The sequence below is a fragment of the Corvus moneduloides genome, chromosome 5 (genome assembly GCF_009650955.1).
Source record: "Corvus moneduloides isolate bCorMon1 chromosome 5, bCorMon1.pri, whole genome shotgun sequence".
In the NCBI taxonomy this organism is placed as follows: domain Eukaryota; kingdom Metazoa; phylum Chordata; class Aves; order Passeriformes; family Corvidae; genus Corvus; species Corvus moneduloides.
Genome location: NC_045480.1, coordinates 68871721 through 68943809, shown reverse-complemented (window position 1 = coordinate 68943809; position 72089 = coordinate 68871721). Strand labels below are relative to the sequence as shown.

The following is a 72089-nucleotide window of genomic DNA, read 5'->3' as shown; positions in this document are numbered from 1 at the left end:
AGTTCGAACAGGCTCACAGACTTGATTTTTTTTCCTTCAGAAGCCAAAGTGAAGCGATGGTCATATGGATGCTTGGATACCTGTCTAATACAGCATCAAGATAGAGCTGAAGCTTACACCCAGCTCGGGTTAACTAACTTTATGCTTCCCATGACCTGAATCAAAAAATAGCTTTAAGATGGCTGCATAGACACTCCTCTCACTAATTGTTTTCTACTAATGTGAGTATTCCAGTTTTTGTATTTCTTAATTTTATTTTTTGGGAGAGAAATCCTCAAGCAAATGTTTCTGGGAGTGAGAAGAACTTTTTTAATACCTCAAAGTTTTTATGTGTGCTTAGTGTGACGGACATTGAGGCAATTTGGTATGAGGCATATTCCATGTCAGCTAAAAAGAATATGGAGAAAATGGTAGATTTGAACCTGAAAAAAAAAAAAAAAAAAGAACCAAGGGCATTTACCCAAAGAATTTCTCTTTTCAGAACAGCTCTTTTTACTTGCCTTTGCTTGTCTTCTGTCTCTTTTTTGTTTGTTTTTTAATTGCATACATGCATTTAATGCATGTGAAATGGTTCCCTTTGCCAGACATGGTATAAACCTGCGCTCAGAGCCTTGAGAACTGCTGGTTCCTAACACTGGAAGATGCAGCCCCGCCAAAATCCCCTCTAGATGGCTCCGATGCTTTCATTGCATTACCAGTCTTTGCCCGGATCCTTGTCTGACTCTTCCCTATCTGAAGTTTTGTTCTCACTTAGAATTGCAAGTTGGAAAGCTCCTATTTCTTTTTATCCATGAAGGAGATCTATCTCAGTAATACAAGCTTTTGCATGCTGCCCCATTAGTGTCTCATCTTAATCCATGCCTTGAGGGTCCAAATCCAGGGAGGATCGAATAATTCAGTCTCCATGCAGATCTTGGACTCTTCTCAAAATGTGCCAAAAAGTGTATGAATTAAAACTGTGCTTTCATGACATCGCAAGCCAGCCCCTTGCAGAGAATGTGGATGAAAAACATGAAGCTTTATAACTTAGGTTTCAGAAAAAAGAATGATTTCCCTTCCAAAATGATCTGACTTGTGTCATTCACAATTTAGTCAGAACCTGGAATGCTACCTTCAGATTATGGAAGCTGGCAAAATTCATAACCTGGCAAAAGAGAAAATATTCACATAATTCTCTCGGCAAGAAACCAAATCAAACTATTCTTTTTAATTGCAGGTGAGTAATAGCACTCTTACATTTCATACAAATAACGTCAGCACTCTCCTGTTCTGTGATTGATGGGATGTTTTAAGTGGAGTGCTTTAACTCAGCACAGCTGGTCTCTTGTTGGATTCCTCTCCTTGCCTAAGAAATTTCTGGGTTTGGATGTATTGGCAACAACTTTCCCTGTTAAGGCTGAAAAATATTCCTCAAGAGAGTAGATGTTGAATTGTCAGCTCTCTGCTTGGTCTGTATCCCTGCTAGTGAAAACCTGGGATTACTGTGAGTTTTGTTTGGTTGGCTTTTTTGACCAATTCATTTGGTCTTCAAGGTCTTGTTTGAGCTCCTGGATTGAACTAATGGTCTTTCATGAGTAATGTGTCTGTAGCCTAAGTGCTTCCTTGCAGTGCTTTCAGAGGAGTTTTCCTTTTCCCTGGATCTCTGCCATTTTGTTGCTTCCCGTGGGTGTCCAGGGAAAGAAAACTGCTGGGTGTTTGAGAAAGGAGGACTTTAAACCATTTCTATTAAGCTTCCAAAAAGCAGGATGTGCAGCAAAAAGTGGGATTCTTTGAGGATCTTGCCATGCTACCAGCAATGGAGTTTGTTTAAAGTAGGCACATATCCATTTAGTGTGTTAAATTCCTGGCATTAAACTCACGTGGATTTATTCTCAGTCTCTTGAGTAGAAACCACACGAGCTTTCAGAACCCTGGAGTACATAATAACAGGAAAATCATGGCTCTAGTTAAACACCTCCCCAGGGAAGGCCTGGTAAATGTCCAGGGTGGTGATTAGGGAAGGTTAACTTATGATGTGACAAGGAAAGTAGTACAACTTAGATAACACTAATAAATGACAGTGGTGCCAAAAAATGATAGATTATTCTGAGGTGTTCTGTTAAAAAAAAAAAAAAAAGAAAGAAAGAAACCAAGCAGTTTTTAGAGGAATATCCTGAATCTATTTCTGTCCATGTACAGTTATTTGCTATTCTAGCATATCAAGTTGGATGTCTATGTGTGGAAAATATATTACAGAAGGAATTATTTAGTATATAAGGACTCATCTGGTGTGCCCCATGGAGGACAGGATGCTACACAAACTTCTGATTTGTGTGGGTGTCATAAGTGAGCACCCACATTGCCATCTGCATTGTAGGAAAGTACCAGTAATAGAAAGCATTTACTGAATGACTGAAAACAAATTCACAAGGGGAAGACAATTTTCTCTTTGCTCTTGTTGGTTTTATGCTCCGTACATTTGAATCCTTAGATTGTGGAGTTAATAAATTGAATTGTGTGGAATTTTTGCCATAAATAAGGGAAATCCTAGACTTCTAACATTAAAAAAAGCCTTTTTATCCCCCCCAAGGATTAGCCATTTCCTTCTTGTTGATTTTCTTACGTTAGAATTTACAGCACGATCTTCTTTCCGGCTGGTGTATGAATTATTATTGCTGTATTTTTGGCAAACACAGACTTTTAGGCTTCATTCCTTGTTATGTTGCAAGCTCTCAGTCTTGGGCAGACTTTGAGATACACTCTCCCTGTTATGCAGTGATCTGAAACACAGATTTCAGAGGGAGAGCTCATGATGAAGAAAATTAAGCAACACTTGACCATTTGGGATCTAAATAGCTCTGTCTTGCTCAGTGGCTGAATAATTGCTCAATATTCCGGACTTCCTGTGATGGACCCAGCCTGTCTATCCAGAGCCAAGGGCTGTGGTGCTCAGACATCTGATCTGTCTCTGGGAAATCCTGGATTGTCTTTGCAGTGCTGTCTGGAAATTGTAGGGCTGCTCTCACAACACGAGCTGAGCCCTGCACCCACACACTCCTGCAGATTCCAGTTAGGAAGTTAGTTCTGCTGCTGTTTGTTTGGGTGTCACTGTATTACCCTCCACTGTGTGGACATACTTCAGGGGAGTTGGTAGAGACAAATCTTAACAGAGTGAAAACCTGAGACTCCTTGCTGATGTTTGGAGATCCTGTGTGTATCTGTAAAAAGCTCTGTTTCCTCAGGTCTGTTCTTGTAGACTGAAACAGATGTTTTATTACACTTTTACTGACTCTAAGGAAAAAAAAATCTCTCCACTTCAGCAGGAAGATGAGGCCTCCTGACACCAAAATCTTTGTTCCAAACATTATAATGTGCGTTCTATCGCATGTAAAGAAAAAGCTACTTAAAATATTAATTAGGGAGATGCTTTTCTCACCTCTCCCGTAATGGAAAAACACTCGCCTCTACGGTGCTGTTATAAATCATACATCTATTATGCAATAATGCCATAAAGTTAAAACCTGAGTGTTTATATCCAGCGTCAGCTGATGTTCAGAGAGGTGTAGCATACATGCCTGACACCATAGTGTACAAGAGGTCTTGTCAGACTGCATGGCATGCCCCTCATTCCTGTCCAGAAATAAGGAGCTGACTGCAGACATCATTCCAATGGAGAAGTTCTCTATGTTACATCAGCATTGGTATGGCTGCTTTCTTGCAGGAACAGTTTCTTATTGCTACTCCTACTCTTTTTTTTTTTCTAGCATAATGATAAGCATTTCAGTGTGTTTACCAGTTTAAAGGTGTTTCCAGTATTGCCAGGTGGTGCCTGACAGGGCTTTCCATGTGGAAGTTTTTCTGAGACATGTCTCCAGGTTTCCCCTCCTGCCCAAAGTGCTGCCATTTCTCTCTCTCTTGAACTGTGTTGCCTGTACAGGGAAGCAGTTGAAAACCAGTTGGCTTCTTGTCTGTACTCCAGGAGGCTGATGGTCTAAAATACAAGAAGAAAAAGGAGAACACCATGAAAATTTGAAAAATTCCTGCTTTTCAGCCAGCTAAAAATGAACGTATTTACCACTGAGATAGTACAAAACTTGTTTGTTTTTATTGGCTCCATTTATAGGACAAATTAATAGAGTTCCTTTACATGCAGGTGCACATTTGAAAAGAAAAACAAAAGAATTCTCTGTAAACGTCTTAGGAAAAAGATACCCTGTCACTTTTACTGTATGATAAGAGAATCACTGAACAAGAGCAAAACACAGAAAAAGGATGTATCAAATTCCATATGGTTACTGTAATGCCCTTGCTTTCCTGCTAATACATTTAATAAAGAAGGTGTTTGTAGTGTGTAATGCATTTTTTTTTTCTGGCAGCAGTCAAAGCTGCAGTCCCTTCTATGCACTGAACTAAGGCTCGAATCCTATGTGGTTCAGGCAGTTAAAAATGCCAAAATGACTTTTTTCCCCCCTGCTCCTCCAGACTTTCTTCTTTGCAGATGGCAGAGGACAATATGCTGGGTCTGCAATAACACTGACTCAAAATTCCTTGCTAATTGTAAGATAACTTCCTAAAGATTGCAAGCAAAAGGAAGTCAGAGAACAAAGCAATGTCAAGTATGCACATGTCACAACACAATGTGCTGATTCCAAGCCTTTGGAAACATGCTGAAAGACATGTCTGGAAAAAAAAAAGAAATCAGGGAAGTGCTTCCACATGGGCTTTCAGCATAAAAACAACAGCTGAATGTGCCTGTTCCCACCAGGAAAAAATACCCTGAAATAACAAAAGGTGCTGGAGAGCTAGAAATGAAATCATCAGATGGTGAGAACACTCTTTTGTCTGTTCCTAAAATTTACATAGACTGTACTCCCAGTGCATTGTAAACCAAGGGATCAATCTGGAGTAGTGTTTGACTGCAAGGTGCCAAAGAAGACCAAGAAAAATGGAATGTATAAACAGGTCTCTCTTACAATGAAGGACTAACAGAACAAAACAGGAGGAAAGCAAACAAAGGGCCGCACTTTCAGATAATGTATCTGCAGGAATGCAAACTCTGCGCATTCCTGATCACTCCTGTAGGTACTGAAGGCACAAAAGACAGACTCTTGAGCAGAATGGCATACACAGCGTTTCTTTGTGAAACAGAGCGTGCACACATTCCCTTCATAACCACAGGTAAATCTTTGCATCATTGGTGTACTCTAAAGATGTAAGTACTTTCAATTAGGTCTGTCACTGTTGGCTTGCTCAGTCCAATTTTCTGTCATCTTAAGAGTTGAGGGTTGAGTAAATTCCAGGGGAAAATTATGGGATCTCAGTGAAAGATGACGTGCACATCACAAATGAAGCACTGCGTGCATCTGACTAAAGATGCTGCAAAATATCTCCTCCAAAGGCAGAAGGATATCCCACCCGAATTCAAATGAAGCAGTGCTCAGGGATGAATAATAATGTGCCTAGGCATTTTTCTTTTAAAGCTGACAGAAGGAAATAAAAATGATCCCAAGTTTTTGCAGGCAGAAACAAATACCGGGCTGAAAACCAAGTTGCCTTACATCGCATATCAGCTCAGGAATAACGTCTCCATCTCCAGATTCTCAAGTGACTTTATAAAACCCTTCCTTTTTGTTAAGTGCCGAGCCCCAAAGAGCACTCAGGACAAGTGCACCTGAGAGACTTGTTTTATGTTTGATGCTTCTGCTTGTGCTCCCAGAGACACATGCCATAAAATGACCTCAGTTTGCTCATGCTTTCTACAATGTGCAAGAGAAACCCAACCTTACCTTAAGCGAGTTAGGTAGATTTTTTTTTTGTTAAAAATCTAGCATAAATTTTTCTGCCAGAAATAGAAAAAAATGTTTCTGTGATTACAAAGACTAAATATGAAATAAGCTGAGAAAATATTTCTTTCCCCTGGCTGCAAACTGTAGTATCTATCTCAAACCTAATTGTCTGCTAAATATTCCTTGTGAGTGTACTTTCAGGGCTTTGGTTCTTTCTTGCTGATTCTAATTGGAACTCCAACTGTATGAAGCCCCATTTAAATCTGGTGTTCAGCTGTCTTTCTTAGACTGCCATGCAGTTAACCTATTTCTTCTTCCCTCTTGAGCTAAACTGAGACTATCTGACTCTCAGTCCCAAAATAGCAAGTTCATGGAAAATGTGGCTTCTTTAGAATCAACACAAGATGGTTTTATTATTTGTTTAAACAAGAGCCTGACCAAACTGAGCCTTCTATTTTAGAGGAAACCCTCTGCCATAGTAAATCACTATTGTAGAGACCCTTTGAGGCTGTAACACAGGCAAATGAGGGAGTGAGATACTCTCTTACTGCTGTGCATGGACACATAAAATTTGGGAGCTGGCAGGAGCAGTCAGGCAACAAGGCACATGAAATTGTTAGGCAGTGAAGAGAAAGAGAAATACCTTAAAAAGAGCTTTTGGACTGCAGTTTTGTTGTTCTTGCCAGAGGTTTTGAAATAACACAAAGGATGAGCTGCTTGTCCCGGGAACAATATTCTAGCAAATTGCTTTTCCAGGACCAAGGGAATAGTGTCTTTCATCATAATTCCTCCTTTCAGACCACTGAATAAATGAATTGAAAGCTAACTTAAAGTTCCAAAAAAAAAAAAAAAAAACAAAAAAAGGAGCAGAAGAAAAAAAAAGAAAGGAAATATGAAGGTTAAATCCAAGCGCTATTATACTGTCCAAAAGCACTGAAGAGATTGTAGCAGGTGGTCCCACCACCTGTGCCTGTCTACTTCCATTCTAAATGATCTCCTTATCAAATGCAGAGAGAAGCAGACACTCAGGAGGGTCCCACAGGAAGAGCAGTGGCTGAAAAACAGAGTGATTAACCAGAGGGATAGGAACCTGCAGTGCAGGGGATACATGATTTGGGGAAGCTGAAACAGTGAGAAACACTAGAGACAGATCCTTGTCCCATTTGCAGCTTGTATATCTACAGCAATACTGCTGGCTCCAGCCCTTCACATTTATGTCCTGGTGGTAATGGATGGGAGATGAGAGATCCTGCAATACCATGTCCTAATGGCTTGCAGAAAAAAAGGCAAATCACACAATGCTTTTATAATAGCACCTATTTTCTTTATCCTTCCTCAATTGCTGCAGGAAATGCTTTAATTTAATAGAGTAAGCGGATGCATTGCCTGGATTCCGGGTGGCACACTAACAACGTAATGATCCCGACCCTCGGCATTGCAGGCAGGGCTGTGGTTTGCTTCTCAGTGGGCTGCACTTACAATGGCTTTTTATGACTGTCAGGCTTCCACTAAAAGAAAAGAAAGTGCTGGCTGAAAAAGAAATCACAGTAAAGACAGTTCCTGTCATGTACCGGAATATTCCCTTTCGCTCGTTCTCTTCTGTGCATTAAATTTCTTAGGTAAATATTGCTGGGAAGGGAGAGGTACCTCAAAGGAGCCTGCTGTTGCCAGTGTGTATCCTCGCATTCAAGCGGCATCTTTTGAAGTGAGGCCATTGTCCAAGTTGAGGACTTCTCAGTCAAGCTGCCTGCTGGGCACGATGCACACCCCAGAGATGATGGCTCTACCTTTTCCCAAGTTGTTCCCTAGCAGAGCAAAGTTCTCGCCCTTTGGGTGGGAGCCAGTGTTTCCTTCTCACCAGGTCTGCTCTCTGTGGTCCAGCACCTCAATGACACAGCTAAATGGCTTCTCAGGTGGGACCACTCTTGGCACCACTTTGCCACCTTCCACTCCGCACCCAGAAGTGCTCCCTGGACCACTTGTAACTTCTACATCTGGGCCCAAAGGCGTCCAGGGATTCCTGCCTGCACTGGGCAGTGCAGAATACTTTGTGGTAACCTCTTATGGGATCCAGCCCTCACTGCTTCTCTTCCATCTGTTCCTCATAGACAGGACATTTCCCTGACCTGTAAGGATCACTTTGGTAACAGTCCTGACACTGGCTCTGCTGTTCTAGGAAGTCCAGCTGTTACTCCTGCACTTTTCTTAAATCCCTTCTCAATATTAGTAGCACAGTAAGATGTGGGCAAAAGTGAGGCCTGCTGAAACCCATTAGAATGGTTGAGTGGCACACTGGGTAAGGTTGAAGGACCCACGTTTTCCATAGTGATAGTTATCCATAAAAATGAACACTGTAGGAGACCTAATCCCAAAACATCCAGCACAGCTTCTGCAAGCTTTAGTGGTTTGTCCTGATGTAGAGAATTGTCCTGATGTAGAGCTTGATATTGTTTTTTCAGAGAAGGGAGCTTCACTTTGGATTTAACACTGCAGTCTCAAAGTGAAGTCTAGTTCACCTTGATACCTATTTGGCTCATTCATTTTGAGTGATGCTTTTGAGATCCGTGAGTGGAATATTCTGGGTTAAAAGAATAACACTGCAGCTTTCTTTCATGAAACAGAAATGTTTCTTTTCTTTCTTGCATGATGTTGTCAAGACAACAGTGTCCTAATTGCACCTGTACTGTTTGCCACAGTGTTTTGGAGCACACAATGTTTTGGAGCAGCTTTTGCTATAGAAATATTTCCGAACCTGAGCAGCCTTTCTTTTTCCCTTCCCCTCCCCCCCCCCCCCCCCCCCCCCCCCCCCCCAGTATTTAAAAATACATAAGGAAATATTTATTCCTGGCTAGACATTTAAGATCTAGAATTAAGAGGTTTTTTTTTTTTTTGTTCATATGACCCTCAGAATACACAGTTTTTGTACTAAATTTTAATCCAAAAATGCCATAAATACAGACGAAAGTCTAAGGTTCTAGAAGTTTAAAAGTGAGGGAGTGAAAAGTGATGACACTCTGTAACTATGATGACTCAGAAATATATGACATTTTCTGTTATTCTGTAGGGTGATGACTTTATACCATCATATACTTAAACAGTGTGGCAAATTTTATAGTAACTTCATTAATCAATTTGGCACTTTTACAGTCTCAGCTTGCATTGCACTTAACATGCTCTTTCAATATTTGATTGCCCTGACTAAATCCATAAAGCAAAGAAAGGAGAGATTAAAATAACAAGAACTACATTGACGCGAATTCAGTTCAAAGCTTACGCTGGATTCTGCTGTATACTTTTAGTGGGGAAGCAAAAAGTTTGCTCTCCCCTTTTGTGAAAGGATTGTGTCAGAACAGGACAGGCCCTGAGGGACTTGGCATGAAGAAATGGTGGCAATTACATCAGTCCTTCTCCTTCCTAGGAGTGTACAGTCCTGTTGGTCAGAAGGATTTTGGTAGGAAGGTTCCTGTCAATATGAGTCTTCCCTAGGAATCCTGAGCAGGCTTTCAAAACTGGTTAGGAAGAAACAATTTGTGTTTCTCTGATTCTAGACTGAGAACTTTGATAACAAAAGCAGCAAAGCATGTGGTGAGATTCAGATCTGAGCAGCAATAATCTTTATTTCAGTGTGCTCATTTCGATATTGATCACAATAACCAGTAAACAAGGGAAGATGAACCAATTTTATAGAAAGTTTCTGCTGACTCTACTCAAAGGCCACAGAGATCCTTCCCATTTCAAGAAGAGCATCCTTTTACAGATGACTCCTTATATTCTTCTTTCTTCAGCTCAGGTAAAGAGAAAACTGTTCTGTGGCAATAAATACTTAGTAATTAGGCTAGAATTAATTTCCACCTATGTATAAAAGCCACTTGAAGATATCACCTGACAGAAATCCTGTGCTAAGTTTGCAAAGCCCAGAATTTAAATGTTAGGAAATGTTTTATTCACAGCTGCCAACAGAACCTGAATTCAGATGCTTTTTGTGTTAAGACACAGTCTTTAATTGCATAATCACATACTATTTTTTCCACAGGACTTCTGTCTCGCTCGGGGCACAGGACCTACAAGAGGGCCAAGTAGAGGTTATGCAGGCACACATAAATCTGCCACTTCCTAATTTAGCTGTCCTTGACTTTGCAACCTACATAATTTTGCTTTCAGAGAGATACATATTATTTTCTTTTCTTAAACCATGATAGAGGAGCTTTTCATAAATGGTTCCTTTTGGTGGGAAACTGTTGGATGTCAGCTTCCTAAAGTAGACATAGTTAAGAAATGGATAATTCAGTAAACACAGCCTCTGTGCATTTTTAAACATGCATAGACTAACACTTCATTTGCTCTCAGCTTGGAGTGTCTCATGGTGTTTCAAGTGCTAAAAGATTTACTATGGTTTATGACTTAAATATTTCTAACTCAATTTGTCGTTTAGCACCAAACCCCCCTGTCCTGCAGCACACTCAAAGGCTAAAGGGCACCGAAGCATTCTCCTGCTTAACTGCCCATGGATTGGAGCAGCTCTCATGACCTTTCTATTGCTCTCGGGATCTTTTATGAAATTAATTATTAAAATGCAAGGCCTCAGGACTATCTGTGATGTAATGCTTGAGGTTTTCAGCGCAAAACCAGATTTCTCCCGTCACAATTAATTTTATACATTAAACAGCTTTGCTTGAAAAGAGTTATTCTGTTCCTCGGTATAATTTTGATTTTTCAATGTACGTTACTACCAGTTTGCTCGTCTGCAAAGCACTATTAACTGAGTGCATTTCCATTAAATTTCAAAATACATCTTAGGCTTTATGACTGGATGTTCCTTTTAAAACATGCAAGTTCTGGCAGGTATGACCTGGGGTGCAAGCACAGCTTTATTTGATAAGAATAAGCTATTTAGCTGTGTAGCTTTGCTTATGGTTCCATCATTAAAGTGCTGGGAACACTACTGTAAAAAATGGACTGAAGCTACAGGTAGAATGAGCAGGAAACAAATACAGCTGAGAGGAATGAAGTGTGGTGAGCAGGCTGTCATATCAAGTTCTCCGAACCTCATAAATGGAGAAACCCAGCCTTGACTCGCATCGACTTTTTAGAACAACATACCAGTTATCAGAAAGAGCCCTTTAGCCCAAGAAGATTGTGTTTAATAGGTGACCAAGTCAGTGGGTTTGTAATCTGTAAAAATAATCTGCTACAGTCTACTGGAACAATAATTATGGAGTGGGAAATGCATTTTAAGGCCTTTTAGTGGCAGCTCCACAATTGATCCTACAGAGACTATTTTGAATCCAGGTTTTCATGCCTTCAGCAAATGCAGGTTTTAAGTAAGAATTCCACTGTAGAACCTTGAAAACCTTCAATACAGATATGTGCCTGTGCTGTGGAGTAGATGAACCATCTGAGGCAACACTGAAATAATCCATTTTTCCCTTTCCAATTTCTCCCCATCTGGGTTTACTAGATTACCCAACAAATATGAGTTAATATTCTAGCATGCAGAGAGTTCTCATGTTTGGAGGAACTGCAGATTTCATAACAGTTTTATGAGTTTAGTGTTGCTTTTTTGGAAATGTGCTTTTAAACAGAGGATGTGTTTTATCTTTCTTTAGAACATATTTTCTTGATTTAACTGGCATGGATTCATATTTTTTTGAATAATTTAAGCAGTCTGGGTCCAGGGTCCAAATTGTGTTGATCTTAAATATAATCCTGATGGAGTGAATGTTGAAATAGCAAAGAGAAGTTTAATTTTGTGTTGAAGACCAGGGTCAGTGGGAAATATTTCAGCTGTTACGCTGTCCTAATTTAGAAGGCAAGTGAAAGGCTTCTGTGTATCGCATTGATGTGATGTGACTGAGTGAGTGCAGATGCATCATGATCTGGAGTCTGCTAAACTTGTGTTTGGAGGACTCTGAATATATAAGGAAGAGTCTGTTCCTGGGAGAAGTGGAAAACAGGTTCTGGAAAGATCCCAGCAAATGACAAAAAAAGTTATGCAACATTTATTGGTAGGATGTGGAACAAAACAGATGATTTACCAGTTTATTTGGAGTGTCTGAGCACCATGGACGTTAGCGGTTTTCACCAGTGTCAGGCCAGGAACAGGGCCCAGGAGCTGTCCTAAAGGCTCAGGAAAAAGTGTTAGGAGCATAAAATTAATAATCCTTGTGGAAGATGCATTTTATATTGTGTTGACTATTTGAATTTTCTGTTGGCCTGCTCCTTGTGCAGGAGACGTAACAGGGAAGCATTGAAACAAGCCCAAGGAAGAATGATTACAGTAGCTGAAAATATCTAAGATCTTATGCTCCTGCAGGACTGGAGATCCTTTCAAGAAAGCTGAGTTCCCAGGGAAAGTAGAATCTCAAACCTCTTATTACTGGTCAGAGCCTAACAAATAAAATTTCCAGTCCACAGGGGCAAAAATGCCATAGAACACACAGTAGAGCTGTGCTTCAGGCAGCCATATCCAGCCTAGGTGGTATTTGGTATTTCTGCATGGTCCAGACATTAACCCATGCACAAAGCATGGATCTGTGCTTGGGATAGTTAGTCTCCCTCAGCTTAAGCATTTGGTGTGGAAAAACCTGTAGTGGAACTGTTTTTTTAATTGGGTGGAGTAGAAAGGGAAGGCAGTGAAACTTATTATATGAAATTATTTCTAGTATTTGAAAAATTAATTGAATAATATTTTGGTAGTATTAGTCACCCATTTCCACCAATTATTGATGAGGACTCAGCACAAAAAACCATTTCATTTTTCAAGCTGCTCTCTTTCTTGAAATAAATATTGGATGTAGAGAAAACGTGGAGATATTTGAAAGAGATCTAAAAACAATGGGGTCCTCCTGACACAAAAAAAGAAAAAAAAAAAAGAATGGAATTTGTTCAGTTCCTTTAGAAACCCAGCCTCCGCCTTCAGAGCATTCTCAACAGTCTATATTTTTTCCAGTCACTAGCAAAACAAGGGGAAAGGCTTTCCCAAGGGAAATCTGCTTAAGCCTGCTGCAATGTCTGCGGGGAGCATGGGTGCTGGTGGAGAGTGATACAGGGAGGAACTGTGCTGTCAACAACAGGAAGCTGGTGAAAAACGAGCGGTGCCCCTGGGGAGGTGAATGCAGAGCAGATGGCTCTAATTGTGAGTCACACTGTGACAACTGACAAGAGAAATTCTGCACTCTTGACACTTTAAAGATACCAAAAATACCAGAGAGCACATTCCATGGCTTCTTGAAGACTTCCATATCGAGGTAGCTGGGGGGGGAGAGCTCCAGCTCCTCCTGTTTCCATCACTAAACAGCCCATAAAATTTGTTGTTGATAAGCTTCCAAGCAGCCAAGCATTCTAATACTCAGATAAGTCACTAATGTTAATAAAACCACTGAAGAAATAAGAAGGAAGGAGGTGCAAAGGGGATTCATGTGCAGGGCAGCACCAGTTGCTTCAGATACTGATCCTTTCAATTAAGGGTGGTTCTGGATAAGAAAGGGGAAAGTAACATCCTTGTTTATAAGCAGTCTTAGATTTTGAAATCTCTCTTCCCCCCCTCCCCCCCTTTTTTTTTTTTTTCATCCAGAATGACTGCAAGCATTTTCTCGATGTATTCCAATTATTGTCCGGATACAAGGTTGCAGATTTATATTGTGCTTCTTTAGCAGAGTTACAAAAAGTCAAGACCAGCAACCATTCATAGCTGGTTGCCAATTTTTTATTTTGGGATGAATGCCTGGCTTGGGTGGGTCTCCAGATGTCAACAGTGCTACTCCAGAAATGTGTTTTAGTTGCTCTATTTGCTCTCTTGATGCAATTGCTTTACTACCAGTAGTTTACTACCATGCTCGGGTAGTCTGTCCCTTGAGCATGGCCAGGTTGTTTTGTGTGCACCAAAATAACATAAATCAGCTCCTTAGCTTGGAACTCTGTGATCACTGATATCTGGCTGAGGCATTATTGTTCTTTTTTCTCTGGTCCCATGCAAAAATTTTCCCCTGGGTATTTGGGGAGGTGTGTGTGTGTGTGAATTTCATAGCATTGGAAATATTTTTGGGAGTGTCTCATTCTGACTGGATTCAGATGTCTGATATTTTGGCAATCTCCGCTGTTTTTCAGGCCGTTGATATTTGTGGAAGCTGCTAACAATGGAAAAGTGCATCTTGTCACTTGGGAGGACACAACACTGCACAACTGTTCCTCCTCCAGCTGCTGGGGTGCAGTTTCAAAGCTGGTGTTGGATAAGTGGTCCTGCAGGGAGGTGGTGGGTTCGCTCCAGGCAGGTCACACAGTTCAGAGCCTCTCAGCCCACTCCTGTGTTTCTGTGTTGGAGCTGTCTTTACCACTTTCTTTTATTCGTATTTTGTTTTTTGTTATACCAGTTAAGCCTCTCTGGATCTTGCAGTAGCCGTGGTAGTCGTGTCATGTCACACTGCATCATCTGGAAATCCTGCTGCTCTTCCCCTCTGCACTGCTGTGTTACACTCCTGGGGTTACCCCACTGGGCCCTCCCTTGGGCCAATTCTCTTGTGTCACTAATGCAGTTTGAGATGAGAATAACTTAAATTATTGGGCATTTTGGAACAAGACTTTCCCTTTGTAACTGCTGCGCCAGACATTTGACCAGTTTGCTAGCAGATGTTTTATTAGAGGTCGGCTCCTATTGCCATTTTAAAGATGCTATTACTCTGAAAAGCTCAGGATTTACACTGATGGGAATTAATCTACATAAATATTTGTGTTGTCACACTTGAGAATTTGTAAGTTGTGTACACCAGGTTACATTTTCTAAAATAGTGAACCTTTTTTTATCCAGCTCACAAATATCTATGCAGATACACATATATGAGTCCTCCAAGACATGCAAATCTCTGCCACCCTTCTGTGGTATCGCCACTGCCAGAGAAGACAACTGCAATGCAAAGACAAGGAGCAGGACTCAGGAAATCCCCCTACTTTCATGTTGGGTGAGAATTTCAAAGTTTGTCTCTTGTGGTGTTATTTTTTCCTGCTGAGAGTAGGAAAAGGAGCAAGCACCATGTGATATTGTGTTCTCGAATCCTTGGCAGGGATTTTGAGACCACAACTCTTCTCTGCTTCTTAAAGGCTTTCCCTGGGAGAAGTTGTAGGACGCGGCAGAATTTCTTTCTTCTTTGTATCTGTGTTGGCTAAGGCAGGACAGAGGAGCTTGAAAGGGCTCGCCCTCCTCAAGGAACGCTATCTGATTCATAAGCATTCCTAGAGGTTAGGGCTGGTGACTATCAAGAAAGCAAATACTTCACGCAAGGGTAAGTCCTCTAATTGTGTTTGTGTTGAATAGCTGCCAGATCCCCATGTCAGGATGTCTGCAGTCACGGCTCTGATCTCACCATTCCTTCCTCGGCTGTTGCACAATTGTGTTGCATGTTTGTGGTACGGGAGAAAGTTGGAGAGCTGGGCTATGAAACCATCTCAGGGAAGGAAGCCATGTTTTATTTTAGTTGCTTGGTTTGGATAAAAGCCTGTAGGAGATGGAGTAACATAAAAAACCCCATAATGCGGCCCATTCATGGAAAACAAACCTGGTCTTCTCTACAGATACGTGAAATATGAGGTTCGATAGCCAGGCTGGAAAAGGAAATGTCAATAAAAATGTGTTTGCTGGTGTAGTGGAAATCCTCACGTACATATGTGTGAAGTTATTACTTGTTCTACCTGGACTCTCACCTGTGATTGCAAGGTCTGTTGGGGTCAGGCTTGTAAAGCCAATAAGGAAACTTTTGAAAAACTGGTTATGAATCTGCTCCGTTGATGAATCACTTCAAGAATCTGTTGTGGCAGAGAAGTGACAAATAACAGGTTATGAAATAGGAAAGAAACCCAAAGATACTGCAATGAGCTTAGCAGGGGGCAGGGAAGAGAAGAACATCGTAATTCCTTCCAGCCACAGCAGAAGAGTTTTGGGGACTCAGAACAGGTAAGGATTGAAAGCCACTTGGGTTACACAAATATTCAATCTTGAAAGAAGACAGCAGTTGCCTTAGCCACAGAAATGTTGATGAAAAGTAATATCCTGATCAGTCTCAGCACCATAAATCTGTTTTAGATGCTAAAGCTGCGCATTACTCCTGTTTGGTTAGAACAAAGCAAATGTCACAGAGGTCTCATTTTAATACAGAAAAATAGTAAGAGGTTGAGTTAATCTATGACCATCATATCATCTCACATAATAAAATCTGGTGAGCTGGTAGCAGTGCTCCAGGAGGATGTCAGTTCCACTTCCTAAACCAGGAAGGGGAGAATTATCCAGAGGAATAAAGAGCTTGTACAAATAATACGAGGGAAATCAGAAGTTAATCTGAATACCAACTCACTCAATCTAATCAGTATGAATAGCTCCCTGCCAACTGCTCTGTTACCTGAAACAGGGGTCAACTGATAAACATCAGCCAGTCCTCTCATTAAAAAAACACAACTAACAACCCCCCTTCATCTCCGAATCTCAAATTCCATCGTTCCCGATAAGCACTAACCAGTTCCTCATCTCTCATTTGCAGTTCATATCCTGAGCTACATAGATTTGCTGTTAGAGATAAGGATATGAGAAAGCAAAGTGATATTAATACACATGTTGCAACCTGCGAGCCTCTCTGGGGCTGCCGTGCCTGGCGCTGGAAATAGAGGTGGTCAGCGTGTCTGCACTGGGATTTGGGATCTGGCCACATGCCATTTGTTTGGCAACATTAGCTCAGATGAACACAGTCAAGGAAAGCAGTATGAGCCACCTGGGTGGGAAACAGATGACTGGCAAAAGAGGGAGAAAGCAAGAAAGAATGGGAGCGGGAAGGACTGACTGTGTGTCTGGGAGCTGCAAGGGGGAAGAAGGACAAGGAGCTGTGATCCCAAATTTGTGAAAGATGTCACCCAACTCCAATCAAACCATGTACACTACCTTTGGATTCTCATCCCATGCTCACCACTGTTAGATATTTGTCGAAGTTAAATGCAAAACAACATTTTCTGCCTTTCCCTTTCAGCGTGGGTGAGGTTTCACCTGGTCCTAAAAACCAGGTAATGCCAGTCAATGTTGGCATTCAGATGGCAGCCAGTAAAAGGTGGTTCCTGAATCTGTATTCTGGGGTTTGAGTCAAACATTCCTCTTCAGCCATTTATCCAGTGTTTTTCTAAACTTTTGGAAAGGTACAGAAGTTGTCTTTCTCTGCTTTTCTTGGTAGCTGAGAGAAATAAGGGTTGAGTCAGCTGCACCACAATGCAGAATTCTTCTTTACAGCAGGTTAGAGGCTTCCCAGAGAAAATCGCTCTTTTCCGTTCTGCAGACTTTGGTTCTTCATGTGTTTTAGATTTGCAGATAAACTAGTCAAAACTAATCAAAAGCAAAACAGAACACAACCAATATAAAATCCCCCAACAGACTTTTTAAATGTCACCGACTCAACTATATTTAGTTTTAATATTTTTTTAATTTCAGTGTGTGGGAAATAAGCAGGGGTTATTTCCTCCAGCAAACCAAGGTTTTCTTAGCCTGTTTTTTTGACTTCAGATTTAGCTGAAGTCAAATATTATGACCTATAATAACCTGAGAACAATATGTCTTTTTTACACTCAAATTGCTATTCACTGTCCCTTTACTTGTTAAGGGAAAAAATAACGCCTGTTTCAGTGAGCCACAGGTAAATTAAATTTAAGTCAGTTCTGTGAGTATGGGTAGGGGTCTTGGAGAGAAGCTGCCTGTACCAACTTATGTATACTTATATTTATGGAAGGTCTACCCTCAAATCAGAAATAAGTCAAAATTACTTCAGTGATATGTTTTCCTTTTGAAAAAATTCACTTTTGCCAAAGTGAATAATATAGAGAAACCTATAAATGGATTAATTTAGATCATTATTTGTAGAAAATAGATGTATTCTTTCACATTATGTTTCCCTGTGAGTTGTAATGCCACCCATTTTTCTTTTCAAGCACATGCTCTCCCTTCCACTCTTTACTTTTAATTTCAAAGGGGGAAAATAATGGGATGAGGGGTTTTGGATAATTATTTCATTTGAAAGGCCTAGACAGTAATGAAATAAAATATTCAATGCATCATTTAAAAGCCAGACACCTGCTATTGAAGGGGAAATAATTCCCCCCCCACCCTTGTTCCCCCACTCAAAAAAGAAGAGAAAGAAAAAAGAGAACAGGTGCAGTTAATGGGCCAGACTAGAGTATCATGGGAGATTTTCAAAGCCACAGATGAATTTAGCCACACCACTTCCGAGGAATATAAATGAGTGTTGTTTTCTTGGGTTTTCTGAAGTTTGAAATTATGCTCTCCAATGTAGGCTTTGGGGGGAAGTCCACTTGAAATAATTGCAGACATTTGGAATTGACATGTCAGCGCCACCTCATATGACAGGGATGAAAGCCACTCATTCATACACGGATTTTCCATAGCCAACCAGAGTACCAGAGAATATTACCAAGCGCTGCCAGTGAAAAACAGGAATAGCCTTGCCTTGTGATTCCACTCTTTATTTCATTACTTTTTCAAAACTGTCTCTGAGTGGGGAACAGGGTCTGAGCGTTTGTCTCAGACAGGCAACTTAATCTCTCCTTTTCCTTTGGTTTTAGCAGAACCTTTCCTCCTACCTGCACTCCCTTTTGCATTTGTTTATCTAAAATTGTCCTGGAAAATTATGGGTTTATGAAAATGTAACATGTGTCTCTATTCTGTGAAATTAATACATTGTTAATTAAGAAGTCCTTCAATCCCACATACCCCTACTCCAAATATATACATGCACTGAGACACATGTGTTGAATCCGTTAAAAAACAACTTTCAGGAACCTTTGGAATTACACAAAAATTAGACAAAACTGTACATTTAATACACCGTCTGCTTTATTAATGGATAACTTGCTCGTCTCTGGGCCTACATCACACGTTGCTCTGATCCAAACACGCACCCAATTAATTTAAATGGATTTGATTTAAATGTGATCTTATTCTAAAACCTTAGTTCTTTGAAAGGTCTACCATTTCGTAAGGTCACTGTGGAAAGACAGTGAAAACTGTGTTAAAGTGATAATGGCTTTCCTAATTTCCATAACAGAGCTTTTTCCCCTCGTGCATTCTAACCTTAGTTGACCATCATCAGCACTTTATATGCAATATGTAAAAATTGTTTTGGCAAAGTGGCTGTGTAGTCAAAAATGCAAATTACCTTTCTTGGACTGTTTATTTCTTATTTTTATTTTTTCAATTAATACCTCTCATGTTTTCTTCCTTACATTGACCCACTGCAGGTAAATTCAAAGCAAGAAGCACGTTATTTTTTTTGTTCCAATGACTCACTTCAGCTAGGAACAAACTCTGTTGTGTTAGTTGTTCCTTCTAAGATAATATCATACACTGCATTCCAACATAATAATAGTTTTTAATTCAAAATCATAGAAAAATAAAGAATGGTTGAAAATAACCCATAGGTAATGGAGTGAGCTACTGTAGAATCATCCTCAGGTGTTTGTTCACTGTCTATTCATCTGTCTCTTTTTTCTACAGATTGGGGGAATTCTTTTTGTATTTTTTTTAAAACAGTTCTTAATGCTTGAACAAATCTCTTTTTCTTCCCTTCGGTAATGTGGTTAACTGTCTGGAATGTGAGCCACTGGAAATTCTTCCCCACAGAAGAATCTCCATTAAGCTTTCAAACAGAGTTACTTCATCCCCACAGCTGCATGGATAGAAGGCTTTCTAGTGCCTAAATACTTACTGTATATGTCATCCTTAAATTTAATTATTTTTTTTTTCCCCAGCCAGAGCTCTGGGAGCAGGTGCTAGCCTTTTGCTTCCTTTCTGCTTCCTCTGTGGTGAACGGGCTGGAAAGAGCCAACTAATTAGAAAATTCTACAGGGAAATTAATTCTGCAAACAGCTGAGGAATGGCATTTCAGTATAATGCTCACTTTGTCTGTCACCAGAGCGGTGGTTGGCTACACAAGTGGCAGCTCTCCCAGATGTTACACATGTTGTGATGAGACCAGAGCTGCATCATATGTTGCCCGTTTACTAAAAGTTGTGGTGCTCTGGAAGAGTAAATACATTAAAACCAACCTCTGGGATGTGCTGTGCTGTGTCACAAGGCAGCAGCATGGGTTTTTTTACATATGCTTGAAGTGTAGCAGTGAACCAAATCGTTTTTAGAGAGCTTAGTTCCGAATGTTTTCTTTGCTTTCATGTAGGGCTGGGGGCATGGGGAAGGAGGGTTTGAGGAGCCTCACTAAACCACTCTGTGTGAAGGCCTGGGCTGTCAAAGCGTGATGTGCACTTCGAAGAACATGTGCAGGTCTGTGACATGTCTGAGCAAACCCCTCACTTACCCAGTTGGCTGCTCACGTGCACGTGAGGAGAGTCGGATTCGCATCCGCAGGCTTCCCTCTTCGGAGGCACTGTGACAGAAAAATGCAGGCACAGGGCACTTGTAAGGAGTCTGCTCTGAGATATTCATGGAAAAAGTGCTTAGTGAAGATGATGAGAGACTACTCCTGGCTCAGAGATCTCACCAGTACCAGTTTTGTTACCTCAGTACTTCTTACTTTTGGACTAAACCCCACCCAGCCACTTGCATTACCTTAGCGATGTGCCTGGTTCTCAGCTCGCTTCTTACGACAGACCTCTGTGACTCTCAAGCCCAGTGCTCCTCCCAGCCACATTCCTCATCTGTTCCTTCCACAGCCCCCAAATTTTCCTCCAGCTAATCTTCAGGAGCAGACTTCTCATGCACTTTGCTCGCAGATTGACTTGGCATCCATTGCTTCTGAGCCACCAGGAGATGGCCCTGGGCTCCGTTTTAGCATTCAGCTGGGCACAAGTGGCCCTCACACTCCAGCTGTCTGGGAATTTACCCTGATTTTAATATTGGAAGAGTGACTTGTGAGTGCCCATTGAGTAATACAGAACTGCTTTCTTATCTTTTTGGTCCCAATATGATGGTGAAGCTTGGAGCACTCTGAACACCTCTTTGTGGTGGTTCATGTTTCAGGTGTCTTACTCTCCCGCTGTAGCTCTTGTATTCTTGAGCTCTCTTTTGTACTCTATCTCTGCCAAAAGTATCTGAATGCTTTTCCTTCCTGTGTCTCCTAAGAACTAATTTGTCTTATCTAAGGATATAAAAAATAGGACATTCATGCAATTCCCATGGAGGTATGTTGTTTTTCTGCAGCTGAAGATTTTCCAAACCATTTTTCTTTGTCTTATATTTGATTGACTGTAACAGGACTCAATGTTTTTTTCTTTTTTTTTTAACTTTCCATTGTCCTGTAGTTCACAAATGCAGTACAATAATCATTCCATATTCTGTCTCAGTCAAAAATCTCATCACTCCTTATTTTCTTATCAGTCTGTTCTCTCCAGCATAATTACATTGCTTAATATGTTGCACAGTGTTGGGTTCAACGACTGTTCTTAATGGTAAAACATCCATATCCTATTACCAGTCCAGTGTTAATGTGCAGATGTTTGTTGAGAATTATTTGCTTATGAACTTTATGTAAATAAAACCTCGACATTTTGGCTATGCTCATGTTGATGTGTGATCATCTTCCAGCATGAAGCACTAACTAAAGGGCTTTGACTTTGAAAGAGTCATTTTCACAGATGAAGATCATGCTTGCAGAAGAAAATAATAGCATTCCATCTTTGTCTTTAATAAAAATCAAGCCAGTTTCTGTGTTTTCTAATTTTACTTCACCTGTTAGTAATTACAGTTTTCCTAATGAGATTTAACTGCTTAAGAAACCATTGAAATTAAATCCCAGCTAAATATTAACATCTTCCCCTGATCTAATTCATAATTTGAAAACATTCTTTGCATGTCTTAATTGCTTTCTGTAGATGCATACATTAACAAATTGGAAGGACTAAAAAGAGTCTATCTCCAAAAGAGAGGTGCATGGACTTTTGGATGTGAGCAACTGGAGTCTAAAGTCTCTTTGAGCCAGAGAGGTCCTAATGTCTCATATAGAAGATTTATTCTGCAGTCACATTTTCTGAATTAATTTTTTTAATTTTGAGGTCCTAAATGCATCACTTCCTGGCAGTTTTCCAAAGTGCATTGTGGTATAATGATGCCTACATTATGGAAGTTTGTCAAGTGGTGTGTGCTTAACATGGGGACCTGTTTGCACTTAAAACAAGAACTGAATGAAATTATTAAATATTATTATCACATATTCTTCCCAGGATTACATTTTTTATTATGGTGTGCTTAATAATTGCAGGAACATTGTCAGCTGAAATTTCTAAAGCGATTGTCAAGTAGGAAACAAAATGGCAAATGGGAAATAAAATGTGCTCTTTATTGCAGGTCAAACTAGATTGCCTTTATATTCTACCTAGATAAAAGTTCCTAGTGATTTAATTTTCTGTTTATTGTCATCCAGATGTTCAAAATACTGACCCAGCTGGTGTGGAAATTTCATTTTTTCCAACTTACCATAATGAATTGAATCATAAACAAAAATCATAAACCATTTCCATATTCCATCCATGGAGATTCACTAGGATGATTTGCACTAAATGGATTTTTACATGGAATGGATTTGTATTCCAAAGTTCAGCAAGAGTCAAGACTACATCCGTCTGTGTTTAGGAGCCAGAAATTGTAAGTAAAGGAGAAAACACATCTGTGTGTGGAAGTTCTTGAAGGATTCACCGTTTGTTTAATGATACAGCTGATGTTGTGAGTGCTCCTGGAGAGTACGGCAGAGCTGGAGCAACATGGATGAGGAAGTTTTCCTTCAGGGTAAAGTGAAATGCTTTGTTTTGTCCTTGTGTCTTCAAGAAACGCCATTTCCATTTTGGCTTCAAGAGATCTCCCCTTTTAAAAATTGAAATTCTCCTTCAAAAAGGTAATGCTGGTTTAAGAAATTAAAACTTTTATTTATTTAATTATTTTCACTTCAAAGCAAAGCAGTAGTTCACTCACCCATTTTGGGAACAAAGGTACTCACTGAAGCTGATCAGAGTTTGCAAAAGGTTTTAGTAAGGCCAAGATTTCATTTTTCAGTCAATTTTTTATTCATCAAGAAATTTCATTCATCTCTAGCTATAATGTTTTGGTTTACAGGATTTTTTTTTAATATGTGTTTACCACCCATACTGCAAGAGTTAATAAATAAACCCAAATTGATTTATGACTTGTTTTGCTTGGACAAGTTTACGAATAGAAATGTTGTATAAGTTTTTTAATTAAATTCTTTCTTTCCTCCATGGATGCCACTATCCAAAACAAATTGAGAATTTTGTTGAGAAAGTGCGCTCACACTTTGTAATATTATGGATACTCTTGAGATAAACTTACATCTGGGGTAGATATTCATAACAACTGTTTCCAAAGTTCAGAATGGAAACTCTTAATTTTCACACTGTCCTTAAGTTTTAATATATGCCTGGCTTTATACTGCATTTCAGTATTTACATAACTTCTATATTTTGCATAACAGATGCACCTCAGAAAAATGTAAGCCTTTTCTTGATAGGTTTTGGCAGCTGCTGTGGGTAACATCCCTTGTTCAACTTCTAGATTGTTCACCGAGATCAACATTCATCAAGCATTTTGTCTACTACACTTTAAAGATTTTCCTCTATCTGCTCTAGAAATGTTACTGTTATTCTTTTCTCTGAAATCCCACCAATTTGTTATTTGTAGGCATGACCCGGAGAGGAAGGAAGGAAGGATAAGGAGACAGTGGGAGTGAGTCAATATTTTATTGTAATGACACTCTGGTGTTATTCCAGCCAGTCAGTTTTACTCCTAACCTGCTGACTGCAGTGCTGTCCATGGCAGATGCTCAGAAATGAAAGGCTACACCTTCTTTGCTTCTAGTTCCTGTGATGTGGCACAGATGAGAAGATAGGTGGATATTTATGCTGGCTTTATTCTCTGACCAAAGAATCGGACAGGCTAAAGCTGTGCCACGTCTCCCAAAGGCCAGGTGTGTATGAGGTGGACCTGTGTCCATTGTATTTATCAACAGTATCCAGAAATACAAGAACCTAACTGTGCTGAGGATTCATCTAAGGATGTTATTTAAACACCTGTATTTCATGGCCAGAAAACCACTCTGTTAAACTCATCTGTGAGCCTGCTGCCTCCGTAAGAGGAGTGTGTTGAGGTGACTAAGGGTACCAGGTCATGTCCCTTATGGCTGAAAGAAAAAAAGTCATGGCATGTGAGTAAAACCCCAGAGATTTCCAGAAAAGACCTTGATTTTTTGGCCATAAGTCAATAACTTTTTTACCAACACAGATACAACATTAGGCCAGTACTGGCTGCTTCTGGAATCCCACCTTTAACACCAGCCTTCTTCAGTGCCAACCTGCTTGCCTTCTTTCCAAATGTTGCAAAAAACCCTGAAATCTCCGCTCCTCAGCCCCAAAACAGAAGAAAAGAGGTTAGTTTGTGTTTAACTTTGGGATTTTTTTGGTAGGCCATCTAGAAAAAAGAAATCGAGCGGAAATCAGATGAACATAAAATTACTTTTGACACATTTGGCAAATAGTAGTGTTTTTAAGAAGTCTGCTCACAAACCCTGTTGTGTAAGCAGCCACTTTCTCAGTTTGAGTAAGAGGATTTCTTGCCAGGAAGCAGAAAAAAAGATCACCAGCTGGGGATTCATCCTTCCCACTTGTATTTTCTTTGCCTGTGATTCCCAAAGTGTTTGGTGGAAATGGCAATGTTGTACTTTTACAACTAAAGCACAGGCGATTAAAGTTTTTATAGTGTGATATGAAAACACAAATGCTTGAAAAGTTACATTCCTGGAAAAGAGAGACACAGAGGAGCTGGCAGAGAAAGCTGATGCTCAGGAGTACACTAAGGACCTTCAGAGGGTTAGCATTTATGGAAAACAAAGCACTTTTTTAGGAGCCTAAATTACACACTAAGCAATGGCCCCAAACTTTTATTACATTCTAGGAAATTAGCAGGAAAAAGAACATAAAATACTCATAGTTATCTGTACTAAATGCTAGACTGGATATTTTATCCTGTCTTTAATGTTGGGGAAAAAAACTGAATGGTCTGAATTACTCTCATTTTTAAAAACTAGAAACACAATCTGGGAAGAAGTTTTTATGCTGTGTTGCTTTTTAGCTGGGTTGTTTCTAAAGAATTAAAAAGAACTATGAATCTCATATTTTGCATTGCATAATGAATGGGTCAATGACTGACCAAACACACATCATTCTGTTCCATTCACAAGATTATGCCATACACAGTCAAGTGGCATTTGTCCAGAAGCTGACATGTCCTTTCATTGCTAAAAACCTTGGTTTGGAATGGAATGGAGTCAAGTACAGGAAGGAAATGATTATGGAAGCTGTAAGAATTTGAGACCTCAGCTATCTTCAGATACAACAAAATATTTCCTCCTGTTATCAGCAGGTATGTAATTACTGATCAGACAAAAATGCCAAGAAATATTTCAAGAAGGTATTTGGCTTCTGGAACCTAAATCTGCCATCAGAGTGCTTGTCAGACATAAGCAGAGCATCACACTGGCATATTTTTTCTTATATGAAGAGAAGTAAAAGAGGTAAATATTTGGAGCTTGGGCTTTTACTGCCTGTTTCAAGGGACCCCAGTGAATGTCTTTACACCCTCAAAAGATCCTTTCTTAAAAGAAATATAGGTTCCAAAGAATGTTGGTAAATTAACTTTTTTTTTTTTCATTTAAGTGGATAAGGTTGTGACAGATACACCTGATTACATTATCAGAGTCCAGGAATTTTAAGATCAGCTCAGCTTCCAGAAAAATTCAAGCTATTCACAAGTTAAAATAATTTTCAAGTGCATCATGTGAAAGGCAGTTAGAACTACAGATGGGATGCTGATACAAAGAATTTTCCAAGTTCACTGGAGAAATTTAAGTGTGGCGCTGATTGTATGTGTTTAGCCTTCACACAATAACAGGGTTTCCTTCAACTGGAAATTATGAAGTCAAGCATAAAACGTTTGCATATCTAAAATGTATTCTAGACTTTAAGCCGCTTCAAATACAGGCATTTTCAAATAAAATTTTAAATTTTGTTCTATGTACTGAATAATTTGCATTCTCTTAGAATGATGTACTGTACACAAGAATATAAAAATAATAACAGCATTTTCTTGCTAGTGAGACAGAACAAACTCTTTTAAGTAAAAATATAGAATATTTACTGCACAGAAAGAAGAAAATATGTTGAGCATGGATAATAGTTATCCATGTTTTCAGTGGAAACCACCTCTTTTCTGAATAGAGCTGGTTGCTATTTTTACCTGCATCCTCATAACTTAAAATGACCTAAAAGAATGTTAAGTGAAAGCCAATTTTAATTAACTGCTATCTGATCAGTTAGTATTTGAGGGGATCAACTCTACATGGAAGTAGTGCAGGGCTAAATCTGCAGAGAGGACATTTCTGGCTAGCACAACACCTCACTTTAAGGCATCCTGCCAGCTAGCAAGGATTTTTGCTCCAAGACTAGGCACATCTCTTCCTTAATGAATGGACCGGAAGAGCTAAGTCAGCTCAGAGTAAAGTGGCTGGAGAGCAGCCGGCTGAGGTCCTCCAGGGAAAACCAGCAAGATGTCAGCTGTATCCCTGAGAGTGAGACATTTAACTCTATTTAGGTTTCTCTGCTGGGAATTAAACATCTCCAAACTGGCTAAAGGGAATCTCAGGCCAATATTCAAAGCATTCACCTGAGTGTGGACCTGTTTTCAAAAGCCATTCTGCTTTAGCTTGAAAACACATTTATCTGTCTTCTGGATTCTTTTCATTAAATTTTAAAACAGTATAGATTGCATATTTTGAGGGATAGGGAGGAGAGTGAGGCTGATCAATCAACTTGATAAAAAGATATTCCTTGGCAGAGCAGAGAATGGTGTCGAGGTCTCAGATGAAACAAATATTTCTGCAGAGAAGTGTTGGTACCTGAGAAACTGCCACGATTTCTGTGGCAATCCAGTAAATCAGTGCAATAAGTATTCAAACACAGCCACATGTATATGGAGACAGAACATCAGGCCAGAGACTTATAAATATAATATTTCTTCATGTATACCATGAAGTAAACTGTCTCAGTATACAGGACAAAACAACAGCAAATACTTCTGCCTTTTCAGGACTAATTTTTGTAAGTAAATCTTCACTTTATCCAGTTTAAAATTTTTAAGACAATGGTCATGAAACCATGACTTTTCAACACTACTGTCAAAGGCTGGAAGTCACTGAGTAGGTCATGCAGATCTGTGTTTCCCTGAGGGCACAGACTGCTTGGTAAATCTGCTTGGTCTTCTCACTTATGGATTGAACTTAAAAAGTCAAAACAAAACAAGAAACCTAACCCCTAAAAACGAGTAGCACTCCTCCTCAGAGGATGCTTGAGGGAGTTATTCCAACTTGTTCTTTCTCCCACTTACCTTCTATAGGAGGAAATATTTATGGAGGAAACAAACTGGAAAAGACCACAAAGATCCTACCACACAGACTTCCTGGTGTTATTCTACAGAGGAAGAGGCAAAAATTCTTTCCTCAAATTCCTTTCCCCATGTAAACAGGGGGAAAAATATTGTCTTTTGTCAACTTTTTGTTTTGCTCATTTGTCATTATCTTCAAAACAATTCTATGAAGATACAATTTTTTAATCTTGACTGGCGTGTTCAATAATAAAAATGATCCTTTGGGTATGCATTTGTAGTATGTGCTGAAAAGTATTGTTTGCTAAGTGGCCTTATCTATAATTCAAAGACTATTTGTGTGCTTTGGAAGATCATTTGGCAAAGTCTGTGTAAGGAAGTAATTTAGTTATTTGGCTGTGTTAAGGATGAAATTAATTTAAGATGAATTAGGACTTCTAGAAAAGTGATATGAAAAGAACCCAACAGCCAAAGTTCTTGGCTTTGGACGAGGTAATTAACCAGTACTGGAAGAGCCGTGGTGAACATGCAGTAGGATATCCATTAGTGGATCTAGAGGAGCAATTTAAGGAGGTATTCACCCGGGTGATCACTTGTAGCCTGTTTCAGTGACAAAATAGATTAATTTAAATCACTGCTTTAGATTATTCAGAGGGAAGAATTCATTTCAGTTTGAGTCCCTCTCTCCTCCCTCTTGTTTCTCCACAGCCATAAAAACGTAGAGGAGATGTTGCAACTCAAGTATCCAAGTGAAGGCAAAGCTCCATCCGAGACTGACTTGGGTTTCAGAAGGTTCAGGTCCACCACATGCACTTAGAGACTGGCTATTGAGACCACACTGGTTGGTAAGTCTTTGCTAAGTGAAGATACAGTTCACAAGCATTTGTTTCGAGTAATTTTCAGAGTAGTGATAAATCTGTGCAATTTTATTTTCAGCTCAACAGGACATCGGATGTTGCTAAGCTGTTTAATGTGTGTAACGTGATACTCTATGATAAAAATGATGCATTAGTGAGCTGAGTGACAAAAAGAGTGTGTCTAAAAAAGATCCTTAAGGATAAGCCAAGATCGTTTGCATTTATTTTAAAGATATCCAAATGGTGTCCTAACTAAAAGTGTTAATAATTACAATGAGCAATAAAACTCTAGAAAGAGTTAAATTTACTAGCAGGCTTTATTCTGCTGCAGTGTTCTGTTTGACACAGTTCCATAATCTCTTCCCTTCAATAAATGTCAGCTACTTTGTTTTATTTTTTAAATTTCTTCAATGTCTTAGCTGTGAGGAGAGACAGAGCATGGAAATTGTCAGGGATATACCACGTTTCGCATTCACATGCTCACGGTTTTCCTTAGAGTGACTGAAAGGTCAGAGAAGATGCTGCAGGAAGACTTTCAAGCAACAATAAATATGGAAGTTGTACCAGAGGGTGGGACTGGTCTTCTGTTTATCTGGTACTAGAGGCACTTTACTGGGCACATGATTTGTAAGCCTTATAAAATGGTGGAACCATAACAGCCTTATCCATCTCCTACCAAGAAATAAGCAGCACTAATAATCTTAAACCTCAATCCAGTTCTAACAGTATTTCCAAGGACTGTTTCAGAAAATATAAACACATTAAAGAATAGCCAGAAACCTAATCTACTCAGCAATCACAGATTTCTCAGTTGTGTGTTGAAGACATAGCAACCCAAATTATCCTTGAAATGACTCTATTTATTTCAAGCCATAAACTTTTCCGAGCTGTATTTTTAGACAACTGCGTACTAGTAGTATGAGGGCTTGTTCCAGACAAGGATTTAACTTGGGTTTATATTAACATATAATTTGTAAAAGTTTGTAATAAACATCCTTCACTGAGACTGGCAGAAACTGTAGGAAGGAAAACACCACCACTAACTTTGCCTACTTGCTTTGATTCAGACCTCATTGTGCGATGTTTGTTGTGAGAGCTCCAAAACTGCACAGAAGTGATGAATTGTTGTGTCACTAAGACCAGAATTTCCAAATCAGCCTCGTCTTTTTAGATTTTGACTTCCAGTATAAATATTCACCAGAGGCTTGGTGCTTGGATCGAGAAGTGTGCTAGCAGGCTTTCATTCAGATAGCAAGAAATATGCAATGCGTAATTCCAGACCTTAGGCCTGAGCTGGCATCGTGTAATGCACTCACTGAAGCTGATGAAATTTTGGGGTGTACAGGAAACACCAGCTGAAGTCTTACAAATAAACGCTTAGTGAATATTTATGTAAATATGATAAACAGAAAAGGAAAGTGCCAGTATGTTCATGCTGGTGGTCAGTCTGAAATTACTGCTCTTCTCAGGCCAGTTTTTATATCCTTTAGAATAATAGGACCATCATTATTTTTCCACTGCTGACATAGTTTCCCGTCTGTTAGTCACACAGACTAAAAGCAGGTCTGTAATCTCAGTTCAGCCACATTTGGAAACTGGTCTTGCTTGTAAAGATGGAAGGAAACCAAGCAGGAACCTACTTCTCTGCAGAAGCATTCAGTTTTTCCATGGTCCCTCTTTTCTCCACGCTGACCAGCTTCTCTGCACTGGGTAAAGTTTCTTCCTTCAAAATACCAGTTTATCATTGATCAGGCTGCATCAATGACTTTGAAAGGGTGTTCTAGAAACTGCTGTGCTGTATTGCACTCTGTGTGTGTTCTGGTTTATTATTATTGAAATCGTGTAGTTGTTCTGGTCAAAATTGCTCATGACATTGTTTAAAACACTGGGCAAATTCATAATGGGAAAATCCATTTCTCTGAAGTGCCAACATTTTAAATAATTTAAAGCTATGCTTCCTGGTCTTCCAAAAGGAAGCTTAATCCCTTATTTATCTGTCCAGGAAGCTACTGTTCAGAGGTGTTGGGCAATCTTGAATTAAGTGGAAAAAAAGTTGTTGGAATGAATTAAAGAAATATTTCTTTATAATAAATGGTGGCATTTTAATAATTAGTAAGAAACCTTGTGTTTATAGATTTTTCATAACATAGCATATAAGTAATGAAAACAGAAGGTTGTTTATTCAGCATATAAAAGTCAATTTTAGAAGAATAACAGATGGCAAGTGCCAGAGCCAGAAGAGAGTGAACATCTTTTAAAAGCCATGTGATCATATAATTGAATGGATTAAACATGAGAATTCACAAAAATTGAGGTGAGTTAGGTTCTGTTCTCATTGACATTTCTGCTTCCCTACATGTGCACACATTTATTAATGCTGGAATTAACAGCATCACAACCATGCATTCACCAAGCCTCAAACTTCAACATGACTTAAAATGATCAGTTCCACATAACAAAGTGTTTATGTGGGGAAACAAAACAGCAGAAATCATTCCAAAGTGCTGAAAAATGATGAGTATTACCTTGTTAACATTTGTTTCATAAGCATGACCAAACCAGTAAAACAGAAGAGTGCCAGGGTGTCAGGAAGAAGAGTGGGAAGATGAGCGGGAAGAAGGGGGAATGACTGACCTTTCCATTATTACAGAGCTCGACAAAGCTGGAAATAGTTCCACCTTCTCTGAGTCGTAGTATCTCAGAAGACAATATTCTCTTAAAGAAACAAATGAATTTTAAAAGTCTGTAGGAACATGCCAAGGACTGTGTGTGCCTATTTATGCCAACCAAACTGCTACTCCTTTGAGGAGTTTCAGCATTCTTGATGCTAGGCACTGCTTTGTTTTAAGTCATCTCCACAATGCTTTTTTCAATCAAATAATTTATTCTGATATGTGTTTTCTATGAGAGGGAGGCTCTGTCACAAGCAGAGCCAGCCAGCTCCCACCTGAAATACACAGGCCACACTTCTGGTGCTTGCTCTTTGATTTGCTTCCTATAGCTACCTAGATACAGAAACAGAACTACCTGCGACCAGCTTTTCCACCTAAGGCCTGGAGCAGATAACTCGGTACATTCAGGGAAATTGAACTGACCAAGAATCATCTGCAGTGTCTTTTCCAAATATAACAGTAGTTAGGCTCTCCATTTTCCCAGAGAGACAATACATACCCATTAAACCTACTCATGTCTTCTGCCACACCACTGGAGATAAAGCAGGCTTTATTGAGGTCACACAGTTGCTCTGTTTCCTCTTTTATGGCAGGTTCCTTTTCTGTGTTAAACTCATATGTAAAAGGGGCAGCTTTCATATGGTTTTGGAGTGTGTGACCAGCCATGTAGTCTCTAAGAAACAGCCAGATTTCTTTTTGTTTTTCTTTTTTTTTTTTTGTTCGGTTTTTTTTTTTTATTTTATTGCTGTAGGTCTTTATTGGGTTGAATATCTTCCTCTCCACAAACACTTTTCTGCCAGAGAAGCAGAAGACAGCTTTCTCTTGCCTTCCTGGAAAGTCCTGCATGGAATAGTCTCCTGTAGCCCACAGGTCTCACAGCAGTAACTCAGTCAAGTGCACAGATTCCACTCTGACCGCTGTGTTTATCACACTGATCTGACAATCTCTTTGGGGAATCTGAGGAGCCTGAATGGCTCAAAATATTATTGATGGGCTGCTGAAGGTCTGCTGACAGTTTCTGTAGAGTCATGAGGGAATTGACTGCGCACTCTCTATTAATCATCCTGTGGCTGAATCTCTCAGCTGATGCTGAAGGCTTCAGCCCTCCATTTAGCAATTTGGTCAAAGACAAGCTGGTGGCAACTGAAAAGTGAGGCCATCTGACTGCTGTATCCAGTGGTAGTTTGTGAAAAATGCTTCAGTGGTCTCAGTCCAAATTTTATGGACAGAACCTTAGTGTCTCCAAAAAATTAATCCAAAATATCTCCCAGTCAAAGGTTCAGGGACAGCCAAGTTTATAAAGATGAGAAGGGTGAACTTGTCTCTTCCCAAGAAGTATTCTCTGTACACCAGCAATGAAATGCAAAGGGGTACATTGATGTTAGCACCACCCATGCTGTCAATAAAGAACTTCTGTCCTCAGAAATACCAAATCAAGTTCATATGGATTTCCCACTCTTCTGAAACCACTTTCCTACCAGGCAGAAGAGATCACAGAATTGAAGAGCATTCCCTCTTTCTCACATCTCTGCAGTCTGTAAGCACTGTGCCTGTCACAACATTCCCAGGAGGTTTCCTTTACCATCCTGTCTCATCTCTGCAAGCAGCTGCTTCTGTTTTGTGTAAGAGTTCTTGGAGTTCTTGCTTTGCTTATCAAACCTAAAGCACCGAAAAGCTGGTAAATAGGTGAGTTCTGTTTGGAAGATGAAATCCCACTGCAGATGGAGAGGTTTGCTTAATCTATAAAGTAATTCTGGAACAGCTATTGCTTTGGCAAAATTCTAAAATGTAACAAAGCTTGATTGTTCTTGGCTCCTCCTAATTTGCTTCCTTTAGGGTTATTGCTGCTCCTAACTCCGCAGATGTTAGTCCCGTTGCTGTTCACAGGAGTTAAATATACACAGATGTATAAGAGGGACTTGATCATTTACTCTCAGTGTTCCAAGGTCAGCTGAAGTCTGGACCTTTTACTTTCTCTATGCTCCACCAAGTGAGAACAAAACTTACGCAACGCTTCCTTGGGGAGCACTGGGCCTGAGGTTTTTACAGTCCACAAGGCTAAAATTCAAATATGAAGCACAGCTGTTTGGACAGGAGTCTTGGACCTCTTTGTTCTGACCTACAGTGACCCACTCAGCCTCACCAACACATGAAACTCTGAAATTCCTGCACAGCTAACGACTGGGATGTGAAAGCTGCCTGGCAGGCTGTGTCCAGTTTAGGGTGCTCTGGGATTTGCAGGTAGAAGGGCTGTTCTTTCCGTTCCTTTCCCCTCACTCACGTTGCTCATACAGGTCATTCCATTCATGTGCAGGTTTGAATCTCTGTCCACCATCCAAACTGCTGACCCAGTGATCCTGTGGCAAATGGTGACATTCCTCCCTTCTGCCAAGGACAGACATTTCTGAGCCCTTGGTAACAGATGAAATAAAAAAGGAAGCAGTATGGCATAAACTAGTCAGTCAGTTTAATTAGAGATAGACCTCCTCTTCTAAATACTTTTTTTTATCCCTCTGGTAGTATTTTGAAGTGTAAAATACGTATTAAAGTGCTACTCAAACCTTCCCTTTGATTTAGCTGCAATTTTAAAAATATTTAGAATATCAGCAATGAGTGACTTTGCAGAACCAAGACAGGATATGCTGGATTAATAACTAAATGTTAAATAAGTAGTTAAATGGACTGGCAGTGGCCATTGAGGCTTGGATGAGGTGGAGGCTGCTTGGCCTTTTCTTGGAGTCAATGATAGATCATCTTACACCTCCTTACATTTAGAACTCAATTCTAAATCATCCAATAATCCAATTCAATGTAATCTTCTTTACAAAAATTATATCTATTTTCTATATTAATGCCTAATCACAACAAGATAAGGAGTATGTTGATCTGTTCTGAGTGTCTGACCTTTCACATCCATTTTGCTGTTGTAAAGCATGTGTACTGCAATGGAAAGACTGTGGAAAAACCCACAGTTTTTTATGCAGTGATATAATGAACATCTTTGTGCGTCCAAGATAATAGGAATTCCAACATTTGTGCTGAGAATAAAATACATCAAGCACAGACTGAGTAAATCCTGGGTTTTTTTAATACAGCAGTAATTTTGACTGCATCTTTGGCTGGGTATGACATGGAAACTGGTGATTGTTTATGCTTTGCTCCTTTTTTTTTTTTGGGTCTGCATTAAAATCCCACACGAGAAACAAATTTTTTGTCTGGGAACAAACTGTTACTTTTTTGAGGACAGAGTTCTAATGACTTGGGGAGTACGTCTGCTTCTTTTCAGCTGGGAAAACGCAAGGAGTATAAAATCCAGATGGACAGCACATGATGCTGGAACCAGCCCTGGCCAATCAGCCACATCACATTGATTAAAGGAAACCTATAAGAAATCAAGTAAAAATCCAAACACCAGGGAATGAGAGAGAAAACTGGCTGCACTGTGGGGTTTCATCACAGCTCTGGCCTCCCCACACCTCACTGAATGTTAACCTGTATTTAATATTCATTAAGGTGTAGGGAGGCAGGCAGGCCTTGCAGAGGGATGGAGAGGCATCTGGAATCCCTATGGATAACTGCAGGAATGCTTATTCTTCTTCGTTTATTCTTTTGAGTGTGTGCTCTCTCCCTCTTCCTCTCTTTGTGTCCCTTTGTGTAATAAAGCTCCTCTAGTCATATAAAGTAAGTCATCTGGAATCATGCAACTCCTTCTGCCAGGAAACTGGAAAAGGTCCTCTCCTGCGTAGAGAGAAAAATAGGGACTCTTTGCAACCACCGAGAAATTACAGAAATACAGCATTTGTCTTTGGGTTACATTTACATAGCAAAGTGCTGTGGCAAATAATTGTGCTTCTCACTGTTAAAAAAATCTCCTTTCATCCTGTCCAAGGTGTTATGTTTATTTAAAAGTTGAAAAAAAATAATTTGCATATTTTAAAATAACATGAAGCCTGCAAAATACATTAGAAGGCCTCAGTGTCAAAGTTGCTTTCTGTGCCAACGGGTGCAGAGAAGGAAGAGGAAATAAATAGAGAGGAGCATCTTTTACAGCCACATGGCTAGTGAAATTTTGTATTTATTCTTTGGGGAAAGGGCAGAGTAGCTGCTGGTTGGATAGGAGCCGGCAGTGTTTTTATTGGCAGGCGAGCCTGAGTGGCTGAAAGGTGGCCATTAACACCCTGACACGAAGTGCTGACAGGGCGATTATAAGATTAACACCCTGTGTTATATTAACAGTGTCAAAACCTCCCCTCACCTGTCAGGGAAGAATAATGGCACGAAGGAAAACATTATAGACAAACGGAGATTTTAACCTGAAAACACCACACAGGCACTCTTTCAAATGGGTGTAAATATCGGAGTGACCTACGAAAGCCCAAGAAAATGAAAGGATTTGTTTCAAGTCAATTTTAAATTGTAGTTTCACAGGTGTGCTTGGCCACTTGCCTGGCCATTTTTATTCTACAATTGCCCCCCTTCCAGTGTAGGTGCATACATTTAAATTATGTTTTATGTTGTAAGCAATGATGCTATGTGTCCTGTATGTTTGTCTGTAAGGTCCATAGATAAAAGGCGTAGCATATATTCTTTATATATAATTCAGTTTCCAAACAAGATCAAGGCAGAGTCAAGGCATCCAAAAGGCCAGAAAATGCTTATATGTTGCATAAGAAAAGTTCAGCTGCTGTAAGTCAGATTTTGGGGGTTTTCAGAGAGTTGCAGTGCCAAGAGATGATGAGAGTTTAAATGTTGTTGAAACTCCTTCACAAAATGGATGTAATTGACTTACGACTTGTCACAAATTGCTAAAGCACCAACTGAAAAGTTCAAATGTCTCGGAAGCAGATCCAACAGAAACATTTAATAACTAAACAAGGATAAAGGATGGATTTATGAGAGCTGTTTGGTTTGGGGGCAGTTGGACGACAATGCAAAACATTCACAAACATTTTCAGAGCTTCTCTTACGCTCTGCAGAAAGCGGAGTATTTATTATAGCAACTGATGAGAATTGCCAAAGGTAGGGAGTTTCCAATAAACAGGATTCTAGTTTTAGGAACAACCTGTTTAATTATTTGTATGTGTAATTTTTATTGCAGCATCTGCTTTGGCTGACACGAAGGTCTCCAGGGCAATTCTGAACTTTCAAGTCATCTATAGAATCGAGTGTTTTCATCTACATATCTTTCATACTTCAAAAAATGGAAAATATGACATAATTCAGAGAAAATTATGTTTAATCATGTTTTATTAATGATATTCAGGCAGTTTTCCATGCTGACAAGAGCCTCAGCATATTTTCTGAAATGTCAGAAATGCCTTTAGAGATTTTTGGCATTTCAGAAGATTTCTTTTTCAAAACAAGGAAGAGTCAAGACACACTATCAAGATAGTAGGGTATTCAGTGGTCTAATTTATAATAAGATCAGGTGGCCACTAAAAAGACACTCAGACAATGAGATCTTGCATACAGGACAGTTTTCAGGGATTTTAAGTAATATATGAAGGTGTTGTTTGCCAAGTGAATGACACAGATTTGAGCTAAGAAACACTCAACTCTGTTTTAGCTGCTCAGCAAAGATGTCGTTCACCGTGCTTTGTTCTACTTTTCTTAGCAGGCTTAAGGCACTTTTTGAGAACCCTGTGTTGCATTTATCTACCCCTCCTGTTTCATAGGAAAGGGAGGATTGTGCAGCTCTCCTGTCCTCTTTGCTGAATGAGACAGACGAGCCCTTCGAGTCCTGCTTCTGCCAGGTAGCACTGAGAGGGAATTTTGGGCTTGGTGGTGCTAAAATCAGTGATCAGTGCACGCCACAGATTTGCTGTCTCTGAGCTCTGAATGGGAGCAGAGCAACAGGCTGGATCTGCTAATCCTGATCCCTTCCTTTTTGCACATCTTGGGTGTGACAAGGAGAGAAGATGCGTCACACTCTGCCCCAGCCCAAGACCTCCTGTCACAGCTGCAAATCAAATCAAATAAAATCAAATCCCTTTGGCAAAGCTGAGGTGGCAGTCAACAACAAAAAAAGCACCACAACACAATGAAAGCCACCAAATTGTTTATAAACTATGAAATCATGTGTGGACATGAAAGTGGGAGGGGAACTACCTAGAGCATTATTTACAAAGGGGCAAAGACAAAAGATGACCTTCTGTGACCACTGAAGGGATAACTTCATCAGGAAATATTTGTGCCAGAACATGACTCCAGCATGTCAATCATGCTGAAGTGCTGGGAAATTTACTGTAGCCATTTGCAAGGGGTTTTGAGTGAACAAGGTGGGGTTTTTTGCTTTGGTTTGTGTTTGGTTTTGTTTGGTTTTTTTGGTGTTTTTTTTGTTTATCTGATGCCTTTACTCACTGAGAAGAAAATGAATATACACTCCTGAGATAAGATTCATGGTCCTGCCACCTCTATGCAGACCAGTCAAAGAAAAAACTCATTTTAAAATAATCTGTGTAACCATGTGCTGCTTTAGTGTAGTGTGACAAGCAGTAAATCATCTTAGTGCCTTTTTTTTTAAAATAAAAGCAATGTACAGTGCTTTTGCCTGAGACAAACTGCTGAGTGACTTAAACCCCACCTACATTAAACCCAAAATTCCTCCTCCTCCAGAAACAGCACGTCTGTATTGTCAGTGCACAGAAATCACATCTTCTGTAATCCCTGCATTATCTGTGATGTGAGGTGTGCATTCCCAGATAAAATATGGGCTTATTTTCCATGTTCTGGTTTTCCCAGAGAGGCAACACGTTACACAGTGTCCAATGAAAGGATTTAATTAATGCTGATTTAAATTTTAGAAAGTAAAATGCAAAACTTTGTCCTATAAATGTCAGCCTGCCTGGTGCAAGGGCACCTATGAGCATCCAGGAGAGAGTGGGAGGAGGTGGAGCAGAGCCCAGAGACAAACAGCATTTTAACACGGACAGCTGCTCTCTGCCTCTGTGTCTTTTCATCTGCACAGCTTTGCCTTCCTAAACAGATGGCTGGGGAATGATGGATTTTCAAGGCATTTATAGCATAGTATACACAAAACAATTCTTTTCCATCTCTTTCAAAAATACTTCAGGGCACAAAATATTTAGAGGTTTTTTTTTATATATATAATTGCTTGAGATGGGTCAATTTCATTTTTTTCCTCTTTACTTTCCAGGCTATTTTAAGTACATCAACAGATTACTCCTGCTACCTTTTTTAGACCCAAAACCCCCCCAAATTCTTGTATATATCAGTGACACCATGATGAAACTGCAATAGGAACACCAAGCAGAAGAGTTCCTGCTTAGACTATTGCAGCTTGGAAATGGGTCAAGCTCTGGACAGGGTATTGAGGGATTACTACTGCCAGCAGCTGACTTTTCCCCTATAACCCTCACAGATCCAGAGTGGGAAGTTTACATCATCAACATCCTCCAAGGATCACGGATGAAATTCAAGCCTTGCCCATGGGGTTGCTTGGTGGCACTGCTCTACTGACGCCCACCACAGCATGATACAAGCCCCAAAGACTTTCCCATTCCCACTCCAACATCTCTGTGTTGGATAGTGGACAAAATACTTCCATGTTTGAGGAAAGGAACAAAGTAAAATGTGCAGGGCAGCTCTGTTGGCTCCGTTGCCATTGTTGCTGTTTGTTTATTGTGATCTGTCAGGATTGATGGGTGTCTAGAACAAAACAAGCCCTGGTTTTGAAAGGTTGCTTAATGAAAGAAGTTTCAACTTTATTCTGTGCCTTCATGCAACCAGAGGTTCTGTTTATTTAGAAAGCTAACATTTATACAGATTATGCACTCGCCATGGTTCCGTGCCAAAAAACACATGACTGAAATGGGTCTTTCCATCACTCTCTCAGTGTTGACCTGTGATTGTTTTTACAGGAATTGGATCCTTTAAGCAATAGCCTCTGGTAGAGTAAGGGGGAAAGCACAGCACCTTGTGCAATGATTTGCAAATGGTGGCTTGGGCAAAAGGGTGCATTCGGATCACTCAACTGTCCTGAGTACCCCAAATAGTGGTTGATTAAAATAACAACCAGTGAGGGTGGGAATGGTGGTCAAGCAAAGCTGGATGATGGGGGAGAAGGCCATCAGTTACAGAAGTCAAATTTTTCTGCAATTTGACACTTTTGATTGATTAAGCCCTCCAAAAACTGTTCAAAGTATTAAAAACAGTAAAATAAGAATAATTAGAGGTGGCAAATTGAACTTGAAAAGTCACTGAGTAATGATTCAAGCTGTAAATTTGCATGTGCTCCTCATTATTCTGCTCTTGAAAGTGTTAGAAATGTTTCCTAATGAGCAGGGTCCTAGGAAAGAACTGGTCACCTCATGTTTGTATGTGAGCACATATTTAGAGCCCTTTAAAAATCTACTCACAGAAAAAGTGGAAAATTACGATGCTCAGAAGGATCTATCTGGCCACATCCTTTGTAACAACACATTATTTTGAGGAGTGAATATGCAGCCTGACAAATGCCCTCTTTATCAGTCAGTGGGGAGAAATGGTAACAAGGCATGTGGTTAGAGAGTGCTGGAAAGCTCTTGACTTTTCTCAGTGGAATATCTTTCCTGGGAGACAATGACTTTCCTACAGAACTCTTCTCAGAATTAAGGATGTATGAAAAAAGAATCATTTTTCTTCTTTCCAGTATTTTTCCAGCTGAGAAACAGTGACAAAGCTTAAGGATGTGATTTTTCTCCCCCCTCCACATTCTCACACTTTCTAAATGTTTTCCAACTGGAAAAACAGCCACTGTTACTTTGTGCTCTTTCCTGCCTTTGGAAAGAAAGTAGTTTTAAAGGACAGGAAAGCCTTGTTTGAAAACAGTGCTAGTATTTCTCTGTTCTGAACTATTTTTGGAGACAAGAGTAGAATCGAATTATTTTTCTTTTCATAACTATGAAATGAAAAATTCACCACTGCGGAAAACATCCTCCTCTGAACCATCCTCCCCGAAGCGTGTTTTTAACTTGCAGTTATTTTTCACTCACCTTTATCTGGCACTCTTTAGTTTGGCCAAGCCTATCTTACAGAGACACAGTCTCCTGACAGATTTTTTGGTGTTTTCCTTTAAATAGACATCTGTGGGCTGATACGCATCAGCCAAGTGTTCATTAAAAAGGATTAAGCATGGTTAAGCGCTGCGGCGCCATCAAAGAAAGGGAGGCTAAACACCAGGCACCTTCCCTCCACTGATGGTGCCAACCCAAGCATCCTAAATTGGGGGCTTTCTGCCTCCCATACATCAGCAAACCTAAAACTTTTCATAATACAGCACAAATTACCACTTCAGCAAGTGAGTAAATAATCACTGTTGACTTCTCTCCTGCACAACATTTACCTCAGAGTTGTGTGTTGGTGGCATGAAATGTGCTGTGACTTGAGGGCAGGAGGGCCAGGAGCGGTCAGTTGGCTCTTCCCCCCATCAGCCTTTCCTGTATTTCCCCAAGGCAAGATTTAGGTGCCTAAATTTCTTTTTTTCATTCCTTTATCAATGGCTGTACGTGTTGTGGACCCACAGCGGCCTCAACTCCCTTGGCACAGGCCTTGGGGCCACTGCTGGAGGTAGATGAGCTTCACTCCTGCTAGGGGAGGTCTCACAGTGTGGGGAAGACACCCCAGGCCCAAATGAGAGGGAGAAAAGTGTGACCTGGAAAGACAGCAGGGATTCCTTTCCTTTCATGTCCTGTGCTTTCATTTTCATCAAGGAGGAGGAAATTGGAGACTCATTTCTTTGAGTAGGTTCTCCCCATTTCAGAGACAGAAGAAGAAAATGCTCAGTAACAGCAGGATCTGGGGGTGGGTGAACCTGCTCTGTGTCTTTGCAGAACATGCACAACTATCCCAAAGTAAGGAAAATGTTGCACTTTAATATTTATTGCTGAGCTGCCCCATTTCATCAGGTCACTCTTTTCCACTCTGATATCTAAGTGCTGCAATTACCTGGCATGCTGCTGTAAATGAAGATTTCTCTTGAAAAAAGAGGACAGGAGGCTCCAAACTGTCACTATATTTCCTACAATCCTACAAAGTTTACTGAAGTGGTTGGAGGGTTTAGCACACTGTCATCCTGTAATTACATGTTGTGTCTGAAGACTTATATTAAAGCTGGGGATGGAAGACTTAGCTGAAATGTGTAAGACTCTCTTTATTCAGAAAAATCTGCCTGGAAATCTCATAAGAAAAGGCTTTCCTGTGAGATTTTCTATACTTCCTACTTGAAGAGAGGCTGGAAACTTGAGAAGAGTCATTCTGTTCCAGCTAAAGTGGGTAGGTGCCAAGGGTTTAGGACGCTGGGGGAGAGGCAAGGGGAGGAAAAGGGAGTTATACATTTTTTTCAGAAATTTGGGTCCATCTTGAGTTTTTTTGGAAGAAGCTAGTACTCACTTTTGTTTTGTCTGAACAAATTTCTTCCCTTCTATTTTGTCTAAATCACCTGGCTGAAGTACAGCCTGAGCCTGGCTTGCCTGAGAAGCCACATTGGATCAATAGGTCTGTTCACAAAGCCTAAATTGCAGTCTGTTTGTGAATCCCTGCAAGAGCTAATGTACTCCATGCACCTCTGCCAGGCACATGGAACTTCTTCCATGCTGCACACAGGACCAGCTCAGCCCACGTTGCTGGAGATGAGCTTGTGCCTGGCTTGACCCAAATCCAGAGCTGAGCTGTGCTTGCAGGATAGTCTTTGGTCCAGGAACATCAGTCAATATGAGCTTGTTTTGATGTGAGGCACTCCATTTTCCAAAAGAACAGGCTTCATTTCACTTTGCCAGTGCTGTTTAAGACGTCTGCATTTCAGTTTTCAAAGTGCTTGAGGTATCCGTCACAGCTGATAACCTCTTCACAGCTTGGAAACTTATGACCTGAAATTGGTTATGGAACGGGAGACCACAGGAAAATCTTAAGCAGAAATCAGGGCATAAAAAGAAAAGCACCTGGCAAATTCTTTACCTATTTTCACCCCTGAAGAATAAAATGCACATGCATAGAGAGGAGGGACCGGAGGGACAAACCACAGTCCCTTCAGAGGTACACAAAGCCTCAAATGCCAGCCTGGCAGGTGAAAGACACACCTGTCCCCACCCCAAAAAGTGGCATCAGCAAGATGGCAGCAAAAACATGATTTGTAAGAAAAATCCATCAGATTTTTGTTCGGCTTCATCCTGTAAATGGCACACAAAATGACTTGTGCCACTGATTTGCTGCCACCCTTCTCCGTAGCACCATGGGTGGTGCAATTTTCAGGTGCCTGTATTGAAATAAGGCAGAATTAAGATTTTTTTTCAATCCCTCAAATATTTTCTCTCTTGAAACCAGTTCCTGCCACAGCCAAGGCTCTTCCAGGAGAGTAGCTCTGTCCTATACTGTGCTACCAAGAATAAACACTCTGTGAGCATAAGTGCCAAAAGAGAGAAAAAAAATTCCTCCCTTTCATTTTTTTCTTTCCTTGCAAGGCCCAACATGCTGTCTTTGGACAGATTTCAATCCTGCTTTAATTCATTAAAAAAGTGAAACAAAATCACCATTTACATCCTTGACAGCTGGCAGGTTTTATGTGTTCTTACTGCTCCTGCCAAGTCAAAAAAAAAAAAAAAAAAAGTGTTCATTCAGCTCTGTCATGGATCTTTGGAGTGCTGCAAGTGTGAGAGATGTCAAAATGTACTCATAACAATGACATACAGTACCTGAAGGCAGGAACGTATTATGCTAATGTACTGGTGTAAAGGAAGTTACAATTCTCCTTTTCACTTAAAAAACAAAACAATACAGACCAACAAAAAGCTCCATGACAACATCAGAAAACATACCATTCCTGAAAGAGGCAGAATTTTGCTTTCCTCAAAGCCATCTGACATGTTCCAAGAGCTTTCTGTTCACCAGATTGCATTCTAGTCTATACTAGGGGGCATAAAAAAAAAAGAAAGAAAAAGAAAAAGGCAAAAATCTGGTGGCTCATTAGCATTTCTTGATTCCTGTTGCTCCCGTGAGGTGAGAATGGTTGTGCAGTTCAGGTGCTGGGATGGGCTGCCAAAGTGCTACAGGCAAATCCTGCCGCTGCAGACCTGGGGAACTCGACTCTTCCCTACTGGTATCAGGTCCATGGAATGTTGGAGTTCACAGTCCCTACGTGGTTGTATTTGCAACATGCCACAAACAGGGGAAATGGAAATATTATAGTGGTTGCAAGGCAGTGATAATAGTGCCCTGCAGCTGCTTTGGTAGAAACAGGAGCAGAAATACCACTTGGATTTTGAGGGGGGCAAAGATAAACTAGGAATTGGCACTGCTGATGTTGCATTTCCTTGCCTGGCTGGCCATCCCAAGGAAATGCAAATGTGAGTTACATCCACCTAAGCACAAGTGTAAGAGGCGAAACTTCCCATTTCCACCCTGCACAGCTGTTTCTATGAGAGAGAAGCCCTTTTGGAGAAAACAAGAAGCACCCCATGGTATAATTACAAGCCATGAGCACACCCCTGCTGCCATCTCCAGAGGCATTTGGAAGGAGCTGCCGCAGCCTTGAGAGCTGAGTCCTCACTCAGGAAGGACAGATGCCAGATCATTATTCCTGGCTTTAAGGTAGAAAACACCTTATGGGCATAAGATGCTATTTACTGCCTGCAGTACATTTCAAAGAACAGCTATCTTGTCAATCACACGCTCTTTGTGTTGCTTGACTAGGTCATTTTCGTTTTGCCGTGGTGAGTTATTTTGGAATCAGTGTTATTCTTGCGATCAGCTATCCCTTATCTACGGTGGTGAGAATAGCTTGGGGTTGTGACTTAAAGACCACAAGTATGACTAGTCTTGGCTCCGAACCTTGGAGACCCATAGGCACAGTCTTTTCTTACAGAATGCAATCACTGTGGCATGCACACAGCCCTGAGCTATTTCACTTATTAAGCCAACAACTGCTTAAAATGGCAAAGCTGCTCTTGGAAAAATCAACTTGCTGCTTTTTGCCTGTACAAGATCCCTTTTGATACACATAAATTTTTAGAAAATCTAAGCCTGGGGCAATTGTCTACCTTTGAGATGCAGTTACAGCAAGATAATGAGGAGAATTTCAGTTACATAGCTGTGCTCATCTTCACCCGCACTGTTGTGGATGCAACAGGCAGAAATGATTTGTTCTCCACCAGAGTTACTTTAAAAAAACCTACACCAGTGGAAATGTGGCTTTGTGTGCATATCTGGTGTCAGGGAGATCCAGAAAAACACCAGCTGAGGGAGCAGGAGTAGTGTGGTGTCTTTTACCAGAGCTGGTTCTGGTAAGCTTCTGGAATGCTTCCCTGTGAGGCTAGTGAGGCACTGGTGCAGGTTTGCCACAGAAAGTGTGGATGTGCCATCCCTGGAAGTGCTCAAAACAAGGTTGGATGAGGCTTTTATCAGCCTGGTCTAGTGGAAGGTGTACCTGCCCATGGCAGGATGGTGGAATGAGATGATCTTTCCAAGTTCCTTCCCAACCCCATCCAACCTACGATTCTCTGATTATCAGTGTTGTTTCTCAGAAATCCTGGGCTGTTACAACCCGAGCCACTGGAGAAGTGAAGTGTGGATGTTGTGTTGGCTGATCAGCACAGAGTTTTTCATCCACAGCTTCTCTGGACAACCTTTTCTGTGTATAACCATAATCACTCATTTCCTATGCTGGAATCAGCTTTCAGCTCCCCTTCCCATGCAGGTTTCAGTGCATGGCATGCTGGCTGTGCTCCCCACGGTGAGCGGCGCCTCTCACCAGGCTCTGATCTGTGGCTGGATGCGTGCAAAATGCTGGCAGCTCTGGGAACCTTTGAGATAAAATGCACTTTCTTAAAGTAAGATTACTCTTATTACTGAGGAACTGTTTATTTTATTGGGTATCTTTTCAAATCATTTAATTATCATATTAGTTGTGCTCATAGCTTATATTCTAAGGGCATAATTGTGTGAGTGAATGAAAGATTGCCTCCTGCCAATTTCATTGTACAAACAGCCTGGAGCTCTCTCTGCTTTAAATATATATCCACAAGTGGGCTGAATGTGTGTGGGAAGTGGAGAAAAACTTTGGAAACAAAAGGAGCTCTTACCCAAGGTCTCTTTTGAAGACTTTTATTAATTTTCTAAAATAGCTAATGATCCTTTGAAGACTGGGGAAAAAAAGTTGTTCTGTACTCTGCTCAATGCTGATCGAATGGTTCCCCAGTGGTTTACAATCAATAAGATTTTGCTTTGGCACTATCAAGGTAAAAACAAAAATAAAATCACAAAATTCTGCTATTCCACATCTGGGAAAGTTCTGCTTTTCCACATGAAATATACGGCAAGCCTGGAATATTGGGACTGCCAAAAGAGCATATCTCCACACCATATAAACAGTGCAGTTGAAAAAAATATTACCTTATGAAACTTATAGCCAGCAGAGTTACAGAAAATTTATATATAGGGATATAGAGAAATCAGTAAATACAATCGCTATCTAGCATGTTTTATGGAGGTTTTTTTCATATATATATATATTCCCAGTTATTCTCCCTTTGGATCAGGGAGTTAAAAATGCACAAGAATTCAGAAATATTTCTAGAAAGGAAAAAAGCAACCTCCAGAAGATGCAACCCACTGTGGAACACCTCAATATGTCAAAATGTTATTCTTCCTTTTCTTCCCCCCAAAGAGGAAACCACAGTGCTTCGTCTGAGAAAGCATTTTGATCAAAATGCAATGATATATTTTTCACAATTGCATTTTCCAGGTGAAATATTCTTCTCTCAAGAGGCTTGGTTGATCATCTCTCTTTTCCCTCATTTGCTGGTATATCACTCTGGAAAAGCATCTCCTCTCTGCTGGAAAAACCTGTGACCACCTTGTATTCTAGGTCAGAAAGCCCCAAATGGCATCAGACTGGTCAGCTCCAGCTCCCTAATCCCAGCCAGATGTTCCACAGGGGGCTAGGGACTGTCCCCACAACAGCTGCGGACTGTAAGGCACCTGCACAGAAGCTGCTGTGCCTCTCCCAGGGACCCCAGCTGCAGGAGCATTGCTGTTTGCTGAGGCCCTGGAATGTTCCTCACCCAGCTGTGCTCTGCTGGACGCTTCCCAATGGACTGGAAGAGGACTGCTGACAGCACGGTGACACTAACCTTGGCCAGCTGACAACCAAAAATTGCCTCCACACACCCTGGATTGGACCCAGTGTCCTTCCTTTGACCCTCAGCTCCTTCCTCTGGCTCTGAGTGATGAGTGTAAGCAATTCCAGCTATTCCAGTATATCTTTTCCTTCTTTTTCTTCTAGCAGAGAGGATATTCCTCCTTCATTGCTCATAGTCAGATTTGTCTTCTGAAGAAGTGGACACATCTAGTGGGGGGTTGGTGAGCCTGAGCTCATGCATTGGGAAGGGTTCATGGAATACTCAGTACTTCTCAGGTAACTAGGGATAGCACCCTCCTCGCAGCTGGGGGATTCCCTTTCCAAAGCAGGATCCTATACTGGATCCACAAACTGGACATGCCTGGGGCTTGTCCTCTTGTATAATATATTTTTGTATATATCTTTGCGTGTATATATATATATATATAAAGATATATACAAAAATAATATAATAATATATAATAGATATATATTATACAAATATATATATCTTTGTATAATATATTTTTGTATATATCCTTGTATTGTATAATACAAAAGAAAGGGCAGAAAAATGCTTTACCAAGCACTGAATTCCCCAGGAGAATATGGCTGAACTTGTCTACAAATAAGTCACTGTTGTTTGCATACTCTGCCTCAGACTCACCCTCTCCTGTCCATCTGTGAGTATTGTACTTCAGACAGTAACAGTTATATCAAACATTACACAATTTGGGAATGTGGGATGCTTTTTATTCCAGGATTTCTTAAGTATGTCACTGGCATATTTTCCCATTCAATTGTAAGTCAAGACTGGTTGCAGAAGAGAGTCATTGAAGGGGTAGGCCACAGTTGCCACCCTATTATCAATGTTATCATCAATATTATCCATATACGGCAGCAAAGTTCCCCTCTATATGTCTACATGGGAAAATTCTTAAATATAAAGCCAGAAGCTTCTGCAATAGACTAAGAAAATCTCCCTAAATAATCGTGGACCAGAGAGATAAGAAATTCTTCTCCCTGAATGGGGCATTGTACACCATGTGTCTGTCTGAAAAACAAAAATAATCAAGATTAAATCTGAAGAGATTTAAGATGCAGAACTAAAATGCCACTGAGTCTCTACTGACTGAAAAGGTTTTTGTTGACATGGGGCCAAAGTTACACACTACCATGTACGATCAGACAATCAGAGCATCAGATAAAATTAAAGAATCTTAATTATGTTTTTAAAATGCTGACTGTTCATTACATAGTGGTTTTTTAGCTCTGTTGCTCTGAGCATCTCCCTAGCCTAAAGACTGCTGTGTCTGAAAACTCAGAGTGGTGGTCACAAGAGAAGGATTTTTCTCTTCCTCACCTTCCCACTGTGGCAAATGTCTACAAATGAACACAACGAGCAGCGCAGCAGCTTGCAAAAAGTGCAAAGTCAAGCTTACCTGTGGCCCACCTCTGTAGCAATCTTGTTTACACATCAGCACCTCAGGAACAATCCCTACTTCATTCACATTCCTCAACAGCAGCCTTTATTATATGGTGCACCACATCCTCACATTAATTAGCACCTCACCAGCAGGCTGAGGATCATTTTTCAAAAGGACTGCAATTAACGAAATAAAACAAATCTCTCTTTAGTTCGAGCAACATCGCTTCTCTCCCTCTCTTCAAAGTGAGGGGGTCAAATTGTTGCTTTCCTCTCCAAACCAGCAATGGAAGTATTTCCCAATGCAGGGTGGTTTTCACTTGCCTACCACCTTTTGCCTGAATATTTGAAAGGACTTGGCAAAAGGGAAGGGTGGGGAAGGATATTGATTTTCTTTGATTTTTCTTCAGTTTATCTGCGGAGTTGGAGGCAAAGAGGTGGTAAGTAACTCGTCTCAGGTTACAGGATGAGTCATGAGCAGAGTCTGGTTTTGTTGGCTCTTGGATTATTCTCTCCGCCAGATACTCCAACAAATGCAATGATTTCACTGCAACTCAAAATTTGGTAACATGTCTGCAACAGCTGGGGAGCCAAAGGGCTCTTAATGGCAATGAACACAATGTAATCAGTGGAAATACTGTTTTCCTTTGGATGTTTTCATGATCTTCCCTCTGTGGGGAAACCCTTAGTAGAAGGGGCTGAAAGATTCCTTTCCCTGTTTTTTAAACAAATCCTGTGGAAAAAAAATTTCTTGACTTAAAAGTTTTGTGTCTAAAACCAGCTTAGATTTGTCATTAAAATACCATGGCTGGAAAAGTGTCAACAAAACATAAAAATATTGGCTGTCAGCAGCAATCCAGCTCCTGCAGGGGCAGCCAGAGGGTGTCATGGGCTTCAGGCATGATTTTCTGGCTGGATTGGCCCTTCTGTGGATGGGAATGTCTTTTCTTCCCCAGGGCTGTTGCTGGGCTCCAGAAGCCAGGGCTGGCTGAGGCAGCTCCCACGAAGCCCCACGATGGACTTGCTGGTGGTGCTTGATTTTGGTGGTGGGTCATTCAGCTGATATCATGTTCAGAGTCAGAGAGAAGGTAAGCTTAGAAAAACACAGTATTGCCTCTGGAATGCAAATTTCTCTTTCAGGCAAAATTGTTTATCTAAAAAAAAAAGAAAAAAGGAAAATGAACTCCATTCCTCCCTCTCCAGGTGTCTCCATATGGCCAGCACCTTTGTTGTGGGGCAGCTAACAAGGCACTTCAATGATTTGACCTCACAAACCTGGTGAAGGCCCTAAGAGAGACTGCCAAAATCACCCCAAATAACCTCAGAAAGGAAAACCTAATTTTCTACATTCAGGTCAGCCCTGTTTTGAGTGAAACATGGCAAAGCCACATGGAATGCTGTACTGTGGCAGTGCCTTTGTGACACCAGCAATATCTGTGTTTTGTAATGAACTTTTAGGGCCTCCATGTGGCAAAGGGTGCTGTTGGCAAGCACACATTCCTTCCCCATTAAATCTCCTGTGCTGTGAGAAACTGTGAGTGCTGGTGGGTTTTTAGCACCTGGGAAGAAGAATAATGCTGCATCACTATTGAAGATGGCAGAACTTACGCAAAAATGTCCTGATTTTTTGGGATCCAGATTGTATGAAGCAGCTGGGCTTTAATCAAGCGTCTCTCACAAATCTCTCTGCTACACTTATAGACCTAAAACCCCAAAAAAATGTAATGGAAAAGGATCTGGGAAAACCATCACAAAGGGACTAAGAGCTATACTGGAGGTATCTTGCCTGCAGGCTTTATTCCTCTGAATCAGGCAGAGTTTAGGGCAAGTCAAAAGAAAGCTGCTGATCTGGAAATAATGGTGCAGGCTGGAAACACCCTGCATTGTGCACAGCCCACCACCTGTGTGCTGCCTCCAGCCAGCACCACAAAAGGAAACAAACACAGATCAGCTGCAAAATTATTATTATTGCAGTTCCCTTGAATTATTATTATTATTGCTATTATTATTGCTGTTGTTATTATGCTTAGGCCATTAAAGACTGAGGTTTAGTGTCAGAGAGGTGAAGCAGTGGTTTCAGGGATGCTCTCGGGAAGGGTATGTTTGTGCTGCCTCAAACCTCTCACTCGTCCAGTTTTCCAAGCAGTCCCATAACCGCTGATAATGCACTCTGACAATTTTTTTGCCATCACATGTCAAAAAAACTATCCCGAGAAGACTCCTCCAGGCTGAACACAGGGGCACACCTTAGGGCAGTTGTGGCCACAGTGAAAAATGTGTATTTCCCTGGCAGCACTGCTTGCCTTTGGAATATGCTTGAAAATACATGGAATGAGGTGTCCCTGTTTGCTTTTTGCACTGACGATGGCCAGAGCTCAGGTTACAAGTACATCAAGTCCCTGCTAAGAACACCAAAGAATAAAAGTGTGGATGAGGACTTTGCAACAAACCTGGTACTACTCCTGTGATATTTCCCCAGGATGGCACTCTCCCCTCCACAAAATCATTAGATTCTTTCAATGGGTGATGGAGAGGGAAAATAAGTATATATTCAGGTAGGGTACATCTTGTTTTGGTGGCAAACCAGGCTACAGCTCTTCCCAGCAACTACAGGATTCCTACTTTTTTTCCTTTCAAAGGAACCTAAAGCACATCAGCCTCAAGAAGAAGAAAAATCCTTGTTTTCCAGATTGATGGATATTTAACTTCCGGTTACATTGGGAAAGATATCAATGTGCTCGTGTTGAATCAACATGTTGAACATCAATCATGAGCAAACCCAGCAACTCCTGTCAGACCTAATGTGTTACTGAGGATAAAATTGTATATACTCCTGGTCTATGCCATTTCAAGTTATAGAGACAAGGTTTAACAGCCAGTGACATGCCATGTACTGTATCCGCCTCACTAAATCCAGCGTTTCTCCAAAACACCTAATTTAATTTAAAGTCACAAAGCCACACCATAGCCAGCAGATTATACAAGAATGTAAAAGACAGTCCTAAACCAGGTGTATTTTTCTGAACATTTCCACCTCTTTACATTAACTGTAGTTCCTTTGATTACAGCTCAGATTTTCCCCCCTTTAGACTGCTGAGGGAGCTTCACTCACGGTTACTGTCTCCTTTACACCACTGATTAGTCAGCCCACTCCCCAGCTCGTGTGGGGTTCTCATGTGAGTGTGAGAAAGCAGCACGGATAAACCAAGGAAAATATGAACACAAAACCACAAAGGAACTGCAGTCATCACCCAGGCCAGGTGCAGGCTCTGAATCTTGGTGTTTCCAAGCCATCTTAGGATCAACTTATGGTTAATATTGTCATTGTTGGGTTACCAGGTTTGTTATGCTCTGAGCCCTGGGCATTATTCTTTTTTAGGGTACATCCTAAGAGATTCAAGTTCCACCTACCAAAGTTATTCAGAAGAAAACATCTGGCTATGAAATCTCCATTAGGAACCAGAGTGCTGCTTATTAATAAATAAAATAGATATTTTAAATGAGATCTTAAGTTCTTTAAGCAGAATCATGGGAATGGCATTATTCACTGTAGTTATTGGTGCACAGTTACCCTCACTGTGTCCTCATTAAACTGCAGAAAAACTAGACCATTTTTAGGTTTTATTCTTTCTGCCTCCATTTAGGTGATGATTTTTTCTCTTTAGAGCTTGCCCACCCCCCTCCTCTGGCTGACCTTCCTCACAGGGTACATTCTGTTTCCTACCAGCCCTTTTCTATCCCATCCCATCCCATCCCATCCCATCCCATCCCATCCCATCCCATCCCATCCCTTCCTATCCCACCTGAAGGCGTCCAGCCCAAAGCTGCCGGGATGAGGACCACGCCAGCTGCTCCCTTGGGAGCTGAGCTCTGGGACAGTGCCCTGTTTGAACTGGGAGGGGAATCTGTGCCCAGCCACCCGGAGCAGCTGCCAGCAGCAACCCACAGCCCTTTCATGCCCCCTCTCTTTTGTTTTGCTCCAGCTGTCAGAGCCGTTATCCCGCCTTTCTTCCCCCCTCCCCAGGCATTCAGGGCCACAGCTGTTTGATCAGGTCACGGTCCCTTTCTCTCAGAGCCACTGGCAACCAGCACAAAAACCACTGGTGGAGAGAACAGATTTTCCCTCCCATTCCTTTTCCACCAACAGGGAACTCTGCCCTGTTCATCTGAGGGCACAGTGGACATCAAGGCTGCATGGTGGCTGCTGGGGGGCTGGCAGGGCACACACCTCTAAAATCCATTTATTCTCATTTTCCATTTATTTGCCCCTCCCATCAATGCCTGCAGAAGGAAGAGCAGGTGAGCAGTGCCGTGGAGTGCTGGTCACGTTACTGCTCCTTCCATCACATCATGAATCATAAAACAGATCACTCTGATTGAGTGTAAGGTACCAGGAAACTTTTGGATGTCCCTGGTGTGTGATCTCATGCAGACAAGCCACCTGTTAGTGGGCTGCCACAGTCATAAACTGGTCCTGGGAATGCTTGGGTAAAGAACTGTCTTCTTTGTTGTCCAGGAGAGCAGAACTATCTGTATAAAATATCTACTTACTCTGCAGAAATTGTCATTAAAATATTAGCTTAGTAATATTTTCCATTAGGAATTCCTGAGCTTTCCATGCTCCTGTGTGCATGCAGAGCTATTTATCTGCACATGCATACACTGCAGAAAGAAAATGTGAGCACTGAAATATAAATGCAACTGCTCAGGTCCAGTGGACATCATAAAAGGTAGGAAATCATAGAATGAACTATTGTTAAACAAAACCCAACCAGCAACCAATAAGCAGCAAGGAAGTTTTAATGTCTGTTGTAAACTTGTCTATGACTCCAGTTAAATTGCTTTCCATAGATAACAAAAAATTTTTGAAATTTTCCTTCTAGAATTTTGTCTTTGCTACACCTCTAACAAAGCTGTTAACAGATTCTGTAGGAGGTCAGTGCTTTAATTTTAATTTTTTACTGATAACTTCAGAAAATAAATATGGATGCTTTAAACCTTTTTAAAAATTCTTTTTCCTCTCCCTTTGTTCCTTTTTCTTTTTTTTTTTTTTTTGCCATCACCTGCAACTGACAATCTAGTAGGAATGTATGTGTGCCATACAGTGAGAGAAAGGGAGAGTGAGGAGCAATGGACTCCATTTCAGTGCTCAAAATCTGGAGCCTTCCATTGCACTTTACCCCAAATCTAGCAGAAAACCTCTTCCTCAGACACAGGTCTTGTGCCAGCTTCCATATAGATATTCCATTTTGTGTTAATTTTGGATGTGGAGTCAATATGGGCCTGATCATGGAAACTGAGTTCCAGCTTTAAATTTTGAGAGGCAACCAGTTTCTCCTGAATGCTTTTAAACACTTTCAGCCCTTTGGATGAAAAATGCCTGTTTTACCATTAGTCACTTGGAGTGAGAGCACTGGCTCTGAAGGGCCAGCTGAACCCTACAAATGCACAACTTCTTCTTGATCACCCTTTGCACTGAGTTAAGTACCTAAAGAAAAGGTATTCATACAAATGAGTCAAGTGCCAAGTGGCTTTTCTTTCATTCCAAAAAAAGATGAGAGGTTTACATAAGTAAAAAGCACAGTTCCATGTGAAATACTCTTCCCAGTGCATTTTCAGGCAAAATAACAAGCTGGATGCCAAGACTACAAGCTGTCCAACAGCAAATCCAGCTGTCATTAATGCAGGTATCCATCCTCCAGTGGAAATAGCCTCCATCAACAGCAGACAGATGTGGCTTTTAATATAATTCAGTGGCAGATAATACAAAGCAGTACTTTCACGGCCGGGGCGCGGATGAAAAATGACACAGCCCAGGAACATGACAAGTAACAGGCCTGCGGGGTGAAGTTCTGACTGGCTTTAACTGGAAAGCTTGTTTTCTCTCGAGCACACGTTTGCCAGCTTCAAATGGCACTTACTATTTTTGGTAAAGTTGTTGCAAGCCCTCACACATGCTTCATCCAGCACCAGTTCAATGGTATATGATAATCATTTGGTATTAAATACTGGCAACAGAGCCAGAAGGTTTCCTTCATGCATCCTCCTACCACTGCCAAGGCAATCAAATTAATTCTGCTAACAGCCTGCCAAGTCAACTAGCCCACTAAACTGTCCTGCCTTGAGAGAGAAATGGAGCCCTTCCCCTCAAACCGTGCTGTTTCCCTGCGGAGCGCGAGGGCTGGAGCCCTGCCAGCGGCAACCGCTGCTATCATCGTGCGATGCCATGCGATGGCTCTAATGAGCTGACATTTCCTGTTGCTAAATTGCCACGTCTGGAAGCCAAAGCAAATAGTGTTCAACCCCGGCAGAAACCAGACCATGGGTTCTGACTTCTCCCTCTGCCTTCTATTTCCTCGCTTGCGACATTTCTCCATCCGAAGCTGCCTAGATAAAGAGGGATGAAGTAAAAAACTGCTCCTGCAACATATGGAATATATCAGGCTGCTCTGCAGAAACCAAGCTGTCTCACGTTGCTTCCCCAGTCCTCACAGAGCACTCTGCAACTGAGCCATTCCCTGTTAATCAGAACAAGGAGCTGCTGTGAGTGAGAACCACACCATGGGCACAGGTTGCCCACACTGGCCTGGCTCTGCTGCTTTGCCCCGAGCCCACACCTGAGCTCGGATTTCTTCCATGTATTTCCCTCTCTTCTGGCTGCTTATTTCACCACCAGCAGTGGCAGATGGGAGATTTCACACACCCTTTCTAGGATCTCCAGGAAGTCAGAGCAGAGCGCTGAAGTTGCTGTCATTGTTGCACCTCCTGAGTCTCTCATAATCACCATTTGGCACAGTGAACTCTTAATGCTTCTCTTCAGAATGTTTTTTCACCTAAAGGTTTTCACCTAAGGGAACACTCTTTGGTGGGGATCAAATCACCAGTGCGTGTTGAAACCACTGTGGTTTTAAGCCCAGCAGTGCTCACTGACACATCTGAAACAGAGGCACAACAGGTACATCCTGTTGTGAATATTCCTGAAGGAATATTCATGGGAAGAAAAGTTACAGACTCAGGCTAACAAACCAGGCAGCAATCCTCTGGGGATCTTAACACAGGCTCCTCAGCATGAAAAGGAGCCCTCGGATAAGCCGAGCTGAGCAAGCATGAAAGAGATGTTTTGCTAGGAAGAGGATGGAAATGACAAAAAATGGCAAATGGAATTTTTTTTCACCCACTGACAGAAGGCCACAAGGTTCAAGGAAGTGTCATTTTTCTGTGTCACTTTCTAGGCTAGGATAGAGTTGGGATTTTATCTACCTGCACCAAGCTGCTTTCTAAAGACCATGCATTTAATAGGGGCCTGTTTTGCTGGCAGCATAGTTTTCTTCAGGGCCCTTATTTTTGCCCTCCAAATGGTACATGGATTTCATGGACCTCGAGCTATACTTGCAGCCTTTTCCCTAGGTCACGGCACTGGTAGTCTTGGCTGTCCTCCATCCACTTAAGTCTCAAAAGTCTGTTATAGATTTTATAGACTTGGGGGAAGCTCATTTTGCTCGTGTGCAAGCACTCATCTGTTCAGTTCAGTTTGCTCTCTTCTGTAGTGGCACATTTCATGTTTGTGGCATCAATAAATAACTAAAAACTATTCCACCGATCTCTTTGGATTACGCTGAAGTCAAGGAATGAAAATTATCTACCATGGAAAAATATTTCTTCTGGCAGCATTGTGCCTCAGGCAGCAGGGCCACTAAAAAATCAGCAGCACTGGGAAGAACTGAGTGTGTCTACAATTCCAATTTTCTATGGGTTAAAGTAAGTCATGGAATCATAGAATCATTAAGGTTGGAAAAGAGAGCATCAAGCACAACCTTGGATATAGAAGTCAGTGCACTGTGGTTCCATACTACCACACAGTCCTTAGAAATTTGAAAGCATCCACTTCATCTCTTCCCACAATAACATACTGAAGATTTTCAAAGAGACTTAAAGCATAGGGAAAATTAATAAAGAAAATTGGTACTGACATGGATAAAAGTGATTTTACTCTGTAAGCATGGAGGAAAGCCATTGATGGCACATATTGCTCTCATCCCCACCCCAACCACTTGACCAAGACCTGGGCAGTCTAAGTCTGCACGGTTGCACAGAATCAAAACAGGTTCTGCCTTTGCCTTTAACTAATGTTGCAATTCTGAAATTACTAATTGGGAAAAGCTGCTGCTTACCCAAGGTACTGAACTACTTTGTGAAACCTGGACAATGGGCCATTGTATGCAAAAGAGATGCAATGAGCTGTGTAGTTTAAAAGGAACTACATGTACTGCTCAGGTGATCAAAAGGTCAATAATACTCATATATAACCTTCACTTCTCAGGCTTTTCTTCAAAACCTTGGTGAAGCAAAGAAAAAAAGGCAGGGTCAATTTTAAATTCATAAGACTGAGTCACATAAACAAGGAAATAAAGCCTGAAGACTTCCCTTGCCCCATACCAAGAACAAATCTGAATCCAATCAGGAGCAAGGTGGGGTTTTCAATACAGTGGACGTTCTTCTGGAGTTCTTAAAGTGCACAAATATAAGTGATTTCCAATTTAAAGACCTTGTTAGGCATGTATGTATATGTGTTTCATTTTCTACCTGTGTAAAAGGTCAGAAAATCTTGTCATATCAGTTTAAAAATAAACAATCACATTCCCATCACAGCAAAAGCTCAAGGCTTTGTTCTGTCAGTCTTAGATATTTTCCACCTTTGAGGAAACTGTGCTCTTTGATTTCTAACACTGGCATATGCAGTGCTAGACAGTACAACAGGTGGGTTTCAACGTGTTAAGTGGCAAAGGACATTCAGCAATTACCTTTGGTGTAGAAATGGGCTTTGATTTAAGGACAAGATCACCTGAAAACTAAAAAGCAGTATTTAAAATATAGGGGGAATTATTTACAATTCTTATGTTTGCAAACAGATATTTTTGACTTTGTGTCAGATAAAAGCCCCCAGGACCCACTCTGCTCTCTTTCAACCAGGAGCAAAATGCAGGAAATAAAATTCAAGCGTTTTTCCATTTGTATTTGCACAATATTTGCTTTGGGCTAAAGGCACACGAGGTGTGCTGACCTGCTGCTGGAAAGGTGAGCCCATTGGAAAGGACCACAAAAGGAAGGTTCCATCCTGAGATGATGGTATCCATTCATTGATTAAGAGAATGTTGTGTCATTTCTGAACGGCCTCAGTGTCAAACTCCTGCTTCTCTCCAACTCTGGCAGCATTAACAGCGTGCTGTTGATACTGTGGCCTGAGGTCTCTCACTGACAGCTCTGAAAGGGAATTTTGGAAGGATTTAGTGGTTTAGAACAGCTTATTTCACTAACCCATAAAGAAACACTTTCCTTTGACACAAGCACGAGTGGTTATTTTCTATACTTAAGATGGCCAAGGTAAAGAAAACCCAACTGCGCATTTTTCAATATTTTATCTTTACACAAGCCTGGGTTATGCAGAGCACAAAGCCACATACATAATTCACAGAGAAGGTAATAATATCTGACAAAATCTCAAGAACTGTCTAACTCACGTGCCAAAACTTTCAAGAAGGAGTACAAAACTAGAAAAAAACAGTCCCAACAGAAATATTGTTAAGGATAGGAACTTCCCCACCTGATGAGAAGCTGCATCTTCTGCTTGTCTCTAGAGATGGAGAAGCAACAGAAGTCAACAAGCTCTCTGCATTTCCTACAGTGCCACAGTATAATATTAAATACCCATTTTTTTAAGTCTGTGCTAAAAATGGTCCTTCAGTCATATGCAGAACCAATCTATTTATCCTATAGATTTCCTAACTTACAGGGTGAGAGTGTGAGAGAGCTGTAGGAGTGAAGGGATTCAGACTTTTCCCAAAGTTCTTGATAAGTTCTTAGCTGCCCCTGTTCTATGGGCTCTCTTCTCTTCCAGGATTTTCTCAGCCTTGGAAAAATAACCTTCTTCATGTTTTTGAAAATTAAGGAAAGAATGGTGTTATGATACATGATGAAAAGCAATCAAATCAAATATCATCCGTACAAACCTGAGAAAAATCTGTAAAGAAAACAATGTCTCCATCAGAGAATTGTTACAACACATGGCTGTCACAATTATGACAACGTTTTATTATTTTCATTAGCAACAGACTATGGTTTGTTCAGGCTATGTAAGTTTTTAAGAGACTGACATTTCAACGATTCAGGGGATAACACAGTTGTGTTCTTGTTAAACTACAAATAAAATCTAATCCCATTTCATAAATGACCCCTGATTAAGCTTGTCCAGCATCTCAGATGTCAGAAGACAGCTACCCTGATACAAGAGCTGAGCTGACTGAGAAAAATAAGTGGAGAGGACTAAAATAACACCCATAATAATTCATCCTGCCATTTCAGTCTGAAAAGAAGAAGACTGTTCCTGCTTTGCACAGACTTGAAAAAAGCGACTTTCCCAGGGTCACTCAACAGACCATGGACTGGAGTCCCATTTGCCAGGATCCTCTCCTCCTTAGGTCACAGAGGAGATGCTTCATTCAGTGATGTCCATTCCTTTGAGTTTCTAGGGCCATTTGGGCCTTAAAATGTTCTATTTGGGATACCTATCTAGGTATCTTCGACTTTTGGTGACAATTCCCATTGCAGTGATCTTTGTGATTTCCTAATAGCGACCAACCCGAGGCAGAAATAAGGAAATGGAATACAGAATAAAGAAATGGGTTGCTTTGGAAGGCTCTGAAAGCAAGTACAGATAAGTCTTTGCTGTGGTAGCAGTAACACCATATCCTGCTGTCCCGCTTTCCCATCTGGAATGACAGCAAAGAGAGCTGAGAAGTCACCCTGGTGCCTGCAATGAGAGCCAATTGCTTTTCCCTGTCCAGGAGCCATCTGATCTGTTTTGCATTCAAAGCCTTTTCTGGAAAGAGTTATGGCTCTGTGAATATTATCCTTAATCATATATTTATTAGATAGGAAATATTTTCACCAAGCACTTCTTAGGAACATTATAGAGCACTTTAACACTTTTATATGTTTAGCCAGTCTTATTCTTTGCCTTCAGGATTCCCACTGTCCCTTTCCCTCTCCAAAATGAAAGAAAATGATGATTTAATCCAGGAGACATGCTGAAGGCATCAACAGCTGTGGTTTTGCTGCTCCACACTCTGACTCAGGGTCTTCTCCAAATCCCCAGATGAAATCAATCCAACTGTTTCTTTGCTTCAAAAGGGGTTTGAACCGGGCTTGTTTCCTGATCCTGGGGAAGTCACTTTGCCCCCTGTGCTCAGCACATTTCTGAAACAGGGAACCTGTGTTTGAACTGGCTTGGGAGCTGCCATGGGACTAACCACAAGTTGTCATGGTGATGGAGAGGGAAACAGTTAATGGTCCAGCCATCACCAACAGAGGTTGGAAAGAAGTAACTTCTGTTTATATTTCATTGTTGTTTAAAGCACTCAGAACTGAAAAAGGAGCTATCTGATGATTGAGGCTGTGTTTATATTGACTTTCTTCCCATTCACATTTTCCTTAGCACAAAGAAATACTTCCTCAGCACAGAAATGTGTTATTAAGGGGAAGGCGTCAGAGGACTGAAGAAAAGTGTCTTTTGCACAGAGGCTCTTGTTTAGCAATTTTCAGGACTCGAGCACGAAAAGGAGTCATTTCTCAGGCCCCAGTACGGCTGCTCCAAACACGCCTGGCACTGGTGGGGGCTGGATGTCTTTGCAAGACCCTTCGGGGGATGCTCAGAGTCCTGAAGAGGGGACAAAGCTGTGCCCAGCGCCCGGAGCTCGGGGTCCGCCCCGCTCCGAGGTGCTTGGCTTTGCTGCTGGGGCATTCCTGGTTCCTCCCCACCCTGCTCCCCACGTGTCCCTGCCTGCTCGCCCAGTCCTATGGCTCCACTGATTTATCTATTCCTTTACGCAGAGCTCTTCAGCAACCCCGAGCCATGGGCCAGTTCCGGGAGAGGCAGCCGAGGCTCTCCAGCCTCTCCAGCCGCTGTGCCAGAATATGGAGTGAATGCCCAGCCCTGCTTTCGCAAGGTTTTACGGTTCACACTTCCATCTGCCTCCCTCCCCCTTTCCCTCTCTTCCCCTCTCTCTTTTTCTGTCGGATGCTTCAAGGAAAAGAAAATTTATGGAAGCGGTTCCAAGAGCTGTTTTCCCTGCCTTGGTGCTAGTCGGTGCACACTCCTGGCTGGCTCAGCCCCCCCTGCCCTCTGCCCGGCTCCACAACTCCTTCACCTCGCACAAAAGATAGATCATGTTACCCTTCACTTGCTGCCTCCTGGGCCCCAGCCCCCGGAGCTGGTGAGTGCATCCTTAAACGTGCCAGGTACATGCAGCTCCCTGTGCCTCCTCTGAAGGATAAAATTCCCTTTCCACATTCCCACCCTGGGAAAAATGTGAATTTCAAGTTTTTTCCGAAACAAAAAAGTAAGTGATGTTATCTCTCTGCACAGGGACGAGTGGTAGGAAACACAAGCTGTCTTCCTCTCTGCTTTAATCAGCAAATTGCTTAATAATGTAAGCTAATAAATCAGAGTGGTGACACGTGCTTGGTTTAGAGGACAGGCTGCCTGAGTGGCACCATGCTAGTCCTCCATCCCTAGGGCCAGCTTCAGGCATGGTCCAACAGGGAAGGCAGGACCCCCACTCCCTCCAGCCTCTTCTCCTACCTCAGAGTGCCAAAAATCAGCTCAAAAGTCATGGATGGCAAAATTAATTTTGCCAGGACTTCTGAACGCACAGTGGTCACCCAAGCCCAAGCAGCAGCTGCAAAAGGCAGTTCTGCCCTTCCTCTGTCCTCCTTCTTGCTGCCCTTTCTTCTTTTGCAACTTTGCCACCCTCGTTTTCTCCCTGAATCTCATTTCAAGGCTTTCTGACTTCAGTATTGCTCTGTCAGTGCTAAAATTGCAAAGAACAAAATGTAAAAAACCCTGATTCAGACTATAACCTTGGTTTCATGCTCCTTTGTTTCTAAACCCTGATGGCCATTTTTGTCTACAGCTGGATCCTGATCTCAAGAGCAAATTTAAGAATTTGGGGTTTTTCACTGCCTCCCTTCCTCTGGCTCAAGCACACAGCAAATCTGGGTTTCAGGGACTGAATTCTCTCGTGCATATTTCTGTATTCAGACTGAGATCTTGTGTGACAGGGATCAGTGACAGTGATTTTCTGGAGGTGAACAGGTAACTTCAAATTGAAGTGATAACTCTGAGTCTGGGGGCACCTGTGGTGCCCTTTCCAGGCCTGTCAGGCTGAGAGAGACAGCAGCAGTATAAAAACAAGCCTGTTTTTAAAGGTTTGTCTCCCGGCCTTCCCTCCAAGATGATGTCTCACCTACAAGACAGCCAGTGACTCATCCCTCAATTATTGCTGCTGTCATTCGGGTCCAAATTGCTCGGAGGAAGGGAAGTACTGACAGAGACACTTTGGGAGATTAAAATACCCGTGTCTGCGATGCTTTATAACAGCTTTGCTCTAAGGAACCTGCTTTCTCCATGATTACTTTGTTATGAATTCACTTGTGCAACACATTCTTGGAACGGCACCGTTTGTTTCTGGAACCAGGAATCAGTGACAGGAGATTCATTATAGGCAGGGAATATTTTCTTTAAAGAAAAGCTGTCAGGTCAAATCAGGCATTTATATTACTGTTTGTAAAACAAGGTGTTTACATACCTGTAAAGCTGCCACTTTTTTTTTCTCCTTTGATGAAAGTCACCTTTAGAAATGTACGTGGAAACAGTTCTTTGGCACTGAAAGCAGAGTGAGAGCAGAAAAGGCCGAGCAGCCACACTTCCTTGCCCTTTCCTCCCCTTACAAGGTGCCACGCCCCTGGGAAGGTGCCCAAGATGCACACCCCAAATCCAGGGATGTGCAATGTGCACCCTCAGCTGTCAGAAGCACCCCGGCTCTGCCTGTGCTGTGACAAAGGAAGGGTGCAGCCTGCTGCCTGCAGCCTCCCTCCTGCCAATCCCTGCATCTGTCCCCAGGGCCGTGGGAGAAACTCCTCTTTGTCACAAGGTTAGTAATTAAGATACTCTAGCTGATAAATGAAAGTGCTGAGAACTCTTCGTGCTGCGTATCCCTCCTCTCTGCAGGCAGCTACTCAACTCTTATCTGGATTATGATCTCTGAAGGAAAGTATAACTTGGCAATCGTGGTCAAAGCGTTTAGACAATTCAGTCAATGGAAAACCCCGAGGGAAAAAGACAACTACAACAAAAACATGAAGACAGATGGATGTAAGAGGAGAGCAAATCCCATTTGATAAACTGTCTTGACACAAAACCCCTCCTCTCTTGCCCATGGTGAACACACCAGGACTGTTTCTTTCACAGCTCCCAAAGGTGAAGGAAAGCAGGTGACCTAGATAAACAACACAAATTAATCTAGAAATTAGATGCTCATCTCAGAAACAGGAAAATTGCAAGCCAGGCAGGATCTCTGCGCTTCTGCTTTTCCTTTTCTCTGGGGCTCGTGGAGTTGGCACTGGATGTTTTAATTCTGGACTGACACTTCTGTCACCTAATTTACCCTGCCATTTGCCCACGCCCAGGAAAACAAAATTTGCATTCAGATAAACACAGACCCATTTCCAAGCCCACTCAGACTATTTAATTAAGAGTTTCCAAGTGGACACTGCACATTATTTCCCCAAATTAAGGGCTGCTCCATAGGAAACCTCCCTTCTGCTCTGGGATAAACAGAAACCAGGAGGCGAGGGGCCAGGTCATATCCTGAGCTCCCACCCCTGCATGAGCATCAACCACCAGGCTGTGCAAACACAGACCTGTGCCTCTGGAAGGAAAAATCAAACCAGAGGGCTGGAAATGCTTGTCCCCTCTGCAGCCAAAAACCTGGAGTGTGGCCAGGCTCCACTGGTCTGACTGCTGCAGGGAAGAAGGAGCTGTAAGCCAGCAATTAGCAATTCTGCTCCTAACAGGAAAGATTGCTGGGAAGCATAAATAGGGTGGCTGTTTACACGGGGGTTAGTGCAGGAAGTCATGTTGATGATGATGGTTGGGGGTTTTTTGGAAAGCTGCCTTGCCTAGGGAAGGATGCAGTTTGTCGGAATCGCAGCACCTGGGCGAGGAAGAGCTTCGTGCACAGAGGTTTGGGGCTGGCTTTAGGGATTTGCATCCCTGATATTATCCCTTCCAGTCCAAACCATTCTATGATACATAATTGTGCATTAATGAGCTCCACAACATGGGAGGTGATATAGAACCCTTTGGTAGACACTGAGTTTTAAGCTTACATTGTGGTGAGCAAGGGGACAGTCTTGGACTTTAAGGGTGATTGCTTTTTATTTTTCCTCCTTGTTTTAGTAGCATTCAAATGCTATCACGTACACACAGATCCCTGCAGTTTTTGAAGGGACAGGTACTTTTCCAAGCAGCATGAAAAATGAAAACATGAATGATGCAGAGCTTAGTCATGAGAAACACAGAATTAAGAAAAAGAAAGCTTTGGGAAGGGGATTAGTTTGTTTGTGCAAATGGCTGAGCAAGGAAATACACCTCTAGATGGACTGTTGCCACCACTTAGTGATTCACAGGCCTGAGATGAAGAGAATACAGGGCCTGGAAAGTAACCAGACTTCTAGTTCTTACAAATAAAGGGTGTTAATTTATTAACAGCACCAAAAATGAACGATGCTAGGCTGGAGGACTATGGCAGAAGCATTTCTCCTGGACCATTACCTCGTGCATTTCATCGCACGTGTACCTTTGAAATCAATCTCTTAAATATGTCAGCCCTGTGCCCACTGGAACTCAGAGCCCTGTGGAGCTTGGCCAGTCCATCTAACCACTGGATTAAAGGGAAAACCAGACCTGCTGTGGGGTGCAGGAGTTATTGGTGATGACACGAATCACGCTGGGAGCAAAATGACAACATAACACAAAGAGGAAATTCTCTCTGACGTGCCCTTTACCTTCTTTAAAAACATAGCATTCCTGGTCCAAATTATGTACAGACCTCCAGTGCTATTTGACAGTACCTGGAGGAGACAACCTTAAAAATTTCCCAGTTTTGCCTTAGATAAATAGATAGAGTTTCTCCAGTGCTCCCTGAACTTCCTCCTACTCACTTTAGAGAGTGCTCCTAATCTAAGGCAGCGATATTAAGCTCTCTAGCAACTGGCATGTTTTAAAGGATCATTGTAGGTTTTCTTATTCAAGTGATAAATCTGGAGGTCAGTTCCTGGCACAGCCAATGGGAATGTGGATGTGTGCTGCAGAAGACAGGTTTACAGCATTAAAACCTGGTAGAAGTAATTACGTGAGCCACTTTGGATGAAATCATAATTAAATCTTATTGGGGTTTGAAAGTTTGGATTTACAGTATATTTCACTTGCTGTTTTTCATTTTCATGAACCTCTGGCACTTTCTGCTTCCAGCTGGGACAAGGAGAAAAGTGGCTTCAATGCACTATGAATTAAATAGTGGGAAACCCATATGTTTTCAGGAGGGCAGTCTGGGAGAAATCTTGTTCTTTAGACACACAGAGCTCTGTTATATTCCTCAGGCTAAGCAGTAAAAAGTAAAAATTGAGGATCTGTGATGCTTTGGGGGTTCATTCAAAGCAAAACTCTTTTCCACGAAAAGGAAAGAAAATGTCTGAAATTCAGTTGTGTTTTCCCCGAGGAACCCTTGCCTTGAGGTAGGGCACAGCAGAATATACAAAATTCCCATTCTGGGCAAGAATTAGAGAAAAAAGGACCATGTTACTTCAAAAGAGAAGTCTAGTGTACTGGTCTGGACCAGTAATGATAGCATGCACCAGGATCGTGTTCTCCAGTTTTTACCCACTGTGCAAGCAGGAGCAGCAAGCTCGATGCAATAGGAAGAACCCTCAGTGCTTGCAGGAAAACGGATCTTGCTCACTCTCACCTTGCTTTTTCACCTGGCTGAGGAGGTAGAAACTCCAAGGTTGGGTTTGCAAACAGTGTGACTATGCACTTGCACTTGCTTGGAATTTTGGCCAATCTGTTAAAAAATAACGTAAATATCAAAGAATGCAAAATATCGTACAGTGGCAACACCCATTACCTCCAGCACTGGCAAGGATTAGAATATACAAACATCTATGTAATACAAAAATTCAATTAATTTAGATAATAAAGATTAATAGACTAACCTAAAACCATACAGCCCTGAATGTTTTTTTTTCCATTAGGTCCTGGGAGAAAAAAAAAAGACTGATCAAAACCAACTTTTGGGTTCAAATCACTTCAGCCGAGATTTGCTTTTTGGGTCACTTTAGGCATGGAAGTTGGGTTGTAGCTGCCTTCGTGCCTCATGGGCAGAATTCATAAAATTAGAATGTTATCTCCAGAGGTTATTGAGACAGACTGAAAAGAGCAGATTTTCTGGGAAGAGAAATAGAAAAGTGGCAGAGGTGGAAGATATAAGTGGATGGATACCAGGGACTCAGGCTTCAAAGGGAGGGGTGTCATGACCTCCTTTCTCACCCACAATCATGGTTCATCCATGATATTTCCCAGTTTGATGCAACAGTTGTTGCCAGGCTATGGACTTCTCCTGGGATTGGGGCTGGGCATAGATCTCACCACCTTCCAGAATCAAGATTGAAAAGCCAGATTTTAAGACCTAGAACCCCTGCAATACAGAAAGGGTGTAGAATTAGGCTTCCAACTCATGTGTCTCAGTAATTGAAGCAATGTCCAATGCCTCTGTCTGGTTTGGGTTATCTGGAAGTAGGCCAGCATGCTGGATTATCCAGAGAGATAGTGAGTTATATGTGTTAATAGGGAATTTAGGTGATACAATTTACAAATGGCAAACACCATCTCCTCTGGTTTCCCAGCTAAATCCCAGGAATGCACTTGCTTGGAATTTCACAGGGCAATCATAACTCCCCCAGCACACTCCTTGTATTCCTTTTTAGGGAAATAGAATACCAAAGATCACTACAACTCCCTTACCAACACTGATTTTACTGCTTTGGCCTAATTTTGTAGCCAACATCATCACACCGCATTGCAAAACCATTCTTTCATCAGAGCCTTTGCATTTAATCAATCTTTCTCATTCTTGCACACCCTACAAATAGCAGAACACAAGCAAAGACTGAAAACAACCAGCAGAGTTGGTTTATCCATCAGCCAGATGGATATCTGGATCAGACAAAGCCAGATTAATACGATTTCTCTAATAGAATCCCAAACCATCAGCTTTAGGCTGAGTTGGATCCTAAACCTTATAACCCCACACAGTCACGGCATCATTGGCTGCTTTCTCTTGGAAACAATCCCCTGGGCACTGCTGGAGACACAGCACCTGAATTAGGTTGTCTTTTGTCTGGAGAGGGCTGGAAATAGTCTTCCTGCAAGGATAATCAAAGGCACAAACTTCTGCTTAAGCTAGACACCTTTCCTTATTCTCTTGCTATGAAAATCAGGTTTATGGGCATTTTATCTAGGAGTGTATCAGCTATCCTTGCTTGTAACTTTAGAAACTGCTATTAAACAGAGCAGGAAGGAGGCAAGTGGAAATAGGGAGAAGGTGGTAGCTCTGACTGACATCTTTACTGGCATGGGACACAGGATCAGTTTATGAAGCTTTTCTAACGATGGCCCAAACCCAGGCAAGATTGGCTCCATGATGTCTTGCCAGGAGTGCTATAATCCTCCTATGCAGCCTCTTGGGTGGGAGACAGTGACACAAGGGCTTCACAGGAGGTCAGCCTCCTGCCTCAGCAGATGTGCATAGGCGTATCCTGATCGGATTTGCAAGGGCACAAGTCTCCCCTGAAGCCTGGGTTCTCCCTCTGGAGGTGAAGGAGCAGGTTTGATGTGGGGCAGAAGGGTCTGGTTCTCTTTGGGGTGATCAGTACCTGCATACTACCACTGGTGAGGAGCCATTGTGGTGTCTGCAGATCCTGGAGTTATAAGATAGATGCTTCATTCTGGAGTATCTGTATTATTAAAATGACTGCACTTGTCTGAGGCTGGGGCTACTTTCCATTCAAAGCAGCAGGGATGAGTGGTTCTTGCTCTCTCCCCATGACCATATTGTTTGTGTTTTCTGCAACCTTCAGGCGATAAAAGTAATGTAATAATCTGTCTGTTGTCTCCTTGCCAAGCTGTCAGCCCAGCCAGTCCAGCAGCCCAGCAGCCTCAGAGACTTTCTCAAACAACTTCCAAGCCATATGAAGGAGATATGGGGCACTTCAGAAAGCAAAACCAGATAATTTCTCAGACTAAAGCCACCCGTGAAGTGTCAGTGTACAGGAATCAATTCACACATGTTTTAATCAACTTGTAAGTTACACTGGGTATATGGGAATAGTTAAATTTATAGACCTTGGAGTCTGTCCCATTAAACTCTGTCTATACTGTTTAAACACTTCTGGAAGCCTACATTTAAATTTGCCTCGGGTCATGAGTGAAATGAATACTCCTACTTCCAGCAAAATACCGCGTGCAGATCCATGAATTTGTACTGAAAACAAAAGCTTCCCCGTGCTGTCTGCAGGGATGGTGGCACTCTGGAACGACTGCCATGTGCAGGGCAGGGGGGATGCACAGGGATGTGCCACGACGAGCCCACCGCTCTGGCTGGAGCTGCTGGTTGTTCTTCTGGTGCAGGAGAGCAAACTTTGCCAACCCTACACGAGCAGAAACGTGCCTGGAGATGAGATCCAGCTGTTTGCTGAAGCGATCCCGGCTACCGACAGCCAATCTGGACATTTTGGAAGCATCTGCAGGCTCACTCTTATCGATGGAGGAGGGGTTTTGAGTGCATTTTCTCTCGGAGCAGGTTTGCTGATAGCATCAGCATCTGCTCGGCAGCAGCATTAGCAGCCCTGCCTATGCAGGTACGGAGGAAATCAGAGACAGGGCTTTTGCCAGTCAGGACAGGAATGTTTATTTAAATGTAAGGAGAGAACCAGATCTGCAGCTGCTGGATCTGCAACGAGTCTCAGAGGGGCAAAACCTGGCTTGGAAAAAAAGCGTTGAGTCCTGTGAAATGAAAAAAAAAAAAAAAAACCAAACCAAAACCCCAACCCAAAACCTTTGCAGGAATATGCACTGCCCATACTGAAAAGGCATTTTTGGTTTCCAGAAAAGCTGGCTACAGCCCACGTGGCTCTGGTCGCCCAGTGACAGACAGCCTTACACGCTGAATACCAACTGGAGAATTTGCAAAAACAATTACTTCAATTATCTCGTTCCCTTGGCAACCGCAGAACACACGCTCGTGTTTTAATGAGTCACTGCCACTGACACCAATCGTGCAGGGCAGGAGCCTTCTCCCAGAGCCCTGCATCTCCCTGGGGAGCCCAAAGGGCACCCGAGGGCCTCCAGCAGCACCTGCCATTCCCACCTCCCTTTTTTCCTCCCAATAACTAAGAAAAACCACAATTTTCTGTCTTTAATAGGAGGATATTGGCTCAGAGCAAGCACCGCTGCTACACTAAAGGCCTAACGCGAGCTAGTGCAAAATAAAGTAAATGTGAAAAGCTCAATTTCAACATCTCAGGTGCACAGACTGTGCATGAAATTGCCATTAATGAGTTAATTCTAGCTGAGGTGCCAGTGGTGTGAAGCCAGAGTAATGTCACAGACTGACTGCAGAGTTTTGGGCACACTCGAGGATATCGACTGATGAAGTCTTTTCAAAACCGACGTAAAATAAGTTGTGCATGCTGACCAAAATGTGTAGATTATAGAACTTGTATGTCTCATTCTATAATACATACATCTCTACATCCATCAATGCTTCTAAGCAAAAGTATTCTGCATAGATAGGCTGATTTTTATTGTCTTATCTCAGTCCCATAGCAACTGCAAATTGCTAGAAAAGAGCAAGAAAAGTGATAAAAGCTCCTGGGAAAGTTTGCATTAAGATGACAAGTAAGGAAAATATTTTATGTATTTGGTGAAGGGAATGAGTAATGGGAAACATAATAAAAGATATGAAGCAAGGCTGGTGAGAATGGAATAATAATGAACCTGGGGGTCTTACTCATCTCTTTGTGCAGATAGGCAAGAAGACAAGCCAAAAATAGAAGGAAAACACTCACATATGAATTTTTGGTGTATAATCCCTTCCTGCATGCAACCTATGAGCACTTACTGCTGCAGCACTAGGTCAGATCGTGGTGTTTCAGAAACACCATGTAGTTACTTCACTGCTGAATCAAAAGTTTGCCCAGGAAATAACTCTCATGCGCAAGCTGGGCATATAGGAAAGGTCGGAAAGGACCTTCACTTCGGGCCAAGTAAATCCTATTCCAGAGCCTTTTTAGTGAAGTATTTATTTAAAACTCAACAAACCTCACTTTTGTTGCAATGACAGAAAAGTAGCTGAGAAAAACAAAAGAGCTTTTAGTCCAAAATTTTGAAGCTTGAGAATATTTTGCTTTTGGAAAATTGCTTCTTTTTTGTTTTTTTGTGTGTCTCTCCTATCGCAGGTATGGTCATGCCTAGAAAGTGGTATTTTTCCTGTGGGTTAAAGACTATTTTGCAGACAAAAGACACCAAAATATTTGCATTGGATACTCAGAAGTGACAAATTCAGCCTGATATGCAAACACTGTGTGCTGTCCCATGATGCTGAAAGCAGAGGAGAGCTGGGAGCACACAGAGGTGTCCAAAAGATAGAAACCTTGAAAACCAACTGCAATGAGGCAGCAGCTACACGGCACAAAAATAACATTCCCCCCTGTAATCACAACAAATTGTTTTTAATCACAAGCAGATGTGATTCATAATCAGTTTTCTAAAGTCAGTCTAATGAGAGCCCCAGCAACTCCCAGCTGAAGAATTACTTTAGAGGGCAAGGGAATACCTATAGGTCGGTTTACATACCTTGGCAGCAACATGCAAGCCAGTGGGGACATCCAGAAGGAAATAAGGTCACAAATTGGCAGGGCAGCAGCTGCACTTACCAGTTTAAACAAGATTCAGTTGTTGAAAATCTACATCTTAAAGGCCAAATCAGCAACTCGTAGACGAAACCATGAATCTTCAACTCAAATGTTATTTCCATCTGACCATATGGATATGGAACCTGGATGCTCCCCAGAGGCACACGGGCAGGCAGCTTAAGGCTTTGGAAACAAACTGGAGTGAATATATGAAGTGGAATGGATTTGTAACGAACGTCAGGAGCTGTCAAGGAGCTTGGTAACTTGGTACCCCTGGCAAAAGAAAGGGGAGCATTTGGGACACGTGTCAAGGGTGAAGGCACACATCTGCCCTGCCAGAGATGGCCCAGGGTAGCCAGGGGAATGGCTGACTGAAGGACTCCAGCAAAAATGCTCAGAGGATGCAGGAGAGCAGCATGTGGATGGATGTGTGACAGCACTGCTTGCTCCAGCCAAAACTTGGGAACACCGGGCAGGGTCTGTCAGACTCTTCTGTGACCCACCTGAGCACCTACCCAGCTATCTCCTGACAAGCCAAGATGTGATAGGACATGCACATGTGACACTGGTCTCATTAATATAAAGCTCCTATGCTATTTGCTCCATTCCTGTATCATTACAGGAGTGATTTTCAAGCTTCCCAGTTACTGTATAAACGAACAGATTTATCCTAGACTTTTATCCCCATCCCAAGGACATTTTAGTTAGATCTTTATGCTTTTTTTGGGATGTTGCTTGTGTTTACAAGTTCCTGGAATTATTAACTCTGCATTGAATGCATATCGGAATTCCTGAGTTTATAATTGATTACATCTCAAAAGGAAAGATAATTTCTTTTTTCAGAGTGAAATTCTCTTAACCATGGGAACATAAACTCTTATATTCAAAAGAAAACTTCTGCCTTATAACCCTTAGATACCAAGCCCATGGATAGATTGATGTGAAACTATCTCTTTCATTTAAAACAATGCACGAAGAACAATTCCTGCTCCAGCAGCTGAAGCTGGGCAGTCACCCAGGAAAGTTCGATGGGAATTCCAGAGTTTCACAAATTTTGGCAATGCACCTTTCCTGGAGGAACTGAAGGCAGCACTCCTGGGACTCCAGAAGCAGCTTCCCCCTGAGCTCCAAGCCCTGCCTGGGGCTCTCCTTGCAGCCAGACACATCCAGCCTCACTGGATTTGGGATGCCCACAACGCAGGCAACCCTACCGCCTGCAGGATGGGATAGAAGTGTGGGATCTTGATGGATTTAAGCTGTCACTATCAATCAGAGCTAGTGAAAAGGCTGCTTTCCAGGTGGCACAAACAAGCTCTGTTTGGAAATCCTTTCCTAGCCCTGCTTCTTGTGGCTGGGGGGAAATATTCCATTTGTTTTCTGCTCTTCACGTGAGGGTGTTTCAGAAGCTGTGAGCCCTCCATCATATAGAACTGAATGCACAAACAGCAAGAGGGAGCTCATATTCAAAGGAATGGAAAGAAAATAATGAATTACTGGAACAGCACTGGCCACTTCAATAGGAGCACCAGTCATCTAATGAAAATATTGACATTTATGGGAATCCACAGGCAGAGTTAGGCATAGTTGTGGTCTCCGCTACTGTATCACTTTTCATGATGTTTTATTTCTGTTTACCTTCCAAAACAAACTACTGTAACTAATATGTTTATAATAATTAATGAGGAGACAGCCAAGCTGGAGAAAGGAATGGCCTCAAAAATTTACGCTTTTCCCAGCTGGGAGGCTTAATTGGTATGGGGACTTCTTTTCTTTCCCTAATCAGATAGGGAAGAAGCAGGGAGGTAGGAATGAGGGCCCTAATTATTGGTGGTGTAACTCTGTGTAAAACAATGTGCTTGCACCAGGGATTCATTTAATGCATTGTCCTTTGCTAATCACTTCATTAGCAGCTAAATAACCACAACTAATATATTTATATGCATGCATGTGTGTATATACGTATTTGTGAATATCATACATGCCCCCTGGTCACTGCTGGAGCTGGAGGTGGTGCACAGTGCCCCAATTCAGCTGACAATAAATTATCTTGAGGACAATCTCTCTTCAAGCCTAGCAGCAGCTTTTGTGGTCTGTCATTGCACCGGGACTGACAGTGCACAGACCGTGCTGGGAGGAAGAGGGAGAGAGCTTTCTCAGGGAAAAGTCTGTGACTACTTTGCAGCCAAAAGCAGTCCCAAACCTGAGGGGTCTCACTGCTGAAGGAACGGGATGGCACCGAGCACTGGGTAGACATGACTGGGTTTGTGGTTTTGTGAGACGGACTCAGGCTGATCACCTGTGGCAGGGAAGTCTGATCCCTTAATCTCACCCAGGAAAACATATTCTTTGCATGTTCTCCTAATTACTCACCAGGGAAGGAGGGCCCTGCTCAGAATGTGGCAGAATTCAGCTGGTTACACTACATTCAGTCTTTCTGCTCTGGGAACAAAACAGAGCTGCCTTTCCTGGTCTGTCGGTGATGAAGGTTCCTCAGGTTTGTCCATGCGATGCTCATATATCCAGCAAGGATAAGCATCTTTTGGCCTCTCACCAGAGGCTCCCACAGCTTTCCATCTGCCCAGCTGACCTCTTCCATGGCCAGACTGGAGAGGTAACTTCTTAAAGATAGCCATGACGTGGATCTGCAAGTTATGAAGTAATGTTTATTCCTTATGGATCAAAAAGTGCTCAGGACAAGATATTGTAAAGCCAAAATGTACACATCCCTTCTTCCAACAGAGATCTATGCCCTTAAAGCAGTGAGAAATCTACTTTTTGGCACTTCTCAATCGTGTGTGTCAGCTGGTTCCTTAAAAGTATTGATTTTGTTTCCAAACAAGTGACCAAATTAGTAAATTAATAAAGCCAGTCAAACCCAAAACGAACAGTGAGGAGTTCCTTAACTGAAGATCGAAGGGCCTAAACCAAACCTGACGCTCGCCTCAAACACTGTGTATTGCTAA

General features: G+C 41.6%; 1 long non-coding RNA gene across 1 annotated transcript; it reads left to right on the top strand.

The window, feature by feature from the left end:
- The first annotated feature begins 24958 nt into the window (after positions 1-24958).
- On the top strand, positions 24959-41395 carry LOC116444791. The gene is made up of 3 exons (XR_004240503.1): positions 24959-25179; positions 27904-28040; positions 37881-41395. It is a non-coding gene; the product is annotated as an uncharacterized LOC116444791 (long non-coding RNA).
- The last annotated feature ends 30694 nt before the right edge of the window (positions 41396-72089 follow it).